The sequence below is a fragment of the Haemaphysalis longicornis genome, unplaced genomic scaffold (genome assembly GCF_048455015.1).
Source record: "Haemaphysalis longicornis isolate Haplotype H1 unplaced genomic scaffold, Haemaphysalis longicornis Haplotype H1 scaffold_2, whole genome shotgun sequence".
NCBI lineage: Eukaryota > Metazoa > Arthropoda > Arachnida > Ixodida > Ixodidae > Haemaphysalis > Haemaphysalis longicornis.
The window spans coordinates 139,941,074-140,012,672 of record NW_027526295.1 but is presented as its reverse complement, the minus strand read 5'-3'; the positions used below and the strand labels follow the sequence as shown (position 1 = coordinate 140,012,672).

The window sequence follows — 71,599 nt, the reverse complement described above, 5'->3', positions numbered from 1 at the left end:
TCCCTCCCGTATGAACAGCAACTGGCCCGCTTGGAATGCCAATGTGGGCTAATATCACTTGTTCAGCTTAAAAAGCTTTCAGAGCGACATGTTCGACAGTGTCTTTCACTTCTAAGTACCAGCTAATGACCAGTTGCCGGTTTATTCGTACACGGGTTGGTAGTGGACGGGGGGCACGCGCAGCTAAATGTTTCATGCCCTTACTGATAACTTGTCCGTCGTGTTGGCGTGACGTTTAAAAATGGCCGTCAAACAGCACAATGTGACCGGTCCGGTGTCCTCAGTGGTAGAGTGGATTGGGTTGGCGTGTTACACAAAGAGTAGGATTTTACGACTCCGGAGGGAAACAGAGAGCTCTACGTTTGTCCGCTAGGATAAAGCTCGGCTCTTTACAAATTTCATTCAGGTGATTGGCCAGCAAGTATGCCCAGTCGTAAAATAACAAAAAAAATTACACCATCTTCCCACGTGGGAACCCTGAGGGGATGCAAAGCCGTGGAGTAGTAGCGTGTTAATTGGTTGTTGGAATAAAGACACGTGTAGTAGCGTAATAAATGTCTTCGTTATTTATCCAGTAGTGGGGAATGTTTTGCGGCTTCTCGTTCTCGAAGCGAGGAATCCGCTGTTCGACGCTGGCGTTTCGAAGCCTTGTCAGGTTGCCGAACACCATCTGGATCAGCTACTCGCCGCTGGCGTTTCAAAGCGGCTTCTGGTTCTCGAAGCGAGGAATCCGCTGCTCGACGCTGCCGTTCACCTTCGGCGTCACGAGCTCTCCTCTGTGCAGACTTGTCTCAGGACGTGCTCGCGGTTCTGACAGTGTGCTGGCTGGCGCTAGTTTAAGGTGTTCCAGCCAGTTCGCTGACGGAATCGCTGGCGTCCATTTGCCGTCACAGGACGGCGCAGTACCGAAGAAGCAATTGAGCGGAGCGCGGACGGGTTTGTTTGCAGAGCAGAGGGAGTGGAGAGGAGGCGCAGCGCGCATGCGCGTGATTGGATAGCTGGTGTGGTGAGGGGAGAGGAGGAGCAGCGCACGCTAGCGCACAGGTGGTGTGGAGAGGAGGAGGGGAGAGAGAGCGGCGTTATCACAGCTGTTGTGGAGAGGAGGAGAGGTGCGGGCGCCGGACGACGGAGGGTCGACTAAGAGATGCTTTGCATCTAAAAAGTGCTTTTTTTCGTGGACTCCGGGCAGTGCGAGCAGCTTCGCAGATTATCCGTCTTCACAGAGTGGAAGGGCAGTAGTCTTTTGAATAATATCGCGGGAGCGTCGACCAGCGTGTCGGTCCCCGCCTTATCGCGATAGAAAGCAGCGAAACGAGCGGGAGTGCTTGGCATGCGCAGAACTATCCCACCAGTGCATCCATCGTCTGCCAGGCTGTTCCAGTAATCACGACACAGCCCCTTACGGCTGGTTATCAGCCGCCTTGCCGTGAGCAAGGCGCACGCGAAATTGCTGTCTCCACCTAGCAATCAATATAAGGGGCTGATTATAAGGGGACGGGGTTGTGCCGGGCGTGCGGGAACACCCTAGCCGACGGCGAATGCACTGGTTATATAGTTCGGTGCATGCGACGTACGCTCGCTCGTTTCGCCGCTTTCTATCGCGATAAGGCGCAGAACAAACCGGCGGTTGACGCATCCGCGATATTATAAAAATGTTGGCGGCTGTACATAGGTCCTTCGTTGTCCTCCTCGTTGCGTGGCTCATGCAAACAGCGTGACATTTGCACGGGAGGTTCAAACATGATTTACAACATGCTCGGCGGCGGCGACGCGGTTCAAGATAACGGTAGAGTAGTGTGCGCGGCGGTACCTTTGCTGATCACGTGATCAGTTCTTGAAACGCAGCAGGTATGCGCCGTGACCGAGAAGACTACAGTTCGCGCTGCGCACAAACTTCGTATTAGGGAATATCGTAATCTTTAGGGATTTTTTGTGTATGCTACCAGAGTCCTCCAATGCCTTACTGGTCAGGAAACTGCTCCGTAACTAAATGGGAGAGCTTCAGATGCTGCGTTTGGCCGCCGCGCGGTGGCGCCACCCTCTCACTGAGGTCACACTTCGGGCGGCGTTGCGCCGGCTCGAATGGCGGAGCCGCGGCGAGTTTTGTTTGTTTTGTGCGGGAAAAAAAATGTAACGTGCATCTCGCGCTCTTGTGATGCGACTTAAGTAGTGCAAAAACGATGCCGGACATGTGTTGCGTCCAGGGATGTCGTTCCTTGTACAACGATACCACAGAAAATATTTACTTGTTCTGTTGACCGAGCGACGGGAGCTGCGTGAGAAATGGAGGCGCGCCATTCCAAGGCAAGAAACGGGAGATTTCAGCTTTGAATATAATTGTGTGAAAGTGTGTGGAAATGCACTGTGTGTGAGAATGGAAAAAGCAATGTACCCTTTTGAGAGCATCGTGGACCTAGAATTGTACAAGGCTAACTTAAATCCGGATTTTTGTCATATCAGTCAGGTTGTAGCGGTGCTTCATTACCTGTTTGCAAACTTGTATTACGTTGCGCTCAGGCTCGCGTGTAAAAAAGCTTTGGGACGTCCTTGTGCTTTTACTTTTCATATTTCCGCGAATTATCCCTTAGGGTTCGTTTTGTTTGTTTTGTAACCGCGCGTGGCCGATTCCGGTTTCTTATCTGGCGTTTCAACCGGAGCGCCCGTTTGCTCTTTTTGTCGGACGTCCCGTCGGGCAATATTGTTTGATGTGGAAATTGTGTTACCTTGTCGCTAAGCTGATTTTTTGTTTCTGCGACAATGTTTTCGATCCTATTTCCATGGGTCTGAAATTAATAACGTTCCGAGAGTAATGCGGGCATAGCAAACGCCACGCAACTCACTTTATCGACGTTCATCTGTGCACATCACACTGCGGACTGCTTCTTCGACGTTTGGGTTTCATTCTAGTCTTTTGTAGAGCAGGAGCTCGCTAGCTCGCTGCGTTCAGAAAAGCTTTGCGTCGTTCTTGGCTACGTGGCAACATTCTGTTTGCTCCGTGTGCTGCACATCGCAGCGCGAAAAAATAAATTTTTGTACGCTAGACCACGCTATTTTGTCTCCCTTCGTAACATTGAAACTTTTTGTTGCGTGTGATAAAATCAGTTTTATTGTTCTTTTTTCGCTTCCTGTTTTTGCAAGGATTGCAAAGCGTGGAAGCGGAAAGACGCATGGTGCAACATATATCTCTTCTTGTTTTGATCCTTCGCGTTGCTGCAGCGCTTTTAGATGTTCTCAAGCATGTACCCACTCATCGAAACGACAATACCATTGGGCTATCTATTTTAGCCTTCTGTGCATTCCAGAGCAATCAACGGATTCATTAAGCGTAGTCTGAACGACGCGTACTTTGTTTCTTTCAGTTTTTTTATTGTATTATCGATAGGTCCGCAGCAGTCCGTGAGTACGCAACTACCGTATGTGTGCTATTTACAACTTTTGCTTTAAGAAAAGAAGCAAGAGAGATTTAAAAATCCGTAAACATGATGGCGCAGCGCTTGTGCCAGAGCACGCAGAAGCCGTTGCCGTTTGCGGCCGAAGTCTACGGTAATTTACTTCGAAAAATAGAACCCAATTGAAAGCAGGTTATATGCACAATGACTAGACTATTCATCGCTAACTACTACGAAAAAAAAAACACTTAATCAGCGCGCAGACACGAAAAATAGAGAGCGTTTGCACGCCAAGAGTTGGCCAATACGCCGCACGCGCTGCGGCTGGATGACCTTCGTGCGGCGGTGGCGCCTGTAGTGGCGCGCGCGGTCCCTATATGAAACGAGCGCCGAAGTTTCGTGACCAGTAAAGCATTGAAGGACTCTGATGCTACTAAGGAGGGGTTCGGACTGTTTTCGCAACTTTCGTAAAAACTTTTAAGAATGATGTCATTTCATGTCTCAGCCAGCCGAACTGCGTTCCATGCCGTTTTTTTTACGTCCATAGATCACGATATGGCTTTTACATCGGTAGTCTGAACATGGCTTAAGACTGATAGGTTTAGCCAATCTGCCGTTTTAGCAAGAGATGTACGCTACTGAGGTTAATTGGCCACTCTTGAGGCAAGCCCCGATGTGGAGTGAGTTTCTGCGAAGGAAAACTTGGCAATCACCTGAAACAGAGCCATGCGGTTAGGAAGGAAAGCTCAACAGCGTTTTCAGAAACATCGCGATCGAAGAAACATTTGTTGTGGTTCAGTATTAAAGCCTTGGACTACCACCTATTAAGGGCAGTCGCTTTTCCAACTGAGCTAACCAGCAGGCTAGCCGAATGAACATGTGATGGGAAGGGCAAGCGTTTATTGAACAAATGTAGAGGTAATCTCGAATGGGGAGTAGGTTTGTAGGAAGGAAAATTGGTTGGGAGCTTAGATACTAGAAATTTTCTTTGGCACCCTATTAGTGTACACGTGTTTTCCACTTCTGTAATTATCATCTTAACTAACTCAAGGAGGCCTCCAACGGCAAGATTATGTACCTCCCTTATCATCCTTATCATCCTTTTCCCTGCCCAGTCAAAAAGCATCACCAGAAAAATTCGTTTATTTTGTCGTTTTTATGCGTGCCGTACTGTCGTCTTTTCGTATTCTTGTGTCGTGATTCTGGCAGCTGGGTATGTCACAACAGGATGACGGCTGTCGTAGCGCCAGGCAGTTCTGTTGTGACTGCAGAAATGTTTGTCTTTGAGAAAATGGACTTTGTCGTTACGACTTAAATGTGTGTCGTAACAACAGGGCTTCTGTTGTCACAACCAGGTTTTTTGTCGTACGACAAGAATTCTCGTTAGGTTTCTGAGGTTTTCCTGTTGTCATATTTTAGGCTGGGTTTCCGTTGTTTTCTCCTTTATGTTACTATAATATGGCTGATATGCATAGCCGATTCTCCTGGTTAGAGTTACATATAGTACTCGGTTGCGTCAACATGCTTTGCTACTTCGGTAATCAACACGCTCAAAATACTCCTGTAAGACTCGAGTGGTGCGAGTGCGTCCCTTCAATACCATCGTGAGGGTCCTTTGCCCTTTGCGTGGCTTCCTACTTCTGTTTGAATTTCTTCTTCTTTTATTTCAGTGCATGGCAACGCACCCGCGTAGGTGGAGTGTTTTCTTCGTTCTTCTCCACCTCGTAAGCTCGACATACTGGCTATTAGCGGGAACGTGTTTTGATACTTTTGTATTTAGCGGTTATTGAGATGGTGGCATGCAATTAGAATACAACGCTTTCCATTCATGTACACAACGGAAAATGCGGGAAATGCGCTTTGCTTGAGGTCCAAAGCTAACGCCCGCGTTACGAAGAAAAAAATGCTGTGGTGGTCCGAATGCGACGACTGCGCAATCGGACAGATGCCGCTTTCATGACGCGAGGGACCCAGGCTTGATTCCGACCACGGGAGGCGTTTTCGTGTTTAGGCACGTACTCCCAACACCTCCTCGTGGGCCCCTTGACTCCTCGCCACTTTTCCTCGCACTTCTCGGCCTATTAGAGAGTTTTAGCTGACCGTTTTTGAAGCTTCGCTATGCTCCCGTTGTTCCGCTCAGCACAACCGGAGCGTCAGCAGCCGAAAGGCTTTTAGCTAAGCGATAACCGTATCTCCCTCGAGGGGGAATGATTCGCGTGACTGGTCGTTTCGCGTGGGCGTGTAAACCAAAACTGCATCGTAAAGGAAACAAAAGAATTGGTATTTGGTCGCCCAAACAGAGCAAAATACCATGTCTCTTGGCCTCATTTAACCTATTTTGTATAATGTAGTCGCTGACATGGTATAATTTTTCTAAATAACAAAAAATAAGCCGATATACTTTGGAATAGCCAAGCCAAGGCTGTCTTTCTCAGCGCTGCATAGAAGCAGGCCCGCACTTTGGTCGGCATTTTTCGCTTCCGTTCTAAAGCTCGTTGAGGTGTGGGGCACCATTGCCTATTCGGAAGCGCTTTCGCGGCTTCGTCGATCGCGGTTTAACTGAAGAAACGGAGTTCGCCGTAGCGCGCTCGCATCGCAGGGGCAGCCATGTTAAAATTCCGCACGGCAGCGTAAGCTGCCGCGACGGTCCGCTAAGAGGCTCCGGTTAGCGGAGCGGGGCCCCGCTCCGGTATCGCCGGTAGCGCACTAGCGCGCCACGCATGCGCAATGGCGCTCCCGCTTGCTATCGGAGTGGAGCGGACCGTCAGAAACGGTCAGCTAAAACTCTCTATCCCTATCTCCACTTCGCCGAGCGATGTTTTTTGTTAATAATTCTCACGGACAGAAGACAGCATAAACAGCACCGCCGTTAGAAGCGCCTGCAGGGGCCCGAAACAATTCAACGCACCTCACTCGCAACATCATAAGTCGGGTAAGCTTCAAGAATATTGAGCGAGCGTCCGTACGTATCTTGCAAAGGGAATGGCAAGAATTCATGCGGGTCGGCTCGGCTTGCTGCCCCCCCTCCACACGCGCGCGGTCGTTCACTGTGCGTATGTCGTGTTTGGTCCACAGATCAATGGCGCAAAGTGTTGCCGGCATTCTCCATATTGCTCATGCAATAAAGTATTGCCTATCGCGAAAGTCGTCATGCTACAAAGTAGCAACGAGCCATAATATTGGTCATAGAAGAACATTGTACGTTCTTCTATGAATATACAATATTCAACCGCCGTCATCCGAACCACAGGCTATACCCGTACCTCTGGAAAAAGGCAGGCCATCTAGATGGTTTAAATGTGCTTTTGAATCCACGCTCCCGCCTTTTAGCCATAAAATCTCTTCTGAGAAGGGACACACGTGCCCTAATACCCCCGTGTGTCTGCTCCCTCCCCCCTAATCTTTCCCGGGTGGAGGAAGTTTCTCTCAGGAGGCTTCGGTCTGGGGTGGCTCTCACACCTTCAGTCACCAGGACTTGGAGACCCGCACCAGAAGACTCAAGAACATGTTCCAGGTGTCCGGCTCCTGCGGCTGAAGCGGATGTTAATCATCTCCTGTGGGCGTGTAAAGGAACCAGAACAGCTCGGGACAGTGCGCTAAGAGGGGTTGGTCTTCGGTGGGATAAACCGGGGGACTTCAACCGGTGGGGGCACGAAGACAGCTACTGTAGGTCGCTGCTGAACTTTTTACACGAGACCGGACTCCATGCCTACCTTTCGACTTGTACAGGGTCATCAATTTCCTGACTACCTGTGCTTCTGTACCATTTCTCTTTATTCTACCTAACGTGTTATCTTTCCTTCATATGCCGCATGGCAAAAATGCCAATTAAAAAAAAGAAGAATCCGCATGTGCATAGTTGTGGATGTCTATGCGGGCGCGGACTAACTATCGGTTTCAGCGGCAGCGTGTGGTCACAAATTTCTGATGCATGATTTTGTCTTCAACGCACTGAATAGAGGCACGGAGCCACTCACAAGAGCACTGACACTGAAGAATAGTGTATGGCTACAGTGCTGCGGCTTTCATTTGACTCTTCGTGATTTAAATTGAACCATTCTTTAACGATAAAAAACGCAGATATACTTCAATCTCCGATATACTTCGATTGAAGCGCCCACATACGGCATAGGAAATGTTATTTTCTCTGGAAGAAAATGCAATATTCCACCTCGTAATCTTCTGGCCACAGTCGGCAGCTTTAAGGTAGAATAAATCTCCGAGAAGGCGAGGTAAATTGTCCAGGTAAACGACCTCGTTCAGAAAGAAACGAGAACGCATTTCGCGTTTCACGAGAATAAATGATCCCCTGGCGGAATGTAGCCTCACCGGTTCGATTCCTTACCATAACGCCCATATTTCTAAAGGTGGTTGAATGTAAAACGAGGCTTTCTTGCAATAATTGAAGCAACAGATTGAAGCCTTTCGGGTCAAAACAATAGTGCTTCGTACACGTCCTTCGAACTCGCGCCACCCGCCGCTGCGGTTCATTGGCTAAGGCGCTGTGCTACTGCGCCCAGTATCGCAGGTTTGATCACGGCCTCGGTGGCTCCTTTACAGATGGAGGCGAATAGCGAAAATGCCTTGTGTCGATATTTAGGCGCACGTTAAAGATCCCCAGGTGGTGAATGAATGAATGACCGAATGAAATCTTTATTGACAACAACAGTGGCAGTGTTCGATGGTGAAAATTAATCAGGAGCCCTCCAGTACGGCAAGCCTAATAGCCCAGGCGTAGCTTCGGTGCATTAGACCCCGCAATCAATCAATCAATCAATCAATCAATCAATCAATCAATCAATCAATCAATCAATCAATCAATCAATCAATCAATCAATCAATCAATCGATCGATCGATCGACCGATCGATCGATCGATCAATCAATCAATCAATCAATCAATCAATCAATCAATCAATCAATCAATCAATCAATCAATCAATCAATCAATCAATCGATCAATCAATCAATCAATCAATCAATCAATCAATCAATCAATCGATCAATCAATCAGTAATATTAAATCATTATTACTTAATTATTTACTGACAATTAGGTACAGAATTGATTAAAAATAATCTATTTATTAGTTATTTCCCGTGCTTCTGCCCCCTCGCCGCTCTCTTTCTTTACGATGAAAATGTGGGCCCCCCATTAAATACTGATTTGTCAATTTTGAAGTGTTGTGAAGTGACAGATAGCCTGGGATGCGTACGCCAATTTTTTTTTTCCGCGCAGATTTCTTAAACTTCCCTTGAAAATAAAGATAAAAGGTGAGAATTAAATTATAGCCCTTCGATTGTGTTGACCTGTAGTACCGCATGCTAAAGAAACGATTCAAGTCTTTGCCCTACTGTTAAAATTCTTGGATTACAAATGTACTTTTCCCTTCGTTTACTTTGTTTTACTTATTGATGCGTCCCCGATTGTCATGTTGATGTCAATGACAGTCAAGCAATGCCCAGGAAGCGCTTGCAATCAAGATGCATGTAGCAGTTCGTGGAAGATCAGCCGCCGCACGTTGAACAGGGCTGAACAATTTCATACAAGCGTGGAAAAAAAACATTTAAACCTTCAGAAGCCACTTTTCGTTATTCATGAGCGCATAAGAGACCCTGAAAGGGGAAATTTAAAAGCGTCCATTGCGTGCATCACTAATTTTGCATGGTTACAAGCTCGCTTAGAGAGATGAATGGACGTGAATGTTTGATTAGTATAGGTTTAAGCTTTAAGCTGGCTCCTCCTCGCCCCCCCCCCCCCATATTCTTTTAAAGCGTATATAGCGTTGATAGAAATGTTCGATTTTTCAGTTAGTAGCTCGCACTCCGATACTGTCCTTTTTTTTTCCTAGTTTAGGAGCTTTTTTTTGTTGTATTTTGGTAAGCGAGACTCCTATAATTTTTTTTAATCTCCGCTGGCGATGATGTGTGGGCGCACGACTTGCGGTAAAATTGGCTAAAAAGGCGAGCATGTCCTTACGTCGTTTTGAGTGAGACGTTGGTACATAATTAAACACGTTAAATATGTAGCACCTCAAGAGCATATCCAGTCTGCAAGTCGCGACCAGACTCAGAAAACAGATCTTGGTCTGTGTATACTTTTTAGCAGGCAAATAAAGATACTTGTCGTGATGAGCTCCAGTTTTTTACCCGAAACAGCGGCTTAACGCCTGCCATTAACTAAAAGCTAAGGAACGGATTTAATAGGAAGTTGTAAATATTCGGGCTGTGGCATTTGCAAGCGTGCTTGGCGACGTAATTGGTGCCGTAAGACCAAGAAATGAAAGCGAAGAAAGACGCAAACTCGCACTAGAAAAAAAGAAGCTGGAAGAAGTCATTCGTGAAAAAAGACATAGAAAAGGAAGCGAATAAAAGAGACGCAAATAGGATGTTCAGATGTACAGGCAGGGGTAGAATTTTCCGGATCAGGCGACCGGGTGGCGAAAACTGCGGCTGCGTATTCTGGAAGCACCGCGCCTGCTGTCGACACCGACGCGGCGCGCATGCGCGTATTTGCTTAATCGCAGGCATAGAGTTTCTTAGATTATACACTATAGAGGAATCTGGCGCTAGAGTCTATGTGGCTCACGTCAATGCCGTCTGTGTAACCATGGACCGCCATTAGATCATGCGCTCGCCTTAGTTTCATCATTGGCTTGGATTAAAACAGTTTTGTAGCCGTATATTCGCACACACTGCCACGAAAAACGCAAAAAATCGTGTTTTACAATATAAGTGAAAAATAAAACAGGCTGTTTTAAAGCTACGGGAAAAAAGGAAGTAAAGCGCATTTTTGCAGGCACAATTGTGCCTACTATGCGGAAGGCCAAGCTGGTATTAACAACAATGTTAATATTTCGGTGGAAACTCATTTGAGACTGTTATTTTATTAATTTTGGGTTATTTCAGATAGTGATTTGTTGGAAGCGCTTGGAAACCATTTTGAGAGTGTCTATTAAAACGTCGTCTTCATGGTGAAACGGTGCACCGACCGTCAGCTACAGTTAAACAAATTTTGTTGCTGAGAAAGTTGGTTCATACTTGAAGAAAAAAAGAAAACGTAGCGTTAAAAAACTCCGCCATCTCCACGAAGTGAATGATGATGAGATGGGCGAAGCAAAAATGCTTACCGGTAAAACCGTGCCACATTCGCCCGGCACACCATATAAAGACTCGACACGTTATCTTTCCACCGCTCCGTTGACAAGCCCGTCGACGATGTCGATGTTTTTGGTGGTTATGTATGGGTTGTGTTGGACGATAAGAATCGCCATGGGTGAGTTGGCGAATTCGGTGTGTGACATTTTAGCTACGTTGCCCGTCACCTTCTGCATAGCGTCTTGTGTCGTGTACCCCCGGTACGTGTCTTGAGCTCGCAGGCGACGAACGACAACCTCTTCTTCCTCTTCTCCTTGTTGGGTAGCAACGTACGCATTGAAAGGTTTGTCCACTTCGGCCAACCATTGGTTGGCCAATACCTAGGGAGATCCTGCCACAATCATCATTAATGTGCCGTGCCGTATACAGAAGCAACGAGGGACGGGACAGGGTCCGAGCAAGAGGAGCTTCGCCCTTAAAAGTCGCGGACGAAAAGAAGATAGGACAGATACAAGCGCCCGTATCAGTCATATCTTGTCTTCGTCGAAGTAGGTTTTGTTTCTTTTTTAGATGCAAAGCATCTCTTGTCCGCGCTCTGTCGTCCGTCCGCACCTCTCCCCACAAGCAGTGCGATAGCGCGCGCGCTGCTCCTCCTCTCCCTCTCTCCACGCCAGCAGTGCGATAGCGCGCGCGCTTCTCCTCCTCTCCCTCTGTCCCCACCAGCTGTGTGATAGCGCGCGCGCTTCTCCTCCTCTCCCTCTCTCCACGCCAGCAGTGCGATAGCGCGCGCGCTGCTCCTCCTCTCCCCCTCTCCACGCCAGCTGTGTGATAGCGCGCGCGCAACTCATCGCCGCAGCTACGCGATACGCGCTACGCAGCTAGGAGACGCCTGCGCGTCTCCTCTCTCATCTCCTCCTCTCCACTCCATCTGCTCTATATAATGAACCCGGTCCGCGCGCCGCTGCCTTTGCTGCTTCGGTTGAGTCACACTGCGCCGTCCGGAGTTCCGTCATTTTCCGTTATTTGGATACCCAATCTCGTGAACGTTTCGGAACCTCCGAGATGCTTCGCATCAACTCAGGGTTCCCTCGCGGGAAGGTGGTGTCATTTTTTTTTTCGTCAGCTACAAGTTTCGCGGCGGTATATTATCCGTTTAGTCACACCATAGTCCTTCAATCCCTTTCTGGTCATGAAACTTCGCCGTCACGCTATGGGAGAGCTTCGTACGCTGCCGCGCGCGGCGCTGGTGTTGATCGGAGGGCAGCCGGGGGCGTGGTCAGAGCGCGTTTGGCAGGGAACGGATCACGGAGTAAGATAAAACAGACGCTCGCCGCCTTATCAGCAGTACGCTTTCGCTTTACGTGCCGTGGGCCGCTCAAATGTACTTGTCATTTTGTGAGTGGGGAAAAAGTTTGGTGCGAACGAGCATGCTGCTACTGCGTTCCTGCCTGCCGGTCTGGCTACAGAGCAGCGGCGGCAGCCCGATGCCCTCCGATCTGCGGTGGCGCCCCTCGGTAGCCTTTGTCCCCGTACGAAACTTGGCCGGATGTTTCATGACCAGATAAGCATTGAAGGACTGTGGTCATACGTTCCTTCACTCCGGCATGACCAACGTCAGGTACTATCACGCACTGCCTGCTGTTTCACTGGACACGGCTACCACAGCACAGGGAAGATTTCGGCTTCCTCGTAGCTTGTTAATGCATAGTGAAGAAAGCAAATCCCCAGAAACCGCTTAAGAATCCAATTGTCATGCCATGCCAAAAAGGGGGGTCTTCCCATAAACCCTCATGACGACATGGATTACCAGGCGCAGTTTCCTATCTAGTATACTTACTAAGGAACCTTGTGCTCGCAGGTACGCAAGTTTAGACGCTTCGGCCGGCAGCAGCGCTACCACTGTCAGTAAAGTACCGTGGTGCGGCGCCTTTGTAGTATGCCTTTCGCCGCGACACCCGCCTACACCGAGACGAACCAATTAACCGGCTTTTGCGCACGTGTTCTTCATGTTCTTACTAATCGCCCCCGGAAAGGTTTTCTTTCTTTCCATACAGTTGGGTAAAACATAAAAATCGTAGAGACCACTCCGGGTAGCGATAGGTCACATCCGCAAAAGGCGGTGCAACGGGCGCACCTGCTAGGCCGCATATAAGTAATCCGAGGGCACGGTATCGCACAGAGGAATTGCCCCGCAGTGCCTTAATGACAATTGGAGCGCGGTTACCAAAGCAAGCAAGGACGCGCATACGCCCCGCGTCGGTCTCGACAGCAGGCGCCGTGCCTCCAGAGCACGGTCGTGCTACGGGCTGCGCAGCGACTGTTGTATTGTTGTAAGGAGCTGCAGACAACGCGAGATACAAGACCGAGGAGGCGTCGGCGCCACACGCAGACGAAGATCACACAGGCTTGCCTGCCTCCAGCGGGTCACGTAAAGCGCCTGGGCCCCGTCACTCGACACCTCGTGCGATCGCCGCAGACGCTCTTCGGGGCGGCCACCGGAATTCGGGGAGACCCGTTCGAGGGACGTCTGTTTCCCCGAGGACGCTGGCGCACGAGAGTCATGTCTGGGCTGCGAACTGCTAGGTTGGTTTGTGTGCGTGTGTTGTGCGCGCAGTGAGTGAACGCTGTGAAATGAAGACGACTCTCCCACGCCGCCCGCTCCGAAAAGAACTCTTGCGTGGCGGTGGATGCCTGCAGCCACCCTCCCCATTCTTTTCTATATGTACACTTCTTTTCCTTCTCTCTCGATTCTGCCAATAAAGTCAGTCTGGAAACGGAACTCAAAGTTGAAGCACCTTCTGTTTTAGGCTCCTGCACGCGTGGCCTCGCCACCCCGTAACGATACGTGCTGAAGAGCGGTAACTTGTTTTCGTATAGATTATGCTGCTAAGCAAGTTATCTGCAAGCTCGTAAGAGAGAAGAACTACAACAATATTTTCTGGTGCCGAAACCCGGGAGGAGGGACTTCAAAAAAGATGGACGTCAGCCGCCTCAAACGCAAGCGGAGCGTGGTGCGATCGTCGACTACAAAGCTGATCAACGACATCACCGACAAGAGGGACTCCGCATCAATCGGTGAGCTGGAATCCAATTTGGACCTTCTCTCTCTTAAAGAAAGATCTCTGAAAGAACTGGATGAAGAAATCCATACAGTCATTGAAGTGGAAGAGCTAGAAGACGATGTAGCAAGCGCTGAATACTACGCTGAGAAAATCATCGTAGCCAAAAGCGAAGTCAGAAGCTGGATAAAAGATCTGAAGTCCGGCAATGAAAAGGCAGCAGCTACTGCAGCAACGCGGCAGACAGATCCCAGGCAGCAGGCAGAAACGAGCATGACTCCGGTTCCCCCCGTACAAGTCGTGAGGCTTCCAAAGTTGGAAATTTCTAAATTTGGAGGAGAACTGAGAAAGTGGCAAGGATTTTGGAGCCAATTCAACTCTACTATCCACAGCAACCCCACTTTGTCAAAAATTGACAAGTTTAAATATCTGAACAGCTACATGACAGCGAAGGCAGCGGCGGCCATCGCAGGGCTTGACCTATCAGAGGCAAATTATGACGTAGCCCTTACCATCCTTCAAGAAAGATTCGGCCGAAAGGAAATGATAATCGAGGAGCACATGTCGCGCTTGCTTCATGTGAAGCCGGTTCAGGATGTACGAAACCTCGACAAACTGCGTGTCCTCGTCGACGAAGTGCAGACGGAAGTCAGGAGTTTAGCCGCATTGGGAGTGAGTGCTAGCACATACGGCGTGCTGTTGCTGACCGTACTCAAGAAGGCTGTGCCAGCAGATCTCTGCCTCGAATATTACAGAAGGCACGATGAAACAAAAGAGGGCAGTGAGGTAGAAACGTTCTTGCTTTTCCTAAGAAAAGAGGTAGAAACGCGCGAACAGATACAAGCAGCTGACTCCAGACACCGCGAGCCTACCGCTGCTCCCAACCGACACAAGAGTGGCTTCAAAGGATTGCATGCGCCTTCTGCTGCTTTGCTGAACGCCGTAACGGACAAAGACAGCATAGGATGCGTGTTCTGCGACTCTTCCAACCACGACGCTGGGAGCTGTGATTCTCGGATGTCTGTTTCGGAAAAGCGGGAACTTCTAAAGCGCGACAACCGTTGCTTTCGCTGCACAAGAAAAGGACACAGGTCTAAAGAATGCCGAACAGCCAGATGGTTGAAGTGCGCAAGTTGCAGAGGGAAACATCTCACCACGTTGTGTGATCCCAACATGTCGGGCGCTGACAACGCGGCCAAAGAGAATGCAACCGTAACAACAGTGACAGAGCCAAAGACAGTGTTGCAGTCGTCACTGGATGCTCGTAATCACGGGTCACAGGTGTTTCTTCAGACAGCAAAGGCTTGGGCTGAGGGCCAACAAAAGCGTACACTGGTGAGACTTCTCCTTGATGGAGGTAGTCAACGTACATTCATACGAAGTGACCTGTCCAAAAATCTGCAGTTGAAGGTCCTAGGCGAAGAGGAGCTGAACATTTTTACGTTCGGAGGCGCGGAAGCTGCGAGGCATACCAAGTCACGTCGAGTCGAGCTCTGGCTCCGAAGCCAGCATGACAGAACAGAGGTGCGGGTTGAAGCTCTCGAGGTGCCCTGCATATGTGCAGATCTCATGCCTGTTCCATCGGACGCAGACGTTTTGCGAATGCTAGAGGAAGGAATGAAAGTCGCAGACGTTTCACACGGTGATCACAGTGACGAGAGGATCGGTTTCTTGATTGGGGCTGATTTCTACTGGGCAGTGGTCACGGGATCGGTCAGGCGACTGGCTCCTAAGCTCATGGCAGTGGACACTGCTTTTGGGTGGACTCTGCAAGGCGAGGTTGGCACGACCCGATCTACGGCAATTTGTTCCACTGCGACAAGTGTGATGAGAGCGAGCGTGAGTGAAGAAACAGACAAAGATATAGCTTCACAACTCCGCTCTTTCTGGGAGCTTGAGCACCTTGGTATCAACGAAACCGAGCGAGTTTGTCCCGAAGATGCCGTTCTTCAGCATCATAAAGAAACGGTCCGGTTTGAAGACGGTCGCTACAAGGTATCGTTCCCGTGGAAGCCAACAGCAACGGAATTGAGCGACAACCAAGAATGTGCTGCCAGGCGTCTAAAGTCTCTAACAACACGCCTAAGCAAGAGCGAGCACCTAATGCAAGAATACGATACTTCCATCCGTGACTACATTAAGAAGGGCTTCGCGGAGGAGGTGGAAGAAAACAAAGGCAGTACAAGTCCGGTGTACTATATGCCACACCAAGCTGTTGTACGTCATGACAGCCAAACAACTAAGCTAAGGGGGTTTTTCGATGCCTCGTCAAGCACCAACAATCGCCCCTCTCTGAACGACGTTTTGGAGAGTGGGCCAAATTTGAATCCTGAGCTCATTGACGTACTGACCAGATTCCGCACCCATAACATCGCTATTGTTGCGGACATCGAGAAGGCTTTCTTGCAGATATCTTTGGCCAAGACGGATAGGAGCGCGGTGCGTTTCCTGTGGTACGAAGGAACGCCAAAGATCGGGGAAGAACTTCCTCCAGTCGTGACCTACCAAATGACAAGAGTGCCCTTTGGCGTAACTTCAAGCCCATTTCTTTTGGCAGCGACGTTGCACCATCACCTAAGAAACCTGCCTGAGCAGTACGACGGAACGGCGGATATCCTACGCCGTCACCTTTACGTTGATGACCTCGTGACTGGAGTGGACAGCCGAGAACAAGCGACGAAGCTGTGCCAGGAGGCAACTACTATTATGGGACAAGCAGGAATGAAACTGCACAAGTGGATGTCCAACGATGCCGAGCTGCTAAACTCATTGGAACAGGGTGCTGTTCAGCAGCAATACAATGACTTCGGACATGCTGCGGCCGCAAAGGTGTTGGGAGTGGGCTGGAACCCCCAAAGCGACGTGTTCGAATACAGGTTGACCGCCCTCATCGATTTTCTCTCCGCCAGAGTGGACAATAAGAGATTTGTGCTCCAAGTGTCAGCGAGAATTTTCGATCCATTTGGATTCCTGTCCCCCACCACAGTGAATGTTAAGATGATGTTTCAAAGACTGTGGGAGCTGGGAGTAAAATGGGATGAACTTTTGCCAAGTAGTTTGCAAACCGAGTGGGATCAGTGGTGCAGCGAGCTTCCGCTCATTCAACAGATTACAGTGCCACGCATGATCGCCGCGGATTTCGGGGACGATCAAACAAAGAAAGTGCTCCACGTTTTCTGTGATGCAAGCCCCAAGGCCTACGGCGCCGTTGCATACATCGTAACTACATCAGCGTCGGGAGAGGTAGGCGTCAGCTTGATAATGGCTAGAACCCGAGTGGCACCTCTGAAACGACTGTCTTTGCCCCGACTCGAGTTAATGGGAGCCCTAATAGGCGCGCGGCTGTGCCAATGCCTCGTAAAGACGCTGCGAATGGAGCACGCTCGGGTACGACTCTGGACGGACTCTACAGTGGCCATGTACTGGATCAAGGGTTCCGCCAGCCGATGGAAACCATTCGTGGCTAACCGAGTTACAGAGTTGCAAACACTGACCAACCCTGAAGATTGGGGGCATTGCCCTGGAGCGGACAACCCTGCGGATCTCTTAAAACGCGGCATACTGCCCTCGGCATTGGTGCAGAGCGCACTATGGTGGAGAGGGCCCCAGTGGCTACTGAATGATGAGTCAGGCTGGCCGATGCTGGGTAATCAGGCGTCACAACAAGCGGATTCCTACAAAGAGGAAATGAGAGTGGCTGCAATGCCCGTGATGTCTCCATCGCAAGACCCGATCCTGAATCTCAAGGATCATAGTTCGTTCAACAGGATACTTATAGTGACTGCTTGGGTCCTCCGTTTTGTGGACAACTGCCGGAAGAAAGATGAAAAAAGGAAGGGGTCACTCACAGCTGAAGAAATAATCACCTCTGAAAAGTACTGGTTGGCGACCATCCAAAAAGAAGCCTTTGGCGACGACATCTCGAACCTGCTCACTCAAAGACCGCTTTCGAAGAAATCTCCTGTGTACCTATTTAACCCGTACATCGATGAAGACGGGCTCATGAGGGTAGGGGGGAGATTACACTTCAGCCAGAACAGCGAAAGTACGAAGCATCCAATAGTGCTCCCCGGCGACCACCCGTTCACTTCCCTGCTCATACAGAGAGAACACCTACGGCTGTTGCACTCCGGCGTGCGGGACACCCTCGCTCAATTGAGAGAGTCATACTGGATCCTCAGGGGGCGGCAGGTCGTGAAGAAAGTTGTAAATCAGTGCCTGAAGTGTCGGAAACAAAGTTGTCCCCCGGCGTCCGAGCAAGTGGCACCGCTTCCTGCCGATAGAGTAACACAGGGGAACCCGTTTGACGTCGTTGGAGTGGACTTCGCTGGCCCGCTGATGTGTCGGGAGAGCGGTGGGACGAAGAAATGTTACATCGCCCTCTTCACATGTGCCGTAACGCGTGCAGTGCACCTCGAGCTTGTCGGTGATCTTTCGGCTGCCGCCTTTCTATTGGCCTTTAAGCGCTTCGTGGCACGTCGAGGAATGTGCACTACGGTCTACTCTGACAATGCGCTCACATTTAAAAGATCATCAAGAGACCTCAAGTTGATGTTCGACTCACTACAGTTGGAAGAAACTCTATCTTACTTCGCTGACCACAGAATTAGGTGGAAATACATAGTTGAAAGGGCCGCTTGGTGGGGTGGATTTTGGGAGCGCCTGGTGAGATCGGTGAAAGTGTCGCTCCGCAGGGTGCTGGGTCGGAGCAGCCTAAACTTTGAAGAGTTGACAACAATTCTCAACGAGGTGGAGGCAGTCATCAACTCGCGTCCATTGACGTTCGTTTATTCCGAAGCTGATGAGCCTGAACCGCTGTCTCCGGGTCACTTCCTCGTGGGGCGAAAACTCACTGCTCTGCCACCGCATCGTCTTCCGGCCGCAACATCTCCAGGTGGCCAGCAACTTGTTTGGCGCTGGAGATACCGCAGCACCATCGCGGACAACTTCTGGCGAAGGTGGCGCAAAGAGTACCTGTTGGAGCTGAGATCGGCACACCTGAGCAAGCCTACCGTGTCAAGTGGCCTACAAGCTGGTGACTTGGTGCTCTTAAAGGAAGATCACCTAAAAAGGCATCAATGGAAAACCGGTCGAATCACGGAAACCTTCAAGGGAAGAGATGGCCTCGTGCGATCTTGCAAGCTCAGGCTACCCGGGGGAGCAGAGGTCAGACGGCCCGTACAGTTGCTGTATCCCTTGGAACCTTAAGAAAAAAGAAAAACTATGAGCGCAAGAAAACGCTCATCCGGGGGAGATTGTTGTGTTGCTGTAAGGAGCTGCAGACAACGCGAGATACAAGACCGAGGAGGCGTCGGCGCCACACGCAGACGAAGATCACACAGGCTTGCCTGCCTCCAGCGGGTCACGTAAAGCGCCTGGGCCCCGTCACTCGACACCTCGTGCGATCGCCGCAGACGCTCTTCGGGGCGGCCACCGGAATTCGGGGAGACCCGTTCGAGGGACGTCTGTTTCCCCGAGGACGCTGGCGCACGAGAGTCATGTCTGGGCTGCGAACTGCTAGGTTGGTTTGTGTGCGTGTGTTGTGCGCGCAGTGAGTGAACGCTGTGAAATGAAGACGACTCTCCCACGCCGCCCGCTCCGAAAAGAACTCTTGCGTGGCGGTGGATGCCTGCAGCCACCCTCCCCATTCTTTTCTATATGTACACTTCTTTTCCTTCTCTCTCGATTCTGCCAATAAAGTCAGTCTGGAAACGGAACTCAAAGTTGAAGCACCTTCTGTTTTAGGCTCCTGCACGCGTGGCCTCGCCACCCCGTAACGATACGTGCTGAAGAGCGGTAACTTGTTTTCGTATAGATTATGCTGCTAAGCAAGTTATCTGCAAGCTCGTGAGAGAGAAGAACTACAACAGGGACAGTTTTCACCCCGCGCTCGCGCGATCCGGAATATAGTGTCCCCGACTGTAGCACCAAAGAATGTGCTAACGTGGCTTTTGCCTGGCGATGCACATTATACTTCTCAGGGGAAGGCCCCATAAATATCCATTAGCGCACTTGCCAGGTTTTAAGTGCAATGCACTTCTTAAGCGACCCTGAACCTGCGTCCACCGGCGATGTCCGCGCACGTGGAGGTGGGTGCGCGCAGCCTGGCCGCTGACATGGCACATACCCACGTGGGGGATTGGCCAGGAATCTCCTCGTCTTCCTTGGCAACGGGGGGGAGATGGGCGCGCGCTGCCTGGCCGCTGACATGGCACATACCCACTTGGGGATTGGCCAAGAATCGGGCGTGAGAAGGGCTAATGCACCTGCTTAAAGGAGTACTGACACGAAATTACAAAGCTGAGATCCGCTCTAGCAATCAAGTACAACGACAACACAAATAGGTGTCTGTGAATAAATGCATCTTTCTTTCTTTATAGTTGTGTGTGTGTGTGATCTCTCTTTCGCGAACATTACCGAACCGCGCAAATTCAACTCGTGCATTCGCACTTTCACATTCTTCCCCTCGGGGAAATGCGGGGAATTTTTTAGCGCTGTCAACTTTTTAAACATCATCAGTTATGCAGATTCATAACCTGGCCGTTTACACCAGTCATCCTTTCCTTTTATATCATTTCAAGTTGCTGTTAGTAAATGATTTATATTTGCGGTCACTACACTCCAAAAAACAGATTTTCTTTGGCGTTCTTTCACTTAGTTGGCCTTGCACCATAAAAATTAAATCATCATCATCATCACGGTTTCGCATTCAAAGCTTGCAAGTGAGCAGACTTAAAGGCCAACTGCAACGGAATTTTAGAGCAAAGCTTTATACCTCTACCCCCCCCCCCTCCGCCTCCCCAGTTTCATCTCCGTGGGCGACAACGCCTAGGCACCAACGCCTAAGGCGCGTAGCGCGTGCGTCAGTCTAATCAGACATACAGCATAGAGAGCCTGGGAAACCACAAATTAACTTCAAGAAAACAACATATGTGCACATCCCTAACAAGAAAAATGTTGTGAATTTCCGGTACACCACCGGGAGCAACAATTTCCGTAAGACTTCCTATTTTACATACTTAGGGGTGAAAAGGACGAACAAAAACTTGGCATCGTCATATTGAATGGGTTTGTTCATAGTCATTTAAGAAACTTTGCTTTCTGCGAGTGAAGTTGCCTAAAACACCAAAAGACGTTAATGTGCTTCCACGCAAAACAAACATCCTACATAGACTGGAGTATCCCTCTGGGGTTTGGAGCCCTCACAACAAACACTTGGTTACCAAGTTAGAACGAATTAAGAGGCTTGCACCACGGTTTTTTATGCTCTAGATATAGAAGGCTGGATTCAGTTACTGGTAGAATCACGTGAAATTAGAAGATAAAAACAAAACCCTAAAACGTTATTTCGTATATCCAAGGGCTATTAAAAATACCTAAAGACGGGTACATACGCCTTCCCGGAAAACGTATACCGCGAGATTGAATCATGACACTCCCATTAAACCTTTCAAGGCTCGCACTGAAATTTTTCGGTGGTCATTTTTTCCGGATGCTATAGAACAGTGGAAACGTTTACCGCACCACGTTGTTAATGATACCGATGTGCAAACTTTTGATAGCTAAATCGATGCTTATTTCAGTCATGGTTGAACTACTGCCAATGCTGTTTTCTTGTGTGCATTGCTTTGTGATTGCTCTTTTTTGTTTTTCTGGTTTCTGTTTGTACTCACTATTGTATCACTCCCTGTTATGACGCTCAAGCGAAGGTTGACAGTATTAATCGATAAAAAATAAAACAAGCATCGAAACCGCCCTGTTGATCAAACCGCCCCCCCCCCCTCCCCTCCTGTTTTCCTGGTAGAGACAATGTTTGCAGATCCTCTTTGAAGGCCAGGCAGGGCTCGTGTCACTAAACAGAGCAGTTCTTGCCCACGTCGACGAGCGCATACGTCAGGCTAGTGTAGTGCCAGTGCGCCCAGCCCAAATTCGCTGCACGGGGCGACGCGCCGGCAATGGGGCCGATCGCGCGCGGCCAAACCACTCACGGCAGACGTGCCCGAACTTGCAGGCGCCGCACATTCGCCTGCAAGTGCAGAGCCCTCTTCTCAAAGGCTTGGTCTAATCATGCCTCGTTTGAACGGCCCGCGACAGACGCGCCGCGACATGCCTGTAGACGGTGCCGTCCAGTCGCCTTCCATTTGGCCGTCGTGGTGGCTCGGCTAACGCAACCGTTTCACCTCCATTCGTAGGGTTCAAAATTCGTCCAGCGAGAGACCTGATTGGAGCGATTCAAACTTTTTGCCGCTACAATGAACCCCCGGGGGTATAAAACCACCCCGCAAGCACAGCGAGAGCGGCACATTTCGGAGGCACCGGGCTGAGACGTGCTGTCGCCTTTGTGTGAGCCACGTAACGCTTTTGTTGCCCCTCTACATACTGTATATAAATGTTGCTTCATGTGTTCGTCGGCTCAAGAACTTCATCACTCTGCTCTGCGACGCGTAGATAGCGGACGGAGAAAGGCAAAGTCGCAGCGCAGGTGACTGCGCTCGGATGGACAGTTGCAACAGCGGTGGCTGCGGCGGGATGCACCAGTCCCAACAGTGGAGGGCAGCTGCGGGACCGACCGGCAACGGCTTCTACCTAGCGTGGGAAGCGCTAAATGTTTTCTTTCAGTTCACCAGACTTATCTAGCAGAGGTCATGGTAGTTTAGAAAAGGGCTGTGTGAAGCACTGGGAAAAGCTTTTTTTGTTTCAAGCCTAGAGAAAGTGTGTTTAAACCAGAGCTAGTGCCCACGATGTAAACAAAGCAGCGCAGGGAATCACTTGCGCGTACTATAATAGTAGCTCCATAGTATAGGAACGGCAAGGGAATTCTAACGTGGGCAAGTAGCAAGAGGCTAGTGCAAACGATGGGAGATCATAAAGTGAAGAAACTCAACGAAATTTGCGAGGAGTTAGACCTTCACATATGCCGTGCAAAACGGAAGCATCCGATTCTTAAGGTCATCCGGAAGGAGAAGGTAACGGCTCCGGAAGTCGATGAGGCCAGGGCCGAAATCAAAGATCGCCGTGAGGGCGAGGAAGCCGAGACAAAAGAACGGCGTGACGGCGAAGAGGCTCAAAGGCAGGAACGGAGGCAGGAAAGGCGAGAGCAAGCCTAAAAGCAAGAACGGCCCGAGTTGATGAGGCTAGAGTCGAGGCTCCTCGCCGTGCTGCGTGAATTCTGCAACGATTCAAGCGAGCGGTTCGAGAAGGTCGGACGGCAAGGCTGCTGGCAGAGGTCCCGAAGGCCTTGCAACAATTGTCGTTTTTCTCAAAACATGGTACACACCTCAGACAGGGGATTGCTCAGTAAATCAAAATCCACGTGACAATATTTATTTTAAATCCGAGCTTTCCTTCCTCCACCGGTTTTCGCGAAGCTGCTGCTGCAGCTGCTGCTGTCTTGCTCACACACGCCGCTAAATACGTTGCCCAAGATTACCCGCGTCCGGCCCCCGAGACTTTTCACTAGATAAGGCTGGCCACCCCGTACGGCGCCCGCAGGGCCAGCCGGAAGCTACTGGCGGCAGTACGCCCAGGGGAGCCCCAGAGTGCATTACTAAATCATGGTCTCTGTGCTTACAAAGGGGACACTAAAGGAGAAGCCGCCATCGGCGAACCCGATTCGCTGATCACCGACGCTCAAAATTTTCGGGCCAAACGAAGTCTTTTCTCTCTCTCTCTCTCTCTGCGCTTACAGCTGACGGTGTGTTAACCTGCAAGAGTGACAGGTTGAACGTTTCTCGTAGTGTCTCGTTTCTTTCGACGCTCTAGCCACTGCTCGCTTTTCTGAAAAATTATTAATTACACCAAGCATAGTAACACTAAAAAAAGACCACACGCAAGTTCCTTTCAACCCATGAAAGTTCCTTCATATGGATTCCCACGCATGTGTGGGATCCGCCATTTGTTTTGTCCATGGCCAACAACACAAACAATGTCGACCAAATCGGCGTTTACAGCTTCGGTGTACAATATGTTCAGCATTTTGTTTAAGCGTTGCTCTTGATACTCGAAGTTTAGTAAAGAAGCAACAGGATGGTCGTCGAAAAAAACTCTGTGAGCGCGCTAGAAGCCTCTGATGCGTACTCTGAAGCCTCTGAGGGCGGAGTTGGCAAGGGCCACCTCCCGTGTCTATAGTGTGTTAGATTGGAGGGTGTTCTAGGGGGCGGGGGCACCCCGAAAAAGCGTGGCAGACATATGCCTACTTTTCGCACTTCTAGCAGTGTTTGTGTACGGTGTGTTCCAGGACGTTAGAGGACGTCTAGATTTGTGTGGGAAGGTGTTTGACTTTTGCTTAGTGTTCAGGATTCGGAGATATTATGGTGTTTTTGTGGAGGGGGGAAATTCTGTATGCTTAAACGAAGTCTGGGGAGATGTTCTGGTGAGTTTCATGAAGAGCAAGACTACCAGTGCTCCGATTTGGCGCTGTAGGTTAGGGACCTCGCTATCTCATCGGCCATCTCGTGTCCGTCTAATACCTCGTGGGCGGGACACGAGATAATGGTGCTTTTGTGCTTTAGGATTGAAGGAAGGATACTTTGCGCAGACTTGGGGAAACGGCGCCTGGGGCGGGGGGGGGGGGGGGGGCTAGGGAGGGTTATGGCATTATGGCAACACCAGAGCTGGTCGCTTGACATGTCTATCGGATTGCTAAGCGTCTTCGCGTGTTTGCTTTCTTCACTATGCATTGATATGTCTACAAGGTAGCTGCTCCGGCCGAATGCCTGAAACTCGCTTCGCTTGGAAACTCGCAATTCCCCACATTATTTCTTGTTAAGACAGCTGTGCTTCATTGCAACAAATGAAGCACTCCAGAAACACTCGAGCGTTCGTCGTTATCGCGGCAACACTTCCTCTGACCAAGAAAGCCACGCCATAGCGTACGCCCCTCCAGGGTGATGTCCAATGATTATCACTACCAAAAAAATAAAAGAAGCTCACACTTACAGCAACAATGATGGAGTAGAGGTCATTCCGGCAGCGAAGAAGGGCAAAATTGGATGCAATGGTGGACTCAAACCTTCGTGATAGTCGTGAAGGCTGCGTACTCAAGTCTTACCCGTTGGTCTGAGCTTCGTTAATTTTTTTGTTCGTGTTTACGTGACATATGCATCTGCTACAAGTTTCGCTGGGGTGAATTACCCGCTCAATAGAGATGTCCTGGCGCTGTTAATATATCTACTGCTACTTCAAAAAAGACCCGGAAAGGGCACTCTCCTTACCACAAACTAACGCCTCTAGGCTGGTCTGGAGTTGTGTAAATATGTACGAACGGTCGCTCGCCGGCACTAGTCCTAACAGTTGCTTGAAATGAAGCACAGCTGTCTTATCAAGAAATAATGTGGTGAATTGCGAGTTTCCAAGCAAAGCGAGTTTCCGGCATTTCGGCCGGAGCAGCTACCTTGTAGACATATCAATGCATAGTGAAGAAAGCAAACCCACAAAGACGCTTAGAAATCCGATAGACATAAACACGACCAGCTCTGGTGTTCCCTTAAGGCCCTAACCACACCCCGTTCCCCGCCGCAAAGATTCCCAGGCGCAGTTTCCCCGATTCCACGCAAAAGATCCTTCCTCCAGCCCTAAAGAACATAAACACCATCATCTGGTTTCCCGCCAACGCGGGACTAGACGGAAACGAGATGGCCGATGAGTTAGCCAGGTCCCTAACGTACAGCACCAAATCGGAGCACTCCTAGTCTTGCTAACTCGCCAAAACATAACAGCAGACTTTGTTTCAGCATACAGAATTTTCTCCCACCACAACAACACAAAAACACCTCCGAAACTTAAACACTAAGCACAAGTCAAACACCTTCGCTCACAAATCTAGACTTCCTCTAAAGTTCTAGAACACCGTACACGAACACTGATAGAAGTGCGAAAAGTTGGCAAATGTCTGCCACGCATCCTCGAGATGCCCCTTCATATGGCCCCCATAGAACACCCTCCAATCCAACACACTATTGGCGGTGAGCGCGACCACGGGCGGCGCTGCGATGCGCGCCTCCGGGACGTCGGCTTTGGGATTCTCGCATTTGTCGTCTGCTTCACTCGGGCTCGCTCTCCCTCCTGTGTCTTTCCGCTTGGTTGACATCTGATGCTTGTGCGCACCAGATTTGGCGTGTGCGTAACTTTTTATCATAATAATAGACTTAAAATCGCATGCACTAGCTCAAGGCGCGAGTTAAAATATAGTTTTGGATACCGCTACAGAAGAAATATGGCCGGCGTCGTTCCATTCTTTGCGAAGCAGGTCCTGTGCGGAGAGCGAAGGGTCGGAGCGAGGCGTCAGCTTCTGCATTAAGCAATCTTTCGAAAAAAGGGAAGAACCAGTTGATAGTAGCCGCAACAACGAAAATACAAGACCAAAACAAATTCCAGGCATTCGGGGCTGTCGCCTTCGGCAGAAGGCATTACGATTACCAGTAATCATATGTAAGGTAAAACATCTTTTACTACCTTGCTGAACGCTCGAAAGTATGGTATAACATGAATTTACGTTGTCATGGCATGGAAGTATGCCGAAATGCAATATTGACTGCATAAACTGCAGGTTGAGTTCCAAATAACCCAATGTGTATAGGCGCGTGCTGGTTTTATAACAGGCTTCTAATCAGTATGGAGGTTTATTGGGCAAAACGAGTCACGTCTAAGGTAAAGATACAGTAACAGTATTTTTGTTCAGACCTGGAGGGGTATTTCGGTACATATCCCACATCCATATCTTTCCGATATTCAGATTTGCGTTATAACAGAACCGCACTCAAGAGGCGGAGCAAAAGGAGGAGATGGAGCAGGAGGAGTAATTTTCTTCAGTTCATCGAACATCATCCCGACTAGGCGAGGATTTGCTCTTTACGCCTGGAAGGGTTAGAAAACAATAAAAAGCTGCATGGCAATATTCATCGGTTTCGATTCTTTAACGAGTATGTCAAGCCTTCAACACCGTAATCATGTCATAATTGTTCGGGTTGAGAGTCAGTTCGATTTGATAACGATGGTTGCTATAGAAATACGGAGCACAAAAGCCGCCCCAGAGTACTCTGGACAAGAATGTCCGGGGCGCGATCGCGGTGGCGTAGCAAAACCCTTCTCTTTGTACATGCATGTGAATAAACAACGCACGCTACGGATATGCACTTCCTTGCATGCTGCCATAACGAAAGCCAATTTGTGAAAAAGGGAATGTATGCCATGCAGCCTGAAGAAAATATCCACACGATCTTTTTGAGGCTCCCAAACATCTCCATACCTACTAATAAGACGTTTGTGACGGTGCAGAAAAATTAATGCGTTGGGCACACAAAAAAACATTCATCTGATACAAGTCACCAATAACGAAATAAATTGAAGACAGCCGCTTTATTTCCTGCTGGGTGATGAGCGTCTTGGGGCCCGCTGCTTGGTACGTAGCATTAGACTGTTGGGTCTTCATTAGAGCATCTCAAAAAAACTGTAGGGAAGCTTACGTATTTTGAATACTTATTCAGGAGCTCTGAGCGCTGAAACACGCGAATAAGCGAGAAAAGCCGAGTTACACACGATCTTCTGGCGGATGCTCTGAAGAAAGTTGTTTTCTCTCTTCTGGTGTTTTGCAAACTTGTGGAGGATACAGCTTGAAACTACTCAGATGTGTCAGAAGCTGGCAAAAATAGGTTTTTTAATGCGCTAAAGCACCAAAGCGGGAGATTTCTGGCGCAGGCACTGCTGCCCCTCTCAAGCGGAGTGTAGCAGGCGACAGCGGCGCGAGTACCTAAGCCACAGACCTAAGCCGACGACAGAGCCAGGGGGCGCCACTCAAACATCTCACCGCCAAAAGACTTGGGAGGTTACCCTGGCCAACTCCTCCCCCAATAGTCCGCGAGAGCTGATTCGAATAGCGAAGATTGGCGCACCTGAAATAGGGGCCGTGTAAAGAGGGTTCTGCTCATTTCTCTAGCGCCACCTTCCTCCCTCTTCACATCAGTGAAGTTTACTGAGTTACTGACTTCTCCGCTGTACTACTGTTCGTTCTCCCACTATCTGTGTTCCGCTTTACTGCTCGTTTTCCCAACGTCGACCACTCTCGGTTCGGAGGACATGCACATGCTTTAAGCACAACGCATCAGAGCCTTTTATCGCGCTCACAGAGATCTCGAACTTCGGAACGGATCCGATTAGAGGACGGAAGGTAGGACGGCCAGTCTGGAGGTAGAAGTCTCGAAGGCCTTGCAACAATTGTCGTCTTTCTCAAAACATGGTACACAGTCAGGGAGAATCCACGCCGCAGTGTATATTTTAAATCCAAGCTTTCTTTCTTCCACCGGTTTTAGGGAAACTGCTGCTGCCTGCCTGCCTGGGTCACACACGCCGCTAAATACGTTGCCTAAGATAACGCGTGTCAGGGCACGGAGATTCTTTACATGATAAGGTAGGCCTGTCCCTACGGCGCCCGCATCCTGTTGCTTGTGCACTAAACTTCGAGTATCGAGGGCAACGCTGGGGTGTAACAAACTGCTGAACATATTTTACACCGAAGCGGTAAATGCCGATTTGGTCGACATTTTTTGTGTGGTTGGCCGTGGACAAAACAAATGGCGGATTCCCCACATGCGCGGGAATCCACGTGAATAAACTTTTATGGGTTGAAGAGAACTTGCGTGTGGTCTTTTTTTCGTGTTACTATGCTTGGCGTAGTTAATAATTTTTCAGAGGAGCGAGCACCGCGAGAAACCAGACACAACGAGAAACGTTCAACCTGTCAATCTGGAAGGTTAAGACACCGTCAGCTGCATGAGCTGTAAGCGCAGAGAACGGGATACAGTAATAATCCATTGCGGCTACCCTCCGTATGCTGCCAGTCGCTTCCGGCGGGCCCTGCGGGCGCCGTAGGGGCAGGTCAACCTATCATGTGAAGAATCCCCGTGCCCTGACACGCGTTATCTTAGGCAACGTATTTAGCGGCGTTTGTGAGCCAGGCAGCAGCAGCAGCAGTTTCCCTAAAACCGGTGGAAGAAAGAAAGCTTGGATTTAAAATATTTACTGCGGCGTGGATTCTCCCTGACTGTGTACCATGTTTTGTTTTGAGAAAGACAACAATTGGTGCAAGGCCTTCGGGACTTCTACCAGCAGACTGGCCGTCCTACCTTCCGTCCTCTAATCGGATCCGTTCCGAAGTTCGTTGTCCCCTCAAGACCATCTGGCGGGGCCCGATGGGTGGGCGAGGAGTAGGTTTCAGAAGATGGTGATGGGGATGTACGAGTAGGCAACTGGCGTTGCATGAAGCGAGGTGGCCAGGAATTAGAGCACACTGGTGGCGAAACTGGGGTGAGGGGGGAGGAGGGGGGGACCAACACCACCTAGACTTTCAAGGCCTGCGGAGTGCCGCCATGACGTCACACGGCAGGGGCGGCCGCGCGCCGCCCGCAGAGCACGGAAGCGGAGGCAATGAACAGGTTTAGTGCCGTGTCACTGCAAAATTGTGGGGTCGTAGTATACTGTTTCTGTTCCCATCCTTGGACATGACACCATAGTTTGCCGACCATGTAACGCCAAGCTGTGTAGTTTGAGTAAACATATCGGTGGCCACAAAAATCGTTTGCACTGTTGCTCGCGAATACTTTTTTGTCTAACCATTAACCGCACTAACTATAAATCTATCAGACAATAGTAGACTCCTCATTGATTACATTGTGGTGTATACAAAAGATTTAAATGTGCTGCACATGCAACTAACTCTAACGTTTTTCAGCTACAATCGCAAACGAGAAGAAGTTGGATAGTTTAGAAGTGAAGTTATAAGCACAAAACATTAACACACGAAGTACACGAGCTCGTTTTGGATAGTTTTTGGGCAGTACAATGCAATACATGCTAAAAGACTCAACGTAAAGCTAAGTTTGAATTTTGCCTGTTCTCATTTTAAATATGTTCTCATTGTCACGTACCAACAGCATCATTACGAATATTTTGTTGTAACATGCACACCATATTCAAGTTCACTGCCATGGGCAAAAAAGCGCTGTGAGAGCGCAATGCAAAGTAAGACCGACAAATAGAATTATTATACGACTAACTGGCTGATCATTCGTGGACGACATTATAATACCCGTGCCATGTTCTAGTGTGCACGGACGTGTCTGCAGCCGATGCCTGTAAAAATAGTTGTTAAAAAAAATTTTCCCTCAATAACGACTTTTAATTTTTTTTTTTTTTGAAATCCATTAGAAGCAGTCCTTCACACACTACGCTGAAACTCGAAGGGGTCAGGGCTATTTATGGTATTTCGCAGGAAACGATGCGACCATGTCGAACTATTGCGCTTATCCTAAATTTGAGGGCATGTTGCTCCACATTCAAATAAAAGTATCACCACAAAATTACTCGGATTTTATTATGGACCAGTTCACGTCAATCCTGAGCCATTTACTTTTTGCTACCGCGCGTAAAGTATTTATTGGGGAATTAATAGGTGTAGATTAGTGAAACATGTGTTATTAGGGCTGTCTTTGTGACTTCTCGACAAGAAACCATTTTTTTTGCAGCGAAACATCCTAATGATGCCAGCTATCTTTTAAAAGCATGCAGATCGAGCACTACAAATGCATTTATGATGACTTTAAACGGATTTATTGCACTAAAAGAACACCAGTGCTGCTGTGAACACAGTGACTCACTTGCTCAGCGTTTGAAGCTTTCTTTTGTTTTTGCGCTAGCGTCCGCGATCTTGTCATTCAGTCGGCAACAGAAGTTCTTAAGCAGAATGTTTGTACTGCACCACAGCACATGCTTCAGTAGGAGCTCACCCTGGAGTTCAGTGTAGGTTGAAAGTCTTCTCGGCGTATTGCACGTATCCATTTTCGTCGCTACTCGTCCTCTTGAGGAAACCGAAACACCGGCACTTTACACTCTTGTGTGTAATTTCCGCGACACCACGGAACTGATCACTTGCTCGCCATCACAAATATAGTGCGCACCATCCCGGAAGAATGACAAATGGCAGGCACGAAAAGAAGCGTGGTCAGGATCATGCGCGCAGTACCATGCACGTGGGTGCAATGAGAAAAAAAAAAAAGCTGACTGAGAACACAGCAGTTTCAGTTTACAGGCGCTGTCGAAAATAGTGCGGGGTAGGTATCCTTCAACCTCCGTCGAACTTGCTTGCAAATAAAGGCTGTAACTTATAAACATAATTTTGCGTTATCTTTGTCCACAATTTAGTGAACAATCTGTTCTCATTGTACCGCAAAATATACATCGATATTTGTTGTCACTGCGCGAATTGACACAAACACGGGCATGCTGTGTGGGACTACTTGAACCTCTTTGCCCTGAAGGAAACTTGTGAGGGGTGGCTATGGAAATTCTGGTAAGTTGTGGTTAGTGAACCCTGCCCAGCCATCACAAAGGATAAGCCGGGAAGTTATGCTGAGTGGGCGCGCCTTTTCTTTTCGTCCCCTTTTCGTTGGGCTTTTGTGGGCCCCTTCGGGGGGCTATTAGCGTGTCTCGAGACAATGGCCGTCTTTCTGCTCCTGCACGTACCTACCTGTGCCGGGACGGGTGACAGTGGAAGGGGTGGCAGGGCCCCCGGAAAAGCTTGCGGGCGACGCCAGCAGACAAGTATTTGGGCTTTGCAGGGAAGACGACCATGTGCTTTGCCAAGAAGCCGACTTTTTCAATCAGCCCCCGCCCGCCCCAGCCCGATGACGTAGGCCGCGTCGCGCAAAAGAGAATTTCGGCTTTATACATAGCTTGCACTGACGTCAGGGAAAGGAACTCTGGGATATGCGTCCGCCATTACCGTGAACCGCTCGCTCTTACGCACTCGTTGCTAGCCTCGCAAGCGGTGTTGGCATCATGGTCATGTGCGCTATATTTGGTTGTTCCAACCGCAGTGACACCCGCGGGAGAAAAAAACCAACAAACGGCCACTTCTATTCAGTACCGAAGGTCGTGGAGAATCAGTGCGAGCGCACGAAAGCGTTGAGCACGAAGCGGCGTGGCTTATGGCTAGCGCGCATTAACCGCACCAACTTCGACACCGAGAACCGCAACCTGCGAGTCTGCCGCGCACACTTCATTACAGGTAAACAATTGTTTTCGACTTTAACAGCGTGATACCGGCGATATAATGAAAGGCTAACTTTGTAACGTTGCTCATTTTGCATTCTTTAGGAAAGCCAGCTAAACTGTTCGACGAGACGAACCCTGACTGGGCCCCGTCGCTTCTGCTCGGCTACAGCGCCAAGAACACGGACCCCTCACGACACCGACGTCTCGAAAAACGACGCGCCGAAAAGCGCCAAGCGGACGCCGAAAAGCGAGAAGCCGAAGCCCAGAAACGGCGTGCCGAGGCCGACGCCGTAGCGACAGGGATCCAGCCGTGTTCCGATCAGCCCATCTCACCGCACCAGACTGGAGAAACCTACGCCGACGAGAGTGATACAGGCAAGTTAAAACTGCTTCGGCAAGTGAAGTTCGGGACCGTTCCCGACATAATGACGAATGAATGCCTTGCAAACGTGTTGTGCAAGTTCAACGTATCTGTGGATAACCGAAATGATGGCCCCACTTTTAAATATCCGGCTTTTTTTTTCGTACAGGTGTTGCAGTGCAGACAGAGATGACCATGGAGGACATTCAACTGCTGGAGCAACAGTGCACCTCACTGAATGAGCGCCTCTATGCCGCCCGTATCGAGAAGGAAGAGCTCGAATTCTCAGAAAATTCACTCAGGAGTTGTGAAAGAAAGGTCACGTTTTACACAGGGATGGCCAACTTTGCTGTTCTCTTAGCCGTCTTTAAATTTCTGGAGAGTGCTGTACCCCACAGCATCAACAACAGGCTGTCGAAATACCAGGAATTCATCCTCTTTATGATGAAAATCAAAGTGAACCTTTTCAATGCCGACCTTGCGTTCCGCTTCAATATTTCTGAAGCAACGGTATCAAGGATTTTTGACAAGTGGCTGCACGTTGCATATTGTCGGCTTAAATCCCAGATAACCTGGCCAGGGCGTGAGGAACTGCAGCGTACCATGCCACAAGCTTTCTTTGATTCGTTTGGGACTAAAGTCGCCGTAATTATCGACTGCTTCGAAATAAAATTGAAAGGCCGTCGTCTCTGCTTTCTAGAAGTGAAACATGGTCAACGTATAAAGGGAGCAACACTGCAAAGTTTCTTATTGCAATTGCACCACAGGGTGTAGTAACATACATTTCAGAAGGCTGGGGGGGCCGTGTCAGCGATAAGCACATCACAGAGCATTGTGGCTTATTGGACAACTTGGTTCCTGGTGATGTTGTCCTCGCAGATAGGGGGTTCAACATAGAGGACAGTGTTGGCTTTTATTGTGCACGCCTCCATCTCCCAGCGTACACAAAAAGCAGCTGTCCCCTGAAGACGTGGAAAGAACAAGGAAGCTTGCGAATGTTAGGATCCATGTGGAGCGCGTTATTGGCCTGATCAGAAATAAGTTCGTGTTCTTGAAGTCTACTGTGCCTATTAACTATGTTGCTTGTCGCGAGGGGGATGAATTGACTGCGCTTGACAAGATTGTGACAGTGTGTTGTGCACTTGGCAACTTGTGTCCCCCAATAGTTGCAGCACTAAAGAACCGGAGTGAGGAAAATGAGGACTGACACAAAGTTCCATCTGCAGCTGCAGGTACCACTGGCCTGTTACCGTGGTTGGACACAATGTGCGATACTTGCTTTCAGTTTGTCGTAGCATGTGGACGCAGTTATGGCAGACCATGTACAGACCGACTGTACAGCAGTCTGTACAGACCATGTACAGACTGCTGTTCAGACCGACATGAGCATGCAAGTTGTAGAGACATTGGAGCACTGCTGTGTAGTGGAAAACGAATAACTGTATGCATTACAAAAAGTAAAAGAGCAGCTTGAGGTGTCTGAAGCCGCATTAAAAGTTCAGAGGAAAACGTACGGCTGTACACTGGGTTGACAAACTTTGCATTTTATTTGCTGTGTTCAAGGCACTAGCAAGCACTGTTTCACACAATGCAAATAATAAGCTCACTAGATCCCAAGAATTTATTTATGACGAAGCTCAAGTTAAACCTGAAAATGCTGACCTCTTGCTTCGCTTCAACATTTCAGAAAAGGGAAAAAACAACTTTCAGCAGATGAGGTGCAAGGCACAAGAAAGCTTGCAAGTGTAAGAATTCATGTAGAAAAAGTAATTGAACTCATTAGACATAAACTCATTCTTCTGAATTTTCTCATTCTGGTTGATTATGTTGCATTCAGGGAAGATGATGTGGTCACACCAGTTGACAAAACTGTTTGTAGTGTACTGTCGCACTTGTGTCCTCCAACCGTTGCTGCACTCAAAGGTGTGTCTGAAGAGCAGGCATCAGTCAGAGTAGAAGAGTCATTGTGAATTCTTTTCCATCATGTCTCAATAAAGCAATTTCACAATCTGCTGTTGCCGTTGATCGTCATTTCTCGACGTGACACTGGACCAATTTCAAACACGGGCCAATGCTGTAGCAGCTTCAAGACGCTTTTCACGTGTACAACTTTACGCAGAGGTGTCGTCACGGGCTGTTTGGTCTTTATGTCCTTTGCACTCGGGACAATACCACTGTGCAGTTTTTGGTGCCCGCTTCAGTGAAACGCAAGAAAAGTGAAACCATTTGTAGCGGCAGTATTGGTTGTCGCAAGCAACCATCTTTCCAGTTTCTGGTCCTTGACAAAAGCAAAAAACATCCTTGGAAGAGTTTACCACTGGCCCAGCACTTTGTCTAGTGAAATATCTGCTGAACAGCTCGGGAAGGATTGCATGGATGAAAAAATCTCTCGCAGCAGCCAGAATGTCCTCACAAAAGTGCTCGTCCTTCCATACTCTCTCGACATGCAACACATTAGGTGTCCACACAACAAAGTCACACCCTTGCACATTGCATACAGCCATTTGCGTCTGCACCTGGTAGAAATAATCATGTTGCCGGCGTAAGTGTACTGCGCCATTGACGGTTTCTAGACAGGAACCCGCGCCAACCATCTCGGTTATATCATTCACTTCCCTCATCGAGAATGGGCACTTCAGTTCGAGCACACCCTTTCCGCAGCAAGTGCAACAAACAAGACCATCTGGTGTTGCTCCTACAAAAGGGTGCTGCGTACTGATGTGCAGTCCCGACTTTGTGCACTTGAATGCGTCGTGCTTTCCAGCTTCGCTGGCTTCATATGCTCTAAAGGCATGGCGCTCATTTTCCAATCCCCATGTGATGGGAGGAGTCTTCAATGCTTGTTTCTCAGGATAGCACACTAACTTCAGCAGTGATACACTAGGGTTATCAATGCTTGTGTGGCACACCTTTTTCATTACAGAAGCAGTGACCCTACCAGCACGGTACATAAACCAGCTCGGCGAGCTGCTCTGCTGTCTTGTCATGGCTTCAATAGCCTTTGCGCTACCTTCACTAACAGTTAGTGACGGCATGACATCATTGGCCTTCTCAACTAAAACATCCAAGTCATATGCCAACATTTCCTCCGCGTAGAGTTTCCTCAAATGAGCATCATGCGTTGGTACAGGATTTTCGAAGTGTCCGTCATAGCCAGGTAACAGTGAAAAAATTGATGGCACCACACCAGCTGCCTGAATTGAGCTGTAAAGCTGTGAAAGCTCGTGTGCAGAAGGGGGTGGGACAGGAGCTCGCTCCTTCACTGGTCCTGCTTCTGTTGAAGTGGCGATGCTGTCAAGCTTGTGCTTTTTGCTTCTAGATGACGTGAAGTCAATGTCCCTAAGTCGCTTAAACTGAACCTTCTCAACATAAGCGGGCAGCCACAAATTGTCCTTCTGCGTGCAACTCGTTGACTTCATGATCTTGACGCCTGTCTCGACTGCGAACAAGCAGGCTCCAACATGGGAGCAGGCTTCTCCGGCTCCGGCCATACAAGTGCAATGTGCAGCCACAACAGTACCATTCTTCTGGCACAGAATCCACACTTGCAGAGGTCGTTGCCCCAGTCTCTGCGAGTGGTTCACCTGCGAAGGCAACAAAAATACCGGTGTTACTGACATGTTGTTACACTTAGCATGGGCATATCATCGTGGACACGAAAAGCATACGCAGGCCTTTTTTGCAAGGGTTGGGGTGTACAGAACTTGTTTTAAACAGCTCACAAGTAATGCCACCCATAGTGTGCGAATTAAAAACGAGGACCCATAAAGCCCGTCGGTTACGTTTCCTTTTTTTTCCTCGCGCTGAGCGGGCAGCTGACGCACTCGCTCGCGTACAGCCAACCGAATGGTGCGTTTGAGCTGCGCCGCACACAAGGCTGTTAGCTCAAGACGGCGTACGGACGTTTTTTTCGCGAAATCGTAGAGAGATTAACAAAGCTTACAATCACGAAATGGATTCATAGTGCTCACCTCGCCAAGCACGATGACTTTGTCGTCCTGCAGTTGCTTCGCCGAAAGGTGCTTTACCCAGCCGCTGGTGAAATAGTTGTGCGATTCCAACGCTTTGTACGCTTTCATCTGTTCGAGCGTAACGAAGCTCGCAGAAAACACAAGATACGTGACTATGTCACCGGGTGTGACCTCGGGGAAGCCACTCAGATCGGCACATGTGTCCACTCCGGGCCGCAGCTCGTACGGGTCATTGCCATCACACAGCTGAACTTTTTCCTCGTAACGGAGACGCACACTCCCGATGAGCCCCGAGTAATACCCAGCGTTCATAGGTTCATGTCGTGCCATCGCATGCAGAAGTCAGTGAGTAGCGTTAGAATGCCACCACGAATTCGGACGCAACACTTGCAAGACACACGCACCGAACGACAACCGATTCACAAACATGGCCGCCGGGCCAACGACCGGGCGGGCGTGACGTCATGTGCAAGCTATGTATAGTCTAGGTGGTGTTGGGGGGACCCACGGAGCACGGCACCGCGGCTAAGCTGCCCGCTGCATACGTCTGCAGGTTCCCCGCAAAAGTACTGTTGCAGATCAGGGAAAAGACCTAGTTACAATTTATGTACAAAGAATAAGCTATTTTCAGAGGTCGCTGGTCAGTTGTGTACCACACGTCGACCTTGCGAGTCGCGGGAAGCAACGCTGGTTGTGGCATGAACGACATACGTACTAGAGGCCGAAGTGGCTGATCTGGCTGTGGAATCTGCAGAGTTGGTGCTTCCTGGCGGATTGCTGCAGTGCAGCTTGTAAAGCACAGTTGTGAGGCCGAAGAGGGCTGCCTAAACATCTCCTGTAGCTTCTCACGCACAACCCCGGCCATAGAAGAAGCTGATTGCTCCAACGTGATTCCCTGCTTACTAACTTCTTCTCGCAGAACAACGTCGGTCGTGATAATGGCAAGGTCGCCTTTTACTCTGGTGCCGTGCGACCCAGCTGGCGGCTGCGCTATTATACAACCTTCTCCATACATGTAGACTCCACGATGAAATCACCACGTAACGTGGAGGGTTTCGCACAGAGCGGGCAAATAGCTGTCAGTTATGCCATACATCGAATAGCAGAGTTTCTTGGTCTCGGGCACGGCCAGTAAGCGCGGCGAAAATGTCGCCGTATATCGTTTGCCAACACGGCGATACTCTCGTGGGGCTTCGGTGTTCGCAACCCCAGCAAACACAGCGCTTGCCTCGGCGCCGTGTATTTGAAAAGGTGTTCTCGAGCTGCTGATCGCAGTAGTTCTACGTCATAAAAATTGGGATATTCGTGCGTGTGCGTGCGCAGCTATCGAAGGCAAAGTACACGTTGTCCAACTTCTATTCACCATGTTTTTGGTCGAAACTGCCGACGCGCTGGAAACGCCTGATTCCGCCTACCACATATTCAGTTTTATCACTGGGGAAATGTTTTGTTTTGTTTTTTTTTGCGTTAGGGAATAATCGAATATAAACTTGTACGTTGCCTTAACTGGACGTTTATGCGCCGACACCACAAAGAAGGCGCAGGAAGTCGGGGGTCAGATCGAGGACGCGCCTACTGCTCCGATGTCCTGGGGAGTCAGTGGTACGAAGCCTTCCTAGGCGGGTAAGCGGCATGGATCCAGGCACGCGGAAAACCCTGACTCCTCCCACCGGTGTCGCGTACTGATGGTCACCTACGATAACTGCAGAGCGATTATAAGCGGGCGGAAGGGAAACTTTTTTTTCAGTGGTGCACCTTATTTAAGGCACATACAGCACAGAAGCTAGGAAGGCGGCTCCCGAAAAAGTGGCAGGAAAATCCCAAAATGCATGAGCGCGGGTGAACGAGTCAACCGAGACGGCAAGGCTGCTGATTGCAGGAGTCCCAAAATGTGTAGTGATTGGGGACACCCGCAACACGTTGTATGCAGGTCGCGATGTTAAATGAGTAAGAAAGGAGCTTCGGACAGGACGGCCGTTCGTCGGCGGGAAAAACCGATTCGATTCAGTGAGAAGACTGCCATTGTTGTTGTTGTTCCCGAGTCTCGAGTCTCGTGCCCGAGTCTCGTGCTTTCACGTGGCGGCTAGGCTTGTCACGCCACATCTCTCGGGCTGCGCACGAGGGGCGGCTCTCGATCCCGCGCGTTGCCGTTGGAGCTGCTGCTACAAGATTTTACGCACCTCAGACGGGGGATTTCTCGGCTTTACTGACCAGCTCGGCGCCGGAGCATCAAATCGTCCTGGTGCAACGAGCCCTGGATTCGGCGCAGGCTCGCGGCCTCCTGGACGTAGGAGGCTGACCACGTCCCTTTACAGCTCCCTTGGCTGCTCAATAAAAAATGTTTTTTTACCGGTACCTACGGGACGATATAAAATTTTAAACCAATGAGTGGACATCACCAGCTCTTAGGAGTGAAAGAAGAAGAAGTTTCCCTGTTCCGAGTTCAACGATGGTGATATCACGGCGGGCTGAGGCTGCCTGTTACCTTTTAGCAGTTGGTGCCAGCCTTTTAGTGTTCAGGCTTGAAGTTCGGTACCTTCTTCCAGTCTTTGTGGAGATGAGCCTGCGCTGGAGTGGCTACGCGGTGGACAACCCCGGATGCAAGCTGCCGTCCTACGATGCCTACCATCGCAGTGTCAGGCGCAGCGCGAAGGAGCAGCCGTACAGTTACGAAACCTATTGCAACTCCAAGAAGCCGACCGTAATCCGTCAACACCGAAGTGTGTTCCTCTTGGATGACGATGAACTCCTGCGAAGCTACAACGTGACCGGAAACGAGACCTCGTGCTTTTACCAAGAGGTACTCCGCAACTCCTTGTCCCTCGTGCCCGATTCCTCACAGGTGTTGGGTCCAAAGGTACCGTACGTATTCGGGCGACCAATCGAAAAGCAATACGTGCAAATATCGTGCGATGCCCGTGGTTCGAAGCTATTTTCTGATTATTTCTTCATTCCGCTACCTAGGTCCAATGCTACTCAACCTAAACTTTTGCCGGGTCAGTTGAGCGTACTGGTCGTGGGCGTCGACTCGACGTCGCGTCTCAACTCACTTCGCCGCATGCAGAAATCGCGCAGCTACCTGATCGAGGAGCGCAACGCATTTGACTTTATGGCCTACAATAAACTAGGCATAAATTCGTTCCCGAATTTGATACCATTGCTTTTGGGATTGTCTGGCGCTGATTTCGAAAGACTCTTCAAGAACGTCCACTATGACAGCATCCCTTTCGTATGGAAGGTCTACAAATCGCTAAACTACACGACGCTGTACTTAGAAGAAATGCCCTATTACAGCATCTTTAGTGGTTCTAACAGATATGGCTTCAAGGCCGCCCCTACCGATTACTATCCGCAACCTATGTTGCTCTCTATGGACAGGGGCGATTACAAAGCTGTCTACTGCATGGGGTCTCGCTTGAAAACGAAAGAAATTCTCAAGTACACTTCTGACATCCTAATTATGAACCGCGATCATCCGATGTTCGCGTACGTGTTTTTATCTTACATTACTCATGACAGCAGTAGCGACTTGGCCTATCTAGACGGGCTGTTGGAAGAATTCTTTAAGGGCCTAGGGGCCAGCGGTGTCCTTGATCAAACGGCGGTTCTGTTCTTCAGCGACCATGGCATGCGATTCGGAAACGCTACCAGGACGACAATAGGACGACACGAGGATAAGACCCCCTTCTGCATCTGGGTCTTCCCGCGAGGCTTCTTAGCTGAGCATCCCGAAGCCGCCGTCTGGCTTGAAGTTAATCAGCGCCGCCTGGTAACTACCTACGACTTCCATGCCACTCTCCTCAGCATCGCTTCTCTGCCCGCTCTTCAAATCAAGCCAACAAACAAAGGCATCAGCCTGATGAGCGCTGTGCCACCCGAAAGAACCTGTGAGGATGCCTTCATCCCATACGCTTTCTGCGCTTGCGACGGCGCAGAGAAGAAACTGAACGACACGTCAATAGGGTTGTCGTTCGCCGTCTTCGCGATCACCTACATCAATGCTCAGGCACAGGCGAACTTTCCTGGGAAGTGTGTCACGTGGGTCTTGGACACTCTCATAGAAGCTACGTCCCTTGGAGGTGGTGTTGTCGGCAAAGTGGATGTTCGAATTAGCCTCAGAACGGTGCCGACTGCGCACTTCGACGTTTACGGCCGCTTGGAGGGCAATCCCCCGACAGCTAAGCGCGTGGACTTCGTTGACCGGACTGACAGCTATAAAAATACCACAACGTGTCTTCCAAAGAGCGCCTGGCAAAAAGTGTGTATGTGCAAAGAGGTGGTGTAGCGTGTGGCTCATGTGACAGTAGGCGCTCTCGTTTTTGATAATCAGGATCTAGGGCAATATTTTTATATGTAGAGAACCATGACTGGAACGATCAACCATAGAGTACAATTGACGGCAAAATAAAAATGTTAACCTGCCAGCGGACCCAGTGAAGTTCATTCCGAGCAAACATTTTGCACATCACACCCCTCGCCATTCCCAGCGCCCTAAAGCCGTAGACAGGTCACTCTGCTCTAGGGAGGATGTACTTTACAACCTCTCCTATTCCTTCGAAGCCGTTACTGTGGACGGCCAAGTTACTAAGGCAGCCTCAATTTCTGCCACCTCTCTGGAGGAGGTAGGGAGGCGGCTATCGAGCTTGCTATGACGCACTCCCTTACTATCACGACCGTGAGTGACGTGAAAATCGACATCCGTAATTTTAAAGCTTGTAGGATCTGCTATACCGCCATTGACATCCTCTCCACCCTACGCCCAACGCATGCCATAACTATTATACTGACAACTGCACATGCTGGCCTACCCAAAAAAGAGGCAGCCGACACCAGAGCCCAAGGCCTTACCTACCCAGCTCTGGCCGCTCAGCAGCTACAACACCGGTATCACCTGCCTGTTTCCGCAACCACCTCCTCACCTTACATCAAATTACATCACATTACCGTCCCGGATAACTCCTCTGTCCCCCTTGCCTATCGGTCTACTTCGCCACACCGAGAGGTCTTATGGCGTCTGCTTCTCACCCGCGCATTTCCAACCCCAGTTTTTAACCACCTCATCCACCTTACGTTCGACTTTCCATCCTTTCTCTTCCGCTCTGCGGGGGCTTACCTGAACCACATAATGTGGAGATGCCCCAGACGGCCCGCTCCAAAATTCCTTCAAATAACTGCGTTTGAATAGTGGGAGGCTGCAACGCGCAGCTGAACGCCAACAACCCAGGACAAAGTTTTGGACTGGACGGAGAATGTGGCAACGGCATACGATGTATATGCTGTTTCCCCTTCTCTCCCGCTGTTTTTAGTCTACTTGACAATAAAAAGGCCCTGACCACCACTCAACATATTGCAAAACCACTCCACCTAGTGATGCATGATTGCAATGATATCTTCCTGAACCAGCGTCTCGCCATCTCCGGTTTGTAGCAGCGCTCTAACGCGCGCATCCCTGTTTTGCATATACCCTGTGTCACGTCATATTTCAAAAATGGCCACCTCATTGCGTTGACACAAACTCCTCCGTCGGTACCGCATTTACCGTGCTGGAGTGCCGTGCCGCACCTACCGTGACGCGGTCAGCTCTGACGCGCGTGATGGCCTAACCACACAAGCTATACATTCGACAGAACTGTACCAATTGTACGCAGGCCGCAAGTACTGGTGCCGCACACTTTCTCCTTCTCTTCTGCACAGCTCCCGCCGCAGCCTCGCGGCCCGCACCCTCTAAACGTCCTCCCTGCCGCAGTCGTCTTTCATGTCCACGCACCGTGTATCTTGTGAGCATCAGTCTGTGTGGTGCGCTAGTGCCTACTTCGAGTAGACATGGACAAGTGCTCTTGTACTGTTGTGGCCAATTCACCGTGCACTTCGTCTGCTTCTCACGACCATTGTCATTAATATGTCGCACCTCATCTCTTTCTGATAATCATTCCTAGTGCTGGACTTCTGGGTTGCGCTGAGAATAAACGTGCTGTGTCGACTACCTCTGAGACGTCCCTCGTGTGTGACGGCTTTCCTTGATGTATTGCTCAATATACCAGACGCAGCGGCGTGCCTCCAGACGAACAGCGCTGCACAGCGAACGAGGCGTTCACCAACGGTTCCAGTGCCAAAACAACTTCGACTTCGGGGAAGTTTCCGGGAGACGTCAGTGCACGCAGGATAGCCTTGATAGCAGCGAACAACTTAGGTATTAGAATCTTCCCCAACGATTCGTACGTTCCTCCTCCTCTATTACGTCGAAAGTGTCGGATCTTCCCTTTACTATAGAAGAGCTTTCTTCAGCTATCTTTGACGTAAACAATCGCTTCACACCAGGTCATGACGGCTTCAGCTACGTAGCCATTGACCACCTATCTCGGCCCTCTAAACTCCGTCCTCTACAATTCTATAATTAAGCATGGCAAAAAGGTAAAGTGCCCGCCGAGTGTAAGCTTGAAAAAATAGTGCCACTTTTAAAACCCGGCATAGAGCCAACAAGCTATGAAGCCTTAGGCTCTAGTGGCCTCACTCGAAGAATCACTGTTCTGGCTGCTCACCAACCGCAATGTTCCTGGGCATAAAGGCCGCGTTTTATTCGGTCCTCCAGACAGCAATTCCGGCTTCTCTGGAAGATCATGACTTTGGGGGCAAGTTATACACATGTATAGCGGACTACCTTGATGGATGACACCTTTTTCTGACCACTACAAAAGGCTCAACTTCTCATTACGCCGTGAAAAAGGGTGTACCACAAGGAGCCGTACTCAGTCGGTTGCTGTTCAAACTGAGCCTCATTTCTCTCAAAGGAATCCTATCGCGTGGAGTGAAGATCACGCTGTACGCAGATGATATCTGTGTGGGGTGTGCTTCTCGTTCATGTCGATGTACACAGCAGCGATTACAGAGAGCCTTAAACAACATTTCTAACTGCCTCGCAGCCCGCGGTCTTCACCTTTCTCCAGATAAGAGCGTGGCCATGGCCTTTGCACGGGAAAACATGAATTGCTATCCGTTGATACGGGGCGGGCGGATACTCTCGTATGCACGAGTTCATAAATTTCTAGGAGTCTCATAGAACGCAACTTAACCCGGTCACCCGAAGTCAACGGGATATGGAGCCGCATTTGTTCGGCCACTCAGGTTTTTAAATGTCTTACGGGTTCACGCTGCGGCAGTGATTGCTATTCAGTGGTTATACTGCACAAGAGCTATGTGGATGGAGTGCTGCATTACAGCCTCCCGATCATGCATACAATATCTGAGACAAGCAAGAAAAGCCTTGAGGCGGCAAGAAACAACAACCTAGATACACACTAGCCTTGGACTTCCGAAGGAATCTTCGAACCTTGGAACCGCAGCAAAGGCATGGTGTTTGCCTTTTGAAGATGTTAGACGACAGGAGACCCTTCGAGTGCACTTGCGGCATCGGATACACGCAAGAAATAACTTCCTAAGTCGCGTCGCCTCCAAGCGTAGCAGCTCCGTATTCGCCCAAAAAATTTATAGTGCTAATTCCGCTGTCTGTTCCAACGCAGCCCTCACAAATATTGCCCTCACATTTCCCTTCGTGGAACCTTCCTCCGCTACATTTTGGCCCCCAAAAGACCGTGACCCAGTCAGAAATCCTCCACATCGTTCTACACTACATGTATAGAGCGCAGTTAACAATAACGTTCATATTCACCATTGGTTCATCAACCTTGCAACGTTCTTCCTCTGGACTATACATACCACTATCTAGTGAAATGCTTTCATTTTGTCTGTAGCGACATCTTCGACAGTGGCTGAGCTCTCTGCTCTGAAGGAGGCAATTGTTTACATCGTGCGCCATGTGCCACACCAATGGAGCATTCTCACGGACTCCAAGACAGCTCTGCAAGTTCTATCGAGAAGTATATTTCCCCCCCACCAAATCGCAGCCTGTGACACCTCTTACATTCATCACCTTGCCTGTTCTGCTGGACACAAAATTAAATTGCAGTGGATACCTAGACGCAGCGGCGTCAAAGGGAACCAAAAATCCGACGAAGCGGCCCGCAAAGGAAAGGCCTTCTGCACCAGAAATACCGCAAAGGGTATTTTGCGAAAAAATAAGCAGCTTCTGCCACGCCTTACCACGTTGCTGTGACTGAAAGCAACCGTCTAGGGAGACATTTGCAAAATACCCACTGCTTTCTGCCCACTATTGACCCAGAATTGAAGTCGAAACTTCCGAGACAGCTCCCTCATAACCAGGAAACGTTGTATTATTGTCTACGGCTGAACTGAGCGAACACAAATAGTTGCCCATTTCGTCTTGGAGCGACGCCAAATCCGCACTGTGATAATTGTTCTTGTGTCCAAACAGTTGAGCACATTTTGTTAGAATGTGCCGCCTACATGGACAACTCCACAACTCCACAATGAACTCCTCGCACTCAAGGCAGAAATCAGGCAAGGGATAAACCCTACGCCAGAAAAACGCAAAAAACCTGACCCCATCACACCAGAGCTCGCACAAATATTCCCTTCCAGTTCAACTACCCAACCCCCCATACGACAGAATTTCAGCTGGCACAAGAGAAATCCCAAGTCGCCGAAACCGTAAAGGAAATGATGGTCATGTTAAAACAGATCACACAGCGCTTAGATAAATTAGAAGGACAGGGGCCGGCAGTCACTGCTCGTCACTCTCGTCGAGACCTCAAGCCTTACAGCAGGCCATCAACCCTGAGAGACGACGCTACCTTGCAAGATGGCACCTCTCAAGAATAGGCGCAATTCCCAGCAGGAATAAAAGCTTACCATATGGCAATGGAACTGTAGGGGCTACAAGAACAAGTCAAGCTCACTAGCTTAGTACATAGCTACTACTGAATATTCACTCGATATCATTACACTTCAGGAAACATCCTACCCTGCGAAACTTCCGGGCTTCGTCACCTACGAATATGCCCACGAGCTCTCCCTCTACGCTAATAAGCAAATGACTCACAGCCATTCAGCATCCACTCCAGCAATCCGAGAAGATAGTAATACTCACTGAAATCGTACCGAGTAAGGTTAAAGTGGCAGAGAGCTTATACGCGTTAAACATATACTGTCGCCCCAGAGGCCAAGAAAGTAACCTTTCTCATGTAATCAAACAAGCAAAGCGCATTGCATCCTCTAACACACTCATTATCACGGGAGATTTTAATGCTGCACACCCCTTATGGGGCTACAGCTACACCAACAAAAGAGGGACCACCTGGCACTCCCTCCTCCAAGAAGAAAACTTGATTCTGCTATCTGACCCACATGCTCCCACACGTTTGGGCAATGGTGTCTCCAGAGACATCCCCGGATCTCACGATTACCACAGGGAACGTCAAGGCTGCGTGGTCTCACACGGGGAAAACCCTGGGAAGCGACCACTTCGTCCTTGCCACCACAATACATGGAAATATATACGCTGCCCTACTAGGTGCAGCCAAGTTAACGGACTGACCGAAATTTCGCAAACAAAGGGAGAAAGCCAGATTACGGTGCAGCCACCCAGCCCCTCACGCTAAAAGAATCGTCCACCCAAATTCGCGAAGACATGAATCGCGTTACAAACAATATGCACCGTACAACGATGGCCCCCTGTGTAGATCCACACCTTCTGCACTTATGGGAAGCAAGAAGGAGCCTAATCAAACGATGGAAACGCCAGCGCCTCAATCGTCCCCTTAAAAAAAGGACAGCTCTGCTGTCGGAGGAAGCAGCCCGATATGCGGCTCACCTATGCAAAGAAAGTTGATTGATTGTAGGGTTTAACGCGCCGACGCAGCGCAGGCGATGAGGCGCGCCGTAGTGGAGGGCTCCGGATTAATTTCGACCACCTGGGGATCTTTAACGTGCGCCGAAATCTCGTACACACGGGCGTTTTTGCTTTTTGCCTCCATCAGAAAAGCGGCCGCTGCGGCCGGGAATCGAACCCGCGACCTCGTGCTCAGCAGCGCAACGCCTTAGCCACTGAGCCACCGCGGCGCGTTGCAAAGAAAGTTGGTTTTCCCTTTGTGACAGTCTAACACACTAACAACATCAAAAACCTGGCGACTGCTCCGATATCTAATCGACCCTTCCAAAAGCAAAACAGAATTGAATCACATCATGCGAAAGGTGATTCAAACCCACCCAGGGGATTCCCCTCACCTAATGAGGTCTCTCCAGGATAAATACCTCCCGGCCTATCCCAAAACCCCACTACCTCCGTATACAAGGCAGCCCAATGTTAAACTGGATGAGGACGTTCACATCCACGAAGTCAAAGCGGCCCTTTACATCATCAGGTGCAACACGGCTCCAGTAGGGGACGGCATAACAAATAAGCTGCTGGCTAACTTAGATAACGAGTCTATTATTGACCTCACGGGCCATCTCAACAAGTGTGGAGGTCAGGTCGACTCCCGGAAGAATGGAAGATTCCAGAAGTGCGCCTTACTCCAAAGCCTGGAAGACCAACGAGCACAGAAAATCTACGCCCCATATCCCTAACCTCGTGTTTGGGGAAGCTATTTGAACACATCATCCACAAGAGGCTACAGAACTATCCCGAACAGCACAACGTGTTTCCTCATACCATGTGTGGATTTTGCAGTCACCTCTGAACCCAGGACATACTTCTTCAACTTAAGGAAGAGGTCATGCTTAAAGCTTCCCGGGACCACCCAAAAGCCATACTATCCTTAGATTTAGAAGGGGCATTCGATAATCATATTCAAACAGCTAAACAGCCGAATCTGCGGGCAACGTACGTACACCTACGTTCAAGACTTCCTCGAAAGCCGAAAAGCTATCCTCAAGGTGGGTAACCTGAAATCAGATCCCGTTTCCCTCGTCAACAAGGGCACACCGCAGGGTGCCGTCCTGTCCCCCTTGTTGTTTAAACATAGCCCTCATTAGTCTCCCTCCTCTCCTAGCTGCCGTACCAGGCATGCGCCATGGATGACATGCGGACGATATTACCGTATGGACCATTCATGGATCAGTAGGGGACATGGAGAACAAACTACAGCACGCGGTTGACATAGGCGCTCAATATGCACGGCAGTGTGGCCTAGAATGCTCACCGCAGAAATCGGAGCTGCTGATCGTCTCAGCAAGGAAGAAACTCTCTCCTGGGTCGCCAACCATCTCCCTACACATGCGGCCATGTAATTGTTCCGACTCCACAGGTCAGAATTTTCGGCATGCTTTTCCAAGCAGATCGCTCGAACACCCAACTGTTCAACAGACTTAAGAACACCACAGAGCAAGTATCGCACATGATCCGCAGGATTAGTACCAAGACGAGGGGTATGCGAGAGGAAGATGTACTCAGGCTGGTTCAAGCCTTCGTCGTGTCTAGGGTCACTTACTCCATCCCCTACGCCATACTCTCCCACACCGAAAAGGACAAGGCGGAAGCCCTGATACGCAAGGCGTACAAACTAGCATTAGGACTACCTATAAACCTCAACGCAGAAACTCTTGCGGTTTGGGGTCCACAATACCTTAGATGAACTATTGGAAGCCCAGCATTTCAGCAAACTCTTACGCCTGAGCTCTACCCCTAGCGGTAGAACCATTCTGTCACAACTGCACCTGCGCTCTCCTCTGCAACACCCGCAGGCGGATGCGACTCAGTTTCCCGATGAGGTTCGCAAGTTAATTGATGTGTCCCCACTACCACGCAATATGCATCCGGCACATCACGAGGCCCGTAGGGAAGCCAGAGCGAAAGCTATAATTAATCAATACGGCCGATACTCGGCCACAGTCTTTACAGACGCCGCTTCATATCCCGGGCGAAGTGCTATGACCGCTGTGGTTTTTACTACGGAAGACCTCATTACATGCGCATCAATTCCAACCATCCACTTTCTGCAGGCGGAGGAAGCGGCCGTCTCCCTAGCGATTGCACAAACTTTGGCAGAAATAATATTCACAGACAACCAACAAGCCTTTAGAACCTTCTCCAGCGGTTGCATATCACGACCTACCCGAACAATTCTTCTCTAGTATCCTACTCGACATCCCGTAAGGATTGTTTGGGCTCCAGCCCACTCCGCCGTGTCTGGCAACGAAGCTGCCCATCAGCGTGCCCGAGAGTTGACCCACCGGGCAAGCCAGGATTTCGGCGAGCACTGGTAGGTCTCCCCTCTGTTGTCGTTCCACGAAATCACTCAGCATTACCGTCTTGAACGAATGCTATATCCTCCTGCGCACAAAAGCCTCACCAAAGAACAACAGCGCCACCTCCAAGGCATTCAAAGAAACACATTTGCCCACCCCACTAGAGCCCACATTTTGGCCCTCACCCTGTACTCCTCGGAATGGCGCTTCTGCGAGGCTCCGGGCACCCACTACCATATCATGTGGGGCTGTGATAAGAACCCCACCTACCCCCCCCCCTGCCTTTCCCTTCCCCTGAGCACTGGGAGAGAGCACCGTCCAGCTCGGACCCTTACGACCAGCTTTGGCTGGTGCAGAGGGCCCAAGAAGCCGGACGGACTCAAGGGGTCCTGGAATGAGGACTCTTCCCCAGGGCTGACAACTTTAAATACACGTTTATTCCTCCTCCTCCTGCTCCTCCTCCTCCTCCTCCTCCTCATCCTCCTTCATGCACAGCTAAAACACAGTCGATGACAAATGACACAACTTCAAAGTCTAAAGGACACTCGTGCTCAAACACGCTCTTCACACGCTGAATTGGGACGATTTCTGGTAAGTGCCGGTGTGCACACTCAACCAAGCCGCAAAAAAAGCCATATTTGAAGGTCGGGTGCAGGGCGCTTTCCGTTCGCTCCAGTTTACCAAATTGCTAACTTGGTTTGTGCTTGCGCAGAGCTGCACTTGGTCTACTCTTCAGCTATGTATCAAACATAATTCAGTGTAAGAACAGAACTGCGAGAAAAACGCACCGGCCCGTGCCGGGCGTGGCCAACAGCAAGGCTGGGGATTTCGAAGTAGTAGTGGGTTTAGTTAGTATTGCAGCTCGATTTCAAGTAGCGCTGCATACGGATGATAGCACAAGCCGTTCGTTATCAGTGTAAGCGGCCCCAATACGGCGCGGTCAATTTGCCAGGCGTGCTGCGCGCGGCTGCGCCGGTTTCGCTCGAGATGTATCGGTTGCTTCACTATCACTACTTTCATAACCTAAGCAGCTGGAAACTCGGGAGTATGCGGAACTCGGGCCTTCTCGAATAGCACCGCAGGAAAGCGAAGTTTGAAAGTATGGCAAAAGCGCCAGACATGCTCCACCGCGCCGACGCGCTACTAGAGAACGCCTGAGTATATCGCGCGTCTTCGTGCGTTCGCTGATGCGGCGGTCGCTTCGTCAGACGCCGAAGCTATGCGCAGGCACCAAGAAGACTGCAGTTCACCCTGCAGACAAATTTCGCATTCGGGGCACAGATACCAGGGCACAGACAAAAAGCCATAGAAAGATGGCTTGTCGTCGTCATATGCATCGAAGAGGTTTTTGTCTTCTTCGCGGCCATGCCCCCATGTCTTCATGTCATGGCCATTTCTTTGTAGCCATGCCTCCAATGATCTATAATGGCTTCTGGAGAATGCGGCGGCCGCGGTGGCCTCTCCCAAGCAGGGTGTCTTTTCTACTTTAGCATTAGCGCTGGAGCTTACATGCGTGGTAGCTCCTAAAGACAGCACTGGAGTTTCTTTTTTTGCGGAAGCCACTGCAGTTGCGGCGACGCTCGACAGTCGCCGCGAAGCGCGCGCTCACGAATGCTCGGTCTTTTCTTGGTATTTTTTCCTGCAACGACGAACTTGCGGCTTGTACAACATGTCCATTGTTAGAAGCTAATTTAGGACCCTGGTGTAACCTTATGAATGCCAGGAGGACGGAGCCAGAATATGTTTGGAAATAAAGCACTTACTGTGTTGGGTGCGGGCAAGTGAGTAGATAGAGTAAAGATTAAAGGAGCCATGAAGACCGAATACAAGTTGCTTTTATTCGATACATTTCGCGTTTTACAGCGGCCTCAGCGCTTGTCCGGCAGCAAATGATGCCGTATTCACTGAGAAATTGGTCAATTTAGGTTGAAATTTTGATTCTCCCGCCAAATCGTAGGTTTTCGTCGTCACAAACGATGTCAGAAGCGTGTGTATTCAAGCAAGCGTCCACTGCGTCATTCTGGTTTGAGGCATTGCTGTCCGCCAGCCCTCCCAGATGGCGCTGCTATAGTCATCCACAAACCGTTGTCCGCCGTTGCTTTGTTTTTGAGCGTATTTGCACCTGGCCTGTTTTTGTTACAGTAAAAAGTGATCGCCTTATGAAACCTGGGGTATCCTCGACAAACAGGGTCACGTACGACAACGCCGCTTACGCCAATCGGCCAGTGTCCTGTACAACAACTTCAAAGCGGCGGAGTGCTGTGTAGCTAAAACAAGCATAGTGCTCCCAGTACCAACAGATGGGATGAGAGAAGAAAGTAGGAAGGCAAGAGAAAGATAAGAAAGTAGGGAGAGAGGGGCTGCCAAGAGCACAGATGCTGCCGAAACTGATAGGGCTTTGAGTCTACAGGTATGCATGCAGTCCAGTGGCGTGCAGAAAGTCCATCAGCAACCTGCACCCAACGGTTGCAGTCACTCGGTTTATCCCACCGGAGACCAACCTTTCTGAGCGCATCGTCTCGAGCTGTCCTTGCTCCCGCGTGCGTCCACAAAGGATGCTTGGCATCAGCTTCAACCGCCGGAGACGGACACTTGGGACATGATCCTGGGTCGTCTTGTGAGTGCTTCCAAGTCCAAGTGACTGAAGGTGTGAGGGCCACCCCAGCCCGTAGCCTCCTGAGAGAAACTTCCTCCGCCCGGGAAAGATTAGGGGTCAGGGAGCAGACACACGGGGGAATTAGGGCACGTGTGTCCCTTCTCAGAAGGCATTTCCGGGCTAAAAGACGGGAGCGCGGATCACAAGGAATGGGGCTAGGGGAGGATTCAGGGGAGAAGAAGAGTGGGAAATATGGTCCGCTAATTGATTCAGTATATTCTCACCGTGCCCACTACCGCAAGAGACGCCCCTATAGCTTTCATCTGCCCCAAGTGCTTGTGATGCTATCCAAGCACGCCAGAATGCTTTGCTTTTTGCTCTGTGACCAGGAGCGCGGCAGGGAACAGGAACGCCATCTCAACAACGTCGTCGCACTCAGGCTAGACAGGGCGGAGCGGTTCCTGCCAAGCGCAAAACACGCACAGTTAGGATTCCAGAATAGCAACGTTAATGTCATGAGTGATGAAACGAACAGCAATACCAGTATGCAAATCGGCGTCGTGCTAAACCTACGCAGAATAAAGAGATTCATGCACAACACCCTCACAGCAAAATTCATAACAGCTGATAGTATCTTAGCCGGGTTATAGTTTCGCAAAACTGACAACTCGGAAAAAAGAATCAGCGCTCCGTAAATAAACTTTAACGGGGCGTTCATTGAGTTTATGCTGTGATGTCTTGTGTTTTGCGAATGGTTTTACCCTAGCGGCATATTTTACCGATGATACAAAGAAATAAAGTAGGAATTGAAGCACTAGTACAACTAGCCTTTGTATTGGACGGGTGTTGCAAGCTTCAAAATAACAGGTAAAATACCTATACTGTAAGCCCATACATCAACATCCCCCGATCCAAAAGCATTGCTACAGGAAGTACCGCAGATGAACGTCCCACTCTCGACGGATTCCATTCATGAATATCAGGCGCGTCGCTCAAGGTGGCTGACATCGGTGTTCGCTTAGAAGCACATCGTGTGTACGCTAGCATTTCGGCGTCCTTACCGCGCATGTCTTGCTCTGGGAAGCATCCAATTTGGACTTTCCCGAGAATGCGGCAAAACGTGTAACACAACCAATCACGGCCTATACCACAATGACTAACAAGAGGTTACCCCTACTAGTGCTTTGAAGCTATGCAACGTCTTATACCTTCATAAACAGGTGGGGCGGCTTTTACGCAGCTTCACTAGACAGCCACCATCGCGGGACCGGAGTGGCTAACCAGTGCTTAAAGCGAAATTTTTTTTTACTCCTCTCCACCTTTACGGACCTTGCTGCTGATGTATTGTGCGCACAGGCCGCTCGATTTTACCCCCCGTTTAGACGGCCCTGTTGATTCAATCGCATCTGAGCTGGCTAAGGAGGCAACGACCACGCTTAGGCCTTCGACCGAAGCAATATGCGGGTGCTGGGGTGCTAATTGCGTAAACATTACGACCGTGCCTATATTGAAAAGCGCTCTTCGAGCTGGCGTCTCAATAGCTTGGTGGCCACGTCTGCGACGCCATGGGAGACGAGCGGGGGAGTACTACTAACTTAACAAGCGACGAGCAGGACAACACGGTCTTGCCGCCATGGGAGACGAGAAGCACGACGAACATAACGAGCAAAAACGAGATACAAAGCGAGAACGAGTAGGGGCCGATGGAGAGCAGCGACTCTAGTTGGGCAGCACAGACAAAAAATTGGCCCGCGCATATCTGCTCACCTCGCTGCAAATGTCGTCAAATGACGATAGTCTTCCGCAGCTCGTCAAACGTAAATGCCTCTCTTCTCTTTCCAGCCCCCCCTCTCACGCTCTTCCCCTCCCACCTCACTCTACCCGGGATAAACACGGTGGAGGTCTCCTTAAGCCAATTCAATATTCCCGCGTTCCGTTGCTCGCGCACCATCTATTTGAACCTTTTCTTACTGTTTGACCTGGAATGTCGCCACGAGGTCCAGGGTACAGCGCTAGCATTTTACTGCGAAGCAGTGTTTTCGTGTCCGCATCATGAGAAAACTCAGAGGCTACTACTGGCTACACAAAGAAGCATCCCAGGCTGCTACTGGCTACTGGCTACGTCCGGGCTACACAAACAAACTACTGTCCCCGCCAGGGATCGAACCTAAGCCCGAAAAGAAGCGGCGCGTGAGCCGGTTCAACACATGGAAATTGGGAGGGGAGGGGGGGGGGGTATTTAGCGTCTTCGCAGGCGGACTATGCTTAGTGGATGCGACACATCAAACAAGAATGCGGGGAGGCAGTGAGAGAGGTGACGCCATAGTCGCGTGTGCCGCCCTCCGCCACACCGTTCGAAAGGCGCTCCTCCCCGGTTTTTTTCTGCGGATGCTCGGCGGGCTAGAGGGGCGGTGTCCGCCGCTCTCGCCCCGTAGGCCATGCCCTCGGATTCGCCGCCCCGGCGAATCCCAGGTAAACGGGCTGCGTCTCTCTGGTTTAAATCTTTGTAGAGCCACGTGTGCGAATTCACGTGACGCCGCACGGGTAATCGTTGTGGGTGTCGTTTACCGCCTCCCAGCCTGACCACCTCCACAGCGTGGATCGGAGCCAACTTTTAAAGACAATAGTCTTTCTTAGCCTACTTACACGCAGAAATTTTGGTCTGTCTGGGTGTCTGTCTGTCTGTCTGTTACTCGATTCAGCCATCCGGCAACAGTGAAACAGAAACTGCGCAATAGTCTTATTTACCCACAGCCAAATAAAAACGTACAAGTACGGTGTTAATGTTCATACTTGGCACCATTGTTGAGCAAGGATAAGGCATTACAAAAATATAAGGCAGAAAATCAATATATGAGTGATATTTGATGTGTTCCTTTATTAAGAAATTCACGGACGCTTGGTTTTTGCGGTAGCAAATAAAATACTACATGAACTCTGGAAAACCGTCGCCTGCTGTTGCCCGCGTGACCTGGCGACATTTAAAAAAAAAACTCAAACGGCAACCGCAACGAAAAATTCCACTAGTTAGATTTCACGTTCCGCTTGGAATGCTCGTGGAGTAGGGTAACGTGGTTCGCCTCAATTCACGCGCGTCTCCGCCGTGTGGCAGCATTGGCATCGAAGCAACCAACTTGGAGCATTGTAACGTGGTAAATTTAAAATGACTTGAGCAAACCTCTAGCGCGTTATCTTTCGAGGAACGAGACTTGAGAGGAACAGCATGAGAGGTGAACGGGAAAGAGAAGGGATGGTTTACTTTCCAGGGGCGCCAGTTGACTATCGTCTTTCGTCGACATTTGCAACGAAAGGAGCAGACACGCGACCACTTTCTTCTGTATTGTGCGATAAAAATATTGCTTTCAACGCGTATTAATCATTATCTATCGCAAAAGTCAAACAGGCAACTATTTTTAATTATAAGAACATTACAAGTACCGCTTATGTATGGGCGTGTTACCGGAAAAGCGCCACACGTTATTATTTTGTTGTTTTTTTGAAGAATGTTGACAAGTATGCAGTGTTGTACGAGATTTGTGAACTGAAATGGTTTTGCTGATATAAACCTCTCGTTCACGCACGTTTTTAACATTTGGGTGGAAGGCTGAATCGAAGGAAGGGCAGGCAGTCAGGCAAACCGAAATTTTTTGCGTTCATGTAGCCTCAGAAACACTATCGTTTTAAAAGCATTTTGTAATGTATACGGATCCAGAACGGCAAGCATTTCAAGTTTTGCTATCCCTCGGTGCTTACTGACGCGGGAAATCAATCAATTTCTGTTTCAAATTCTTGCGTAAGTGACCACTGTATTGGAATCGCTAATTGAATGAAAGGATTCAGATGATAAGCCTTTTCAGAAAGCGTCGCCCAACAAGTGTGCGTGGCCCTGCGTGTGAGTGATTATCTGTGGGTATGTAACACTGGGCCAGATATGAATATGCGCGCGCAAATTCTTTGTCGTCCACTATCGCGTGCTTCCAGAATAATAATCAAACGATTCCTACAGTGCTTTAAGCAGACCCTGCAACACTTTCGATAAGCGCTTTCACTCTTTCCTTCGCGTCTGGAACCACTGCGAAAGCTCCAGTTATCGCCAGCACGGAGCGGCACTGCGCGATTTGCTCGTCGGACCAGATACGCCTTCCGTTTCTGCTTTGTTTTTGTGGCTTTATTTTTAAAGTTGTTGTCGAAAAGCGTTCATTGCTGCAGTTGAAACAAAACCGTTCAATAGCCGCTACATGGCCCAGTGACGCAATGCGGGCCGCCAAAGAACGTCAAGACCGGGAAAGAAAAAAATCTTTTGAGCGAGTTTCCAAGTTATCTGCTGAGCATACAGAAGTAATTTTTTGGCTGGGGTACTTTGCGACCCCCTAATCTAAGTACTGGATGTGTTGGGTGACTACGTTCTGAAAGCACTGAGGATTTCAAAAAAAAAGCATAAAAAAGTGTTACAGGCTCCCTTTAGAGATTTGCAGGTGGTAAAAATTAATCTGGAGCTCTCGACTACAGCGCGCCTCGCCGCCTGTGTAGTATCGGCGCGTTAAACCTCATAATCATTCAATCAATCAATGAGTAAAGTTTCTACGCTACAAAAGCCGCTATTTTCTGAGAAAATCATTTGCGGTCGCTAGGCGGCGCCGCAAAACCTTCGCATTGTTGGAAATAAAATGCAAGTAGCTGCATTGCCGAAATACAGAAGGCTGGGCTCTTCTGTATTAGCGGACAGGCAAATTTTCGTTCCGTTCAAGACGAGCAGTATTAGATTGCGGAAATATATAACCGAAACAGGTCCTCTACAGATGTCGTGTGACTGCGAATTTCGTTTAAAGGACTTCCGCTCATCAATATGTTTACGTTAGTTTAGTGATAAAGAAGATTCCATCGTGATTAGTGAGAAGGCGTCAGTAAAACCTGAAGACGGAAACTCACTGCTCGGGAATTGTCGTATGATGAGTACCATTCACCGTTTAATCACCTTCGTCGCGCTTGGTATTCAGGATTTTACGCACAACAGGCGCGAAGCACCTAACAGCAACGTTGTGGGTCACGTAGCTCGGGTCACATCAGCAGCGCTGCTCAAGCGGATTGCGGCCGTGGAGGTTTCTCCTTCGCTTTTTTTTTTTTTGTTGATCGCATGAGAGCGCTGGATTGGTTAGATTGCTGAAATTTGGTACTTCATTTTATGGGATTTTCCGTCTAGTGTCTTTGTTTTTGAACTCCGAGCGTCGATTCACGACAATCTTAACCAATCATTCTAGCCTAGCAAACAATTCACTGCGTATTTTAGAACTAACAGAACGCTTCCCAATCCAACATTTGCATTAAGCAATGTTCACTTTGGCGTGTAGGAAGTGGGCTAGCCAAGTTAGAAGTTTGTAAGGTATTCGACTTTACCAAAGTGTATTCGCTGTATTTTATGCAGTTATTCTTGCTGTTGAATTTTGCGAGGCACGGGGCACCCTCTACGAAGTGGTATGGCAGTGTCCGGTAAATACCGAGCTTGACAGGATCTCCCACTTTCCCACGAGCAGTGTACAAAGAGCTGTGGAGCTGTGGTCCCAAATGCCACCTCCGGCCTGTGGAAAAGGCCGTTGCAGCAGGGGTCCCCAATCAAGTACTGAACTGATTACTCCGTCCAACATTTTGATTATCTCATAGACTTTGTTGCCTTCTCACTTGCCTATATATTAAAGCGAAGCCTTGTGTACCTCCCTTGTGGCGTGGGTTGCAACCCGCGTAAAAACGCATTGCAAGAAAGCCATCTCTGCACAATTGGTTTCACAAAACGATGACGACGATAAGCGCAGGAATCGAACCGGGGTTCCTCGTGTTATGAAACCGAGGTTTATGGGACTTCGCCATTTCGACACGGTTGAAGGAGTGTAAATTTTGGACTGACTTTGATTCACGTTGCAAGGAAGAAAGCTTTGTGTTTTAACAATCTTTTTTTTAAGAAGAGGCCTCAATTCTTCTACGTATTCATGCTTACTGCATCAAAACGCGTGACCAGAAACTTTCCTTCGGCTGATGCTAATGAACAAACAACTAGGCCTCTACATCTAGGTCACCCATCCTGTTAAAGTGGCGGTACGGCGCTACCTAATACGATACTTCATTGACTCAAAACGAATTCCACGTTTCCGCTACTTTCTAGCTATTTGATCTAAGGAAGGAACAGTTGGCCTTTGACGATTTTGGAGGTCCCGGTAGTTTGCAGTTAAGTTGGAACATTTGATTCAGTGATTCGGGCTCGTGCCACACCTGTTCTAAGCAACCAGGGAAGCCAGGCCACAATTAGGGTCCCGCGCTGGTTCGTCCCGAGTGATCTACACACCGCACCATGGTACGGCACTAAGCTTGGGGGCCTGTCTTATTTCATATTCATAATGACTGAGATCACTTTTTATTTATCATTTGATACGTAAATTTTTGTCGGTAAAAATTAACTGTGCTAATGCAGTTTCCTCTAATTACGATGTGCTACTCTAGAAAATATATCACTGACATACGACAAGAAAAGGAAGGAAGAAAAACTATTCCACTAAAGAGCTGGTAAGTGGGCCGGGAAAAAGCCCAAAGGCTGGCCGAGTTTTCATATCCAACCACGTTATGAGATCAGGGCTAGCCGTCGAGTGGAGGAGCCAGAACATACGTGTTCTGTTTAATACTGAGAAAGAGCGGCCGGAGCCCTTGTACAAGGCCCAATGCATGCGCAGTTGTCGCTCATTTGTAGTCGCTGTCCGGCTGCTCCGTGTTTTCAGCTGAGAACGAGCGCCAGGCCGCTCAGGGCGAGCAATTAGGAGACGATCCACGAGCGCAGCCTCCTTTTCAAGTAAGTAGCCAGTTTTGTGGCCGCAATTATTCTAATGATCGCTCTACGCAACTGGGAGCTGCGCCCGCTCTCTCGCATGGAGGGCCTTTTCTGCAGCTCTGGAAAGCGTCTCGGAGCTCCAGGATGGGAAGGTGGCGCGTATATACTGCAACCGCGGCAGATTTGATACAAGAGAAAAAGTACGCATTAGGCTAACGAGGAAACAGCAGCAAGAAGGCAATCGCGCAAAAGGCGAGAGAAATAAAACCGTGTCGGGAAGGCAAATGGAGTTGGCCTAATTGGAGACCACTGTGCCTCCGGAAATCCCGGCCACCACTTTTCAGTTGCGTTCGAACCGATTTCCGACTGTTTACTGTTGCTTTTTCTGCCCTGAGGAAGCCGTAAGACAGCAGTACAGTCTAGGAAGGATTTCTTGCTGAGGCGGCTGAGCACTCTTTCAGCGCCCGGAGCTGGGAGAAAAAAAAAATGCTTCCGCTCGTGGTTTCCGCATGAGAGATCGGGATCTTTGTTTTCGCACAACTTCTCGTAACACGACGCTTCAGTCTTGTAGCTGGTACCATCCGGCCAAATCTGCACAGTTCGTATTCTAGTTTGTGCTATGTTGCCGAAGTTTGGTAGCTCTTTTTATATTTACAGCCTGCCAGGGCTGGGTTTGAGATTTTGTTGATATCCTTCGAAGTCACGGTGTGCATTGGCTCAGGCCTTTTGGGCGGGTGAAAGATGAATTTCAGCCTGGCAGGACCGGTAGCTCCCTTCTGACGGCATGACGTTTGCTTATTGTCTGAGCTGCGTGACTCGGGACAACACGATAGCTTATCTTTACACTCCGCTTTATCTACGTTATTCAAAGCGCATTCCTTCAGTTATGTAGGTGTGGGTGGACTTCTGTTAGGGTATTTCCCGCAATATGCAGGGGAATACGCTGGGTAAGAGGTTGAGCAAAGCAATATGCACGACTACTTCCCAAAAGCTGTGGCTAATTAGAAGTTAAGCCTTCTCAGCTCCTCCATTCGTTCATGCGAGGAACGCGGGGGGAGACAAATTTTTCTCTCGCAAGTACTTCATATATTAGAGACGCGCTTTGATAAGGTGAGAAATGTAAAAATTCCGAAATCGATAATACGAGGCATTTACACCGGTGATCACTTTAAGTTTCAATCGCTAGTACGTGACGGGCCGATGTAGCATGTACGGTGGTGCTATACCACAGGTACGTTTGCACTGATTTACACGTTTTCGAGCGTAAGTATCGCTCCAGTTGGCACCGGCGACGCGTTCCTGGTAAACCACTACATGTGGAACAAATCACAGACAGCAGGAAACACAGCGCAGAAATTGCCGCTCGAACAGCAAAGCAATAGCGGCGCACTGAATTTAACGCATGCGGTTAAAAGCTAAGTGCCCCAGAAAAGCTGGCGTTGCCGGCGGCGTGGACAGCGAAGGAATGATTTCTCAGCGCCATCTTCCACCCCCACTAAAACCCCTGCGATCCTAAGGCGCTGCCAAAGCAGGTGGCATGTGAGAGCAGGGACCGGCATTGCATATGGCAAACAGCAGGAAGCGCCTTCTGTCTTAGCGCGAAAGCCCCACATGTTTTATTAAACGCGAAAAAATAACCCTGTCATCACCGTGTTCTTCGAAAAAATTAAAGCCGTTCCACTCAATGTGAAAGCTGTCGGTAGTGCAAAGCAGTGATTCGCCATAATGGGTTGGGGCGCCGCTGTCCGCTCACTCTTACCACCAATCACGCTCTTCGCCATCCTATCTCATTCCACTCCTGATGAATTCAACGGAGCTTTCTCCAACGCATTTCTAATTTCGCGCCTTCGCAGTGCTTGCGCGCCCCCTGCCTGAAACTGCGCCAGCGGGAGTTTTGTTCCTTTTGCGCTTGCTTTTCCTTCCGCACGGGCCAGCGTTGCACTGCCACTTTTTTTGCTTACTATCGCAAAAACCAACACAACGAGCGTTCCTAACAAAATGAACGCGGGCGGTGCCGCTTAATTATGTATGCTTTGCCTGAAATGCGCCTGCACTTGTCTTTGCGATAAGCAACGGGGAGATGTATGACAAGCGCCAGTGGTTCACGAGTTTCGAACTCTTATGAATATATAAACCGCTTGGATTTCGTAGCCTCTGGGTTAAGCCGTGACGTCGGAACACCGTGTGGCTCTACTTGGATCAAGTGAGCAAGCTACGATGACAATCGAACCCCTAAAGTGCTCTGCACTTAAAAGGACTCCAACTTGATGTAGCAGTGCAGAAGTCTTTTGTAATCGCTTGGCTTTCGCTTTCAAGCTACGTGGGCATGCCTAAGTTGCCGAGAAATATCCCCTGCGTTCTTTTCACCTTCAGTACCATATGTCGGTCAACGTCATGGTTCTCATGGCGGAAGACTTCAGTGGTGAGCGTGTGATATATGAGTAGTGAACACGAGAACGTTAGTTTTCTTGCGCAAGGCGGTTCCTCCGGCCAAGATCGTGAATTCGATCCCCGGGATCACTAGCATATGGCGGGCGGGCAGTAGCGGAATGTTTTCATGCGATCCGAAGGGTTCCTGGCAGCGCTATCGTGTTCCACGCTTAAAAGCGAAGCGTAAGCATCAAGTTTCAAGTTTATTGTTTATTGCAGTAATTTACACATGTTTACAGTTGGTTAGTTGTGCAGAGGAAGGTCCCAAGCCGAAGCCGCACGAGGCTCCTACATCATCCGATTCTTTTTAAAGCGGTGCTTTCTATGCCTGACTGGTGCCGTCCGTCAGGAAAGCCAACTTACTGCATCGTCTTAAGAGAATAAAACGACTCCGCTTGTCCAAATCGAACCGTGTTGCCCGCGTTATGAAGCCGATTTCTATCGTCCGATTGCGTCACCCCGACACGGTCGTAGCAGTTTGCATTTTGGACTTTGACCAAGGTTCCATGGGAGAAAGCTTTGCGTCTTAACAATACAGTAATCCCTCGTTATTGCGAAGTCAGTGAAACGGTGAAAAAATTCGTTGTAAGCGGTATTTTGATATAAGTGCACACTCAAAAATAGCTAAAGCCGTTGAGCTTTAGGTGTGCCACAACTGCGAGGAATCAAAACACAATGCATTCAGTGAAGCAAAACTTTATTCAGGTGCAAAAAAAATCAGTCAGCTCTGGCTGTTTCAAGTTCTTGCCGGGCGCGAGCAACCCCTGCTCCAATTTGACCAAGCATTGCATGAGGCTGCGATTGCCGCGAGTTTTTTTTTTTTTTTGTTTTTTTTTTGCGCTGGAAACCGCCGCAAACACCGTTGCTCGAGTCTGAGGTTGTGTTTGTTAATCTCGAAAAACGAATAACTGCTCACTGTGGGTGCTGAGCTCAATCATGAAAACTGACTGGTTTTGCTGTAGGGGCTTTGCATAATCACTGGGCAATTTTTTCCCGAGGTGTGCAGCCGTGAAGTTTGCAAAACAGGAGTTTTTCGGCACCCTGTTGTCGACGATACTGTTAATTCTATAGTTCTAGTGTCGGTGTTCGCGCACGGTCGCGTCTAGGCCAACGACCAATGTCTAGGAACAAAATGCACTTACCCTACCACGAACTTTGACCGTTTGTCTAAAGTTGAAGTGCGCTAATCGGGCATAACTGCTCTAGAAAATCGCTGGGAAAACTCCAGCTTGCGTTGAACCGCCATGTTGAGGCCTTGACTCGCCGCTGGGTTGCCGCCGCTCGGTGACGCCTCCGCTCGCCATTTCGCTCTGAGCGGGTCAAGCTCTTCGTGCGCTTCGAGTAATGCTGCCTAAAATTCATGCGTTGGGGTTGGGACCAGAAGAAATTTCTAATAAAGCGATATTTCGAGTAAAGTTATTTTTTGATAACAAGGGATTGCTGTATTTTCATTAAGAAAAGGTATTTGATTTGTTGTACGCGATATTACGCTGTGCACTGTGGATATTGCACTGCGGGATTCTTGAATTCTGCAGCCATTATTTCGGTCTTGCGCTGTCTAACGGCGGGATCATGGTTGCTCGCTCCGTCGCATGCACCTCTCATCTCTCCTAAAGGCGGTAACACAAGGACAGACCTAGTAGAGCATGTGTTCGAGGGTGTAATTGGTTGCTGCTGATGTGGCAACGCCTCCGGAATGCCGCAGTTTATTTTCGGCGTGGCCAAAGTGATTTTGTTTGTGTTTTCCTAAGAAGCTAATGGATAGAAACCGCATAAGCTAGGATATTTTCCGGACTATGTACTCGAGAGGTTGCCAGCCTGGAAATGGGTTTGGACGTATGGTTCAGACGTAAGTAAAAATGAGCTTGACAATAGCTTTGATAAATCTTAAAACCTCACGTATGGCACCTTTTGGTAAAGTTATTGCTATCGCTGCTGGAATAGTTCATCTGTTGCGAATAATATATGATGTTGGAAGAGTCAGGGAAAGTGCGGGGTAAAGGAGAGCGAGTAGGACTTGGTATGAATTTGTTTCCCAATTTCTAAGCAACGGACATGCGAGATCGGACAGAACTTTAATTTTAATTTTAGCAACTACCGCCACGAGGAAGCAGTTTTGAAGGCGCACGTCTTAAGCACTGGGCCTTTACTACCCTGTAGCTAAAAACGCCGGTTCGATCGTGGCAGCCGTGGACATGTTGCTGCTGGACGAAAAAAGTGAAAACGTACGTATGTCGACGTTTCGGCGCTTGTTATAGATCAACATGTTCTTTTAATCAATTTGTGGCCCTCCACTAAGGCCCCCTTCATAGATAAGGTGTAACGTCGGCGAGTTGAAAACACGGATGATGTTTGTCTTTTCTTCTTCGCACTAAGGCAAACCACTTACGTTTCCCTACTGTATATGTTTCTCTACTGTTTCTCTACAACTATAAATCATTTTAACAGCAGACATGTTTAAGGCAAGCGTTAGCCGTCCGTCGCACCAAAAAACGTCGGGGAGTGATGACGTCAAGTCGCGTTGCCTAGCAACCGTTGCCGCAGCTGTGCATAGCTTTGCGCTCGCTTCGCCAGCTTAGGCATGGCTCCACCGACCCTCACCTACGCCCGTCAAGCCATGACGTCAATGCGCAACGCATGTATAAAGGCTCATGTACGACGTCATCATCCTGGTTTGCGCGTGGGCTTGCGCGCGTGAGAAGCTCGCAATAAAATGTAAAAGTTACCGAACGCACGTGAGCGTGCCCGTGAACCGTGAGCGAGGTGCCCCGGTGCCTCGCGAAGAGCGCCCGGCGTCGGCCAGCTCGACTTTCGGGAACACTGCCCAGCGTTTGTGGCCTATAGAAATCTAGTCGGTGTTGGTTATCTCCGGTTTGCTGTTCGTCTTGCCAGTTCACGTGCGTTCCCGCAGCTGGACGGGTGGCGCCACCACTCGGCACTCCCCTCGCCAGTGGAATGAGCCGGTGCATTGGACTACGCAGCCTCCCGTTGCTTTTGTTGTGTTTGCTTCGGTGCTTTGTAAGTTTTGGTGGCGTTGTAAGCAGACATGTAAGATGAAACAAAGTCTAGACAGATGTATTAGGTTCTTAGATGCAGTAATGACTACGTAAACTTGTCGGACGCTTCTAAAGTTGGGTATCGGCTGCAATGGCATGAGAGCTTTTTGCGCTCTGCGATCTGCGCTTGGCTCCACCCGTTCTGAGTACGAATAAAACTACTATTATTAGTATTATTGTCTTCTTAAATGCACTAACGGCTACGCAAACTTATTGGATGCTTGTAAGGTTTGGAATGGGCTACATTGACACGAGCGCTTTTTTCAGCGCTCTGCGCTTGGCTTCGCGCGATCTGAGTTGGAATAAAACTATTAGCAATATTAGTATTAATTTCTACCACTTATCTTTACTGGTTTCAATGACTACGGTTTCCACGCCAGCCTTAGCGCTGGAATACCTCGATACGTGTGCTTTAAATAGAAAGGCACCTGCATACGAGTTGGATTACCGTGTAGCCGTAGAAATGTTGCGGTAGTTTACACTTTCTGTAACCGTGAGCTTTGTGCCTTCGGTTTTCGTGAGCGACACTGTGACAGCATGGGAGCCTAAAAGCCGAAGTAGAAATCCCACGTTTGTGGTGGTTATTTTATCTAGAGCCAAAGTTATATTCACCAACTCAACAGCCCAAGCTACAACCATACCTCCTCGCCTTTCCGTTTTACCACCTGCGTAGAATAAAGGCTGGCCCCGATAGTTAAAAAATGTGGCAGTGTTGACGTCAGCCGGTGTTTTTTAATGCCTAAGTATTCTTTACAGAGCACCTAAAAATCGTGCAATGCCTGGTGAAGACACCAAAAATGTACGATTAGTTGCCTCGAATATGGGTGCATGAGCCCGAGTCCTCCAGCACAGACACATTTACGACACGCTGGAAAAAGTTTAGATTTGGAGAGGGGGGCATGAAAGTTCAAAATTAAACAGCAAAATCATCTAGCCCTCCGTCTAATGATTATGATGGTTAAACGCAAAGCTTTCTTCGTGCGAAATCGAATGGGAAATGGTCAAAGTCAAAGACGCTGCGATAAAAAGTCCAAACTGCGTGCTGGTCAAATTCTACGCTCAACTACTCAAAGTTTAAATCCAGAAGGCAACCAAGGAAACCCATACGATAGAGCTTTGCGATAAACCATCATCGTCGTTAGACGGAGGTGTGCATATTTTTTCAAGCGTAGGTGCAGCTTGTAAACCGACCGCAGCATACAGTTGTGAAGCTGAGTATAGGTTTCGGGCACCCTCCTGTCTTGCGTCCTTCAGCCACGCAGGAATTGGTTTTTTTAAAAAACCATTTACCAACTAGCCAGCAACCATTGCAATTCTTGTAAAGCAATGCTTCTCCACGACAAGCAAAAACCTTCTACTATCATGGGGTATTTATTCTATCAACGATTCCCGATGACTGTAGTAACAGCATTTCCGTGAAATTAAACACGTTTAAGACGTAGGTAATGAAGTTACGGAAGCGTCGTCCATCACAATTTCTGTTTTGAGGTAAATCTTAGAAGACACCCCCCAACTTCGTCTTTCGCTTGTGCACGATGTCGACGCCGTTTCGTCATCAACTGCCAAAGGCCAGCGCCGCAGCATTCCTATATCGGTTGCACACACCGGCTTTGTGGGAGCATTTAGCTGCAATATACTCCTCGATACGCGAAACTGCATGCAGGCATGAAAAAAGTGCATGAAGCAACAAACTTTCACTTCCAGCTTGACTTCCAGCTTGGCGCATTGAGCGTCGTCTGCTATTTCTAAATACTGAGTATAGGCGTAAATCACACCCATGGCATGCCTCGTAAATGTCACATCCACGCTCAAGATTTACCGATCTAAAAAATTCACGTGGGGTTACGTACGCTTTGCGAGCCAAACCGCAGAAAAACGACAGAAAGCCATGCACAACTACGCTGCGCTGACCGCCACCGGCATTCCACTGACGAGCGGTTCACCACGGGCGGCGCTGTTCGCTGAAGCGACGGTGGTGCCATACAACGGCCGCCCGGTTCCTATAGTGGGGAGTACAGACGCCGGGCCGGGTTCGCAGCAGCCGAGTTAGCGAAGGCGGTTGCTGAGAGTTCAAGCGCGTGCTAGCGCGGTCCACTTTGGGCGAAATGTGAAAGCCTGTCGACATTTTTAAAACGATCCGGGCCTGCCGGTCATGGAGAAATTTTATCGGCAAGTTCGGAAATTGATGTCAGGTGCAACAGCCGGGTCTCCGACGAAGGGAGAGGTGCCGCCAGCTCTGCGGTTTCTTCAGCGTTGCCCCACTAGTGCAAGCTGTGCCAATTTTTCTATAGCTTTTCTGTTTTTCGTTCGGTACAAAAACAATGACTTGGGCAGAAATTATACACGTTTCACGGGTGAAACAGAAATATAATCCCAAAAATGGTTTCAAAGCAAAGCTTTTTACCTCTACCAGCCAGCTGTTCCTTCATGGCGTGCGGGACAAGAAACTCCTAACGCGGCCGAATAGGGAAAGGGCGGTTTTCCCTCACGGAGCACAGTGTAGATGGCGCGGCGAACGAGCGCTATTACCCAGCGTTCCCTGTGTGCCGGCGTGCGCGACGGTTGGAACCATTCCATCCACTTTGTCGTCTGCTTTAGTGACGATTGTTTTTTGGCCTGTTTTGGGGCAACTCCTCGTCCACTGCGCGCTTCCTTCGCAGGGCTTGATTCACTTGTTCAACAGCACCTAGTGGGTAATCCGGACGCGACGGAATTAAGTGGTCGTACGGCAAAGATACACTAAGGGTTGGTTTGCAGGGGGCAGGAAAACAAAGTGCAGAGACCACGTAGAGATATCTGGAAACTACAGAAACGCTTCCAGTTTGGTTGTGTTTTAAGAGGTATTGCAAAAGGTGAAAAGAGCAAGTGGTTATGAAAAATAGCGCTTATAAAAGTTCCCTCACCTTTCTCGCAATTTTCAAACTTACTAAACTAACTAGTTTATATCGGTATAAATGGGAATCACTAAGCTCACATGCCGAATTGTTTCGGTGTCTACGCTTGTGTCGCGCGGTGGTGTAGCCCCGAGCTAGCACATCATCATGGCCTAGTTTCGCTGTCTCACCCTTCGAAAGACACTCCTTTCTGTTTTCTTTTTTGCCGACGCACGGCCGGGCTACGGCGTTGGCGTCCACCGTTCCAGCCCGGCCGTGGCCGACGCTGCTGCGTTCAGTACGCTGCCCCCGCGAATTCCAAGTAACGGCTGGCAGAATCTCTCGTTTCACTCTTTTTAGAGCCACGTGTGGGAATTCAAGTGAGGTCGAATGGGGAATTGTTGTGGGTATCGTTTAAAGCTTTCCTTTCCAACCCCTTCACAGCTTGGATTAGAGCCAATTTTTTGTCATCGTGGACTACATCCGAAGATGTTCCATGTGCGCAGCAGAAGCTGCTCGAAACGCCGCGGGCGAGATTGTTGGCGCAGTGGGACAGTGCGATACACTGTCAAATCAAACTGACGCATGCTACACGAAGGGCGACTCGCACATAAGCTCGTTTAATTTGGTGCTAACAGGGGCTATTCTGGGAACAAAATATACGTTTAGAAGCACTCAAAGCCATCTTAACATTTTTTTTGTGGGCGTGTTCCCACACTTCTAACGCAAATAAAGAACAAGTACTTTCGAGCACTGAGAATCCAGCCGATTTCGGGGCAGGAAACGAATGTGATACCTGTAATGATAAGAAGTCAGCCTGGCAACAAGCTTGGCTGGCTACTCCATGTGGGCTTGAGAGGGTGAGGTTTCTAATGGGATACTAGCGGGCACTAGGTTTCTAACTAAAATTAAGCCGATGCATGGTTATTATGGGAATTCAACACAAGTTTCAAATGGCAAATAGTTCGAGGCCAGGTTTTTAAGCACTGTTTTCAACGGAAGCGCACCTAGGCCGCGTTTCCAGTGCACCATTACGGCAAGGCAGCGTTTCGAACCGAAATTTATCCGTGGCATGGTTTCACAAGGACCTTTTAGCTGAGTCATAAAGGCGCAACCACACCTGGTTTGCCAATCAGAACAAATTTCCGGTGTCTAACAAAATTTTTATCTTATGAAGTCTGGGAGGTAATGAAAAACGTACGCCTAGGTGATCATGACAACATTTTAAAGAACAATATTTTATGCAATACTGGATGATGTTATCGGTATGGAACGAGAAAAAATACTGAGCCGGGTTGTGTGCAACGTGTTTAAATGTGGCCATTTGCCTTGGATAGGTGAGCCTGCAGTTATAGCAACACGGTATTCGGGTGCCATTTTCAATCAATCTTTCAGTGGGAATCAGTCACAGGTCATGTGTTCTTGTGCATAGGTCGGCAGCTGCACCGGCACGCATCTTGAGTGCTGCTATTTCCAGACTCAACAAAACCTACAAGCGACAATAAACTATTCTAACGTTGGTGGGCCATATACCGGGCTAAAAAATTAATGCAGGACCAACTCAGGTGCTTTTAAAGAAAACATTTAGCCAAGTAGTTAAGCTTCCGATCTCAGAAAAGGAGTGGAAGGTTCAACATGTAGTACTTTCGAACCGGCAAAAGCAGTTTCTTTTTCGTATATCTGGTTTCCCCGCGTGCGCCGTGTTATGGACTCGGGACAGATAGTAATCCACACACACCGAAAAAAAAATTACCCTCGGTTATAAACTTCTGAGAAGCATCGCTGCAAACAAGGTTCGATGTCAATGTTATTCACTGTTTGCGTCGAATCGCTAATTTCGTCTGCGACGCTAGAGACCACATCGGTCGTAAAACTGAGAAATGACACATCTTTCTGAACCAATTGAGAGTCCGTGCCAAAGGATTAGCATAATGGCCGGATCGCCTTAGCATGCGAAAGTATTACGTTGCCATAGCTCCGGGTCTGCCTATAAACCAGCCTAAACCCGGTGAAAAGAATGCCGCAAATGGAACAAACGGAAGCACTGTCCCTCTTCGTCCTTCCTTTCTTCACAGCACGTCGATTTGCATTGTGTTCACGCAACTACAGGCACGGTTAGTTCCCATCTTCTGTTAACAACGTGGCCAGATGCTATGAAAATACCACGCACGTGTATCGTTTTTTCAGCTTGAAGACCATGAATTACAATCACCGTTTGATTTCACTGGACGTTGGCGAACCTCGTAGAATAAGGATTTGACTGTTTGGAATCTCAAACTATCAAGAATATAAGCTTTGTGACTCTAGTTATCTTAATCTTCAATATATAGTCAAAGGAGCCCTCCCAACATGCAAGCCGTGTTTTCACATCACGGGTCGTGAAAAATCTGCGTCGGTATCCGACGCATGTTTCCTTCGTTAGTATGCCAGAACACGAACTCTTGCATCCTTGTATAGGCCTCCAGCTGCCCTACGTCATAAATTCTGTCGGCTTGTTCCCGCTGGACCTTTAACACAAACTCAGCCAAGGCCGTCTTGTTGTGCGAGCTGTGCCAGTTGGTGGGTGCCCATGGTGTTGGGCGTCGTTCCATGCTTTGTTTGTCGGTCCTTCGCCTGTTTGCGCTGTACCACTTGACATGAATGCCCTCTACAGATCCGCAGCTTGTAAGACTGACCGCTTCACTTCAGTGTGAGGCACAGGTTCACAAAGCTATTATAGTAGCTTCCGTCTGCGATCAGCTGGCGCATTTGCTATCGTCTTCCTACTTTTGCGCAGTAAACAAAATAGCTGTCGGTAACCGGCCAATGTCACATACGCTTTAGATATATTACGTGGGAACAGTGTTGTCATTCTGGGGCCATGGTTCATTTCTGTTGTGTACCCCCGAAATGTGGCTTGGCATAAGGGAATTGCCGACGTAATAGCAAAGTTGGAAAGTTGTAATTTTATGAGTGGGCTGTCACCGCGCGGAGAACTGCTTCCTCTGTGTAGCTAGACTCTACCTATTTCGTCGTTCGTTAATTCCTTGCGTACCTGAAAAATGATTGCCGTTTAACATATTAATGGCCATTTTCCGCTATGCGTATTACAAGTGCACCAGAAAAAATTATTAACATGAATGTGATCATAAGGTTATAAGGAGTCGATAACAATAACGGAGCAAAACATAGACAGCGTTAGTAACCACGACGTCGCACTATGTAATACAATGTGTCCATGCTGGCCGTAAGATGGCGTCGCGAGAGAAATTAATCGAAGTGGGCACGGATGGGATACCGATGGAGTTGATCAACCAATTGGCGCCAAAGAGCAACGGAAAGCTACTACAAGCCATCAGCACAGGGATAGAAAAAATGCGATACAGGATACGTGGCAGACTAGTAGGATGAGCTTAATATATAAGGGCAAAGGAGACAAGACTAAACCGCTCCCGTATAGGCCACTCACCGTCATGTCCATGCCATACAGGTTGGGAATGCAGGCAGTGACATTTGAACTAGAGCAGTTGGTAGAAGAGGATAGGGGGCTAGGGGAACTTCAAAATGGGTTTCTGAAGGACAGCAGACTAGATTGAAACCTATTTGTAGTAGGCCAATGCATAGAGGTGGCGAAGATGCAAAACCGACCTCTATGGTAAGCCTTACTGGACATTAAAGCGGCGTAAGACAACATAGACCGGGAGCAGCTATGGAATATCCAAGCGAAGGAGGGAGGGGGGGGGGCAGAATTTATTAAATTGCTCAAGGGTTTGAAACAAGTATGTCTTTCTCTCCACGGCTGTTTATGAACTGCTTGACGGGTTTAAAAAAGAAGCTAGAGGGCCATAGGCTGGGATTCGATTAACATACATTAAAAGCTGATATGTGGTGGCGCAAGTAGTTCCAGAATTAATGTAGGCAGACGACATAGCGCTTTTGGCGGACCACCGGTTATGTATGCAGGGCCTGATGGATATATGCGGAGAAGAAGCGACGCACTTAGGACAGAGAAAAATCTGGGATCATGGTCTTCAACGACGTCACGAAGCACAAATCGGTATCAGTTCCACAAATAAAAATATCACGGGTAAAAGGGTACAAATATTAAAGAGTATGGCTTAACGACGGCAGATCACACGCATGCGCATGAGCTCCACCTTAAAACACAAGACGAAACGGGGCTATAATGAAACGTAGAGCACTGCGGGGCTACAACAAATACGAGGTGGCGAGGGGAGCCTTTAAGGTGGTCATGATACGAGGATGGACTTTAGAAATTTCGGTTCTGTGGATGAAACCAGATACCGAAGCGGGCCTGGGGGTAAATCAGAGGGCGGTAGGCCGATTGGTCCCAGGGGCCTACAGCAAAACCACGAATGAAGTGGTACAGGGGATATGGGCTAGTCGTCCTTTGAGGCAAAGGAGGCGCAGGGCAAGATAAAGTTTGAGGAGCAACTTCGTGCCATTGAGGACGAAAAATGGGTTGCGAGGGTGTCTAAGTACCTGTATATGAGGAGCATGGATACGCGGCGGAGACGGAGGACCAGACAGCTAACGACGTGGTACAGAATGTTGGTAGGAAAAGGTGGGGTATACACAACGATTAAACGATTAAAAAGCACGCAGAAGCAGCAGAGACGACGAATTGGGTGCATAGAAGGGAAGTGCAAAAAACAATGGAGACTTAAGAACAGAGAAACTCGAAATCCGGAAGGACGTTTTCTTTGGCTATACGCGAGACAGTGCATTGCTCTTTGAAGCACGGACGCCCAGTCTGAAAACACGGGCTTACACGTCTGACTACACGCAACAGGATGAAACTTGTGTATGCTGCTGCAGGAATCGGGAAACCATAGAACATATTGTCATAGTCTGCACAGAGATATCACTGCGGCGGGACGATGGGCAAACGACGTTGACGGAGGCTTTGGGATTTGGTGTGAGGGTGAGCTTGAACCTCAGGGCCGTAGAGGTGGCGAAGAGGCGGCTGGATTGGGGGCGGAGGAAAAGTAGGGAAGAGTGGGACGTAGGAAGAGTAATATACCGAATGAGAATTTAGAACAGAAGGGGGAAGGGGACAAGTGTGCAAGGGCACGAAGGGGCGGAGCAATGGGAGTTAAAAACCGAGAGGTGGGGAAAGGGAAGATAGGGGGGCAACACTATTAGTTTACAAGGGTAGGGCAAACAAGTGGAATAACACGGGCAAGTCGGCTGCTGACAACCGACGTGCCGGTACAAAAGAATGACATAGAATCATCATAATCAGCAGCAGCACCACCACGCGTACTCCAGTTCCTTTGCATAAACTCCGTTGCTCCGGGGAAAACACTTAAACGCCATTTAAAAGTCCACAAATATCGTAGCACATTGCTGTTGAGAATGTGAATGAAACCTAACATTTAGCGGTATAGAAGCCGCACACGGCGGGTACAGTAGTCTGACGGGAGGGCAAGGTTTACTGAAGAAAATAAAGCCGACACGTTGAAAGAAGACATCGCACATCACACGGTATACTGAGTGATAACTTATGCTGATTTTAGTGGTCCAATGTTTACTGGGTGGTTCGTGCAGCCAAATATCACGTCTAGTACTACCACATCTGCCTTATTACAAGTAGGCGAACTACTCAGGCGCGGCAAGTGACTTTCCTTGGATTTATACGCTTTCTGGGAAAGCTAAGGTCGCGCTTCTATGCTTATGAAGGTAACAGTGGTAACTACAGCAAGTTCAGGGCAATATAGGGAAACATTGGCAAGTTGGAGATGGGGTGCGTGACCTGCTCCTGGGCACATACTAAAAACACATCAGCGTAATAATGACACATGCGTATC

General features: G+C 49.2%; 2 protein-coding genes and 1 pseudogene across 2 annotated transcripts; 2 read left to right on the top strand and 1 right to left on the bottom strand.

Moving 5' to 3' along the window:
• The first annotated feature begins 32,120 nt into the window (after window positions 1-32,120).
• Window positions 32,121-32,981, top strand: LOC144168320 (uncharacterized; annotated as a pseudogene).
• An 886-nt stretch (window positions 32,982-33,867) lies between these two features.
• On the bottom strand, window positions 33,868-36,233 carry LOC144168319 (uncharacterized). The gene is made up of 3 exons (XM_077697328.1): window positions 35,922-36,233; window positions 34,650-35,534; window positions 33,868-33,879 (listed from the first exon to the last, which is right to left on the bottom strand). Exons 1-3 carry the CDS (start codon window positions 36,231-36,233, stop codon window positions 33,868-33,870), a joined length of 1,209 nt encoding a protein of 402 aa, XP_077553454.1.
• A 2,245-nt stretch (window positions 36,234-38,478) lies between these two features.
• LOC144168318 (uncharacterized) lies at window positions 38,479-41,649 on the top strand. The gene is made up of 3 exons (XM_077697327.1): window positions 38,479-38,778; window positions 38,923-39,959; window positions 41,616-41,649. Exons 1-3 carry the CDS (start codon window positions 38,479-38,481, stop codon window positions 41,647-41,649), a joined length of 1,371 nt encoding a protein of 456 aa, XP_077553453.1.
• Window positions 41,650-71,599: the final 29,950 nt, after the last annotated feature.

Bases quoted from the DNA above. Each gene is read 5' to 3' on its own strand.
- LOC144168318 (XM_077697327.1), top strand. From the start codon at position 38,479: ATGAGCCTGCGCTGGAGTGGCTACGCGGTGGACAACCCCGGATGCAAG. The intron at 38,779-38,922 runs GTACCGTACGTA...TTGCCGGGTCAG, and splicing joins CACAGGTGTTGGGTCCAAAG to TTGAGCGTACTGGTCGTGGG. The intron at 39,960-41,615 runs GTGGGTCTTGGA...TCTTCTGCACAG, and splicing joins TTTCCTGGGAAGTGTGTCAC to CTCCCGCCGCAGCCTCGCGG.
- LOC144168319 (XM_077697328.1), bottom strand. From the start codon at position 36,233: ATGAACGCTGGGTATTACTCGGGGCTCATCGGGAGTGTGCGTCTCCGT. The intron at 35,535-35,921 runs GTGAGCACTATG...TTGCCTTCGCAG, and splicing joins AAGTCATCGTGCTTGGCGAG to GTGAACCACTCGCAGAGACT.